At 40.4% G+C, this 62,008-nt stretch overlaps 2 protein-coding genes across 4 annotated transcripts; both read left to right on the top strand.

Annotated features, from left to right (window-relative positions):
* Positions 1-4,227: 4,227 nt before the first annotated feature.
* On the top strand, positions 4,228-12,883 carry LOC136403452 (gap junction gamma-3 protein-like). 2 transcript variants are annotated; one of them, XM_066382196.1, is made up of 4 exons: positions 4,228-4,328; positions 10,335-10,416; positions 10,836-11,620; positions 11,923-12,883. In XM_066382196.1, exons 2-4 carry the CDS (start codon positions 10,370-10,372, stop codon positions 11,928-11,930), a joined length of 840 nt encoding a protein of 279 aa, XP_066238293.1. In that variant the 5' UTR covers positions 4,228-4,328; positions 10,335-10,369; the 3' UTR covers positions 11,931-12,883. The 2 variants fall into 2 exon arrangements, with proteins under 2 accessions (XP_066238293.1, XP_066238295.1); XM_066382198.1 differs by lacking the exon at positions 10,335-10,416 and having other exon boundaries at positions 4,232-4,328.
* A 10,874-nt stretch (positions 12,884-23,757) lies between these two features.
* On the top strand, positions 23,758-48,893 carry TRIM4 (tripartite motif containing 4). 2 transcript variants are annotated; one of them, XM_066382186.1, is made up of 6 exons: positions 23,758-24,346; positions 34,010-34,105; positions 35,049-35,288; positions 39,172-39,194; positions 39,439-39,536; positions 46,930-48,893. In XM_066382186.1, exons 1-6 carry the CDS (start codon positions 23,957-23,959, stop codon positions 47,514-47,516), a joined length of 1,434 nt encoding a protein of 477 aa, XP_066238283.1. In that variant the 5' UTR covers positions 23,758-23,956; the 3' UTR covers positions 47,517-48,893. The 2 variants fall into 2 exon arrangements, with proteins under 2 accessions (XP_066238283.1, XP_066238284.1); XM_066382187.1 differs by having other exon boundaries at positions 23,759-24,346; positions 35,049-35,279.
* The last annotated feature ends 13,115 nt before the right edge of the window (positions 48,894-62,008 follow it).

Raw genomic sequence — 62,008 nt, 5'->3', positions numbered from 1 at the left:
TGAGGTTGTCGGCTTGAGCATGGGCTCATCTGGTTTAAGCAAGGCTCACCAGCTTGAGCCCAAGGTCACTGGCTTGAACAAGGGGTCACTTGGTCTGCTATAGCCCCGGTCAAGGCACATATGAGAAAGCAATCAATGAACAACTAAAGTGCCGCAATGAAGAATTGATGCTTCTCATCTCTCTCCCTTCCTGTCTGTTTGTCCTTATCAGTCCTTCTCTCTGACTCTCTCTGTCTCTGTCACACAAAAAAATTGTCTATACTACCCAAAGTAATCTATAGAGTCAATGCAATTCCTATTAAAATACCAATGGCATACTTCACAGATCTAGAACAAATATTCCAAAAATTTATATGGAACCAAAAAAGAACCTGAATAGCTTCAGCAATCTTGAAAATGAAGAACAAAGTGGGAGATATCACACTTCCTGATATCAAGTTATACTACAAGGCCACATAATCAAAACAGCTTGGTATTGACATAAGAACAGGCATACAACTCAATGGAATAGAACAGAGAACCTAGAAATAAACCCATGCCTTTATGGTCAATTGATATTTGACAATGGAGGCAAGAGTATAAAATGGAATAAAGATAGTATCTTTAATAAATGGTGTTGGGAAAACTAGTACATGCAAAAAAATAAAACTGGACCACCAACTTACACTATTCACAAAAAGCAAACTCAAAATGGATAAAAGACTTAAATGTAAGACACAAAACTATAAAAACCTTGGAAGGAAACAGGCAGTACACTCTACAATATCTCTCATAGCAATATTTTTGCCAATATATTTCCATGGGCAAGTAAAATAAAGGACAAAATAAACAAATGGGACTACATCAAACTAAAAAGCTTTTGCACATCAAAAGACACTATTAACGAAACAAGACAGCTCACATAATGAGAGACATATTTGCCAATACATCTGATAAGGGGTTAATAACCAAAATTTATAAAGAACTTGTAAAACTCAACATCAGGAAGGTAAACAATCCAATTTAAAAATGGACAAAGGGCCTGACCTGTGGTGGCGCAGTGGGATAAAGCGTCGACCTGGAACACTGAGATTGCCGGTTCAAAACCTTGGGCTTGCCTGGTCAAGGCACATATGGGGAGTTGATGCTTCCTGCTCCTCCCTCTTCTCTCTCTCTCTCTCTCTCTCTCTCTCTCTCCTCTCTAAAAATCAATAAAATAAAATATTTAAAAAATAAAAATGGGCAAAGGAACTGAATAGACACTTCCCCAAAGAGAACATACAGATAGCCAATAGGCATATGAAAAAATGTTTAATGTCACGAACCATCAGAGAAATGCAAATTAAAACCACAATGAGATACCACCTCACACCTGTCAGAATGACTCTTAATACATCAACACACAAGTGCTGATGAGGATGTGGAGAAAAGGGAACCCTCCCACACTGCTGGTGGGAATGCAGACTTGTGCAGCCACTGTGGAAACGGTATGGCTTTACCTCAAAAAATTAAAAATGGTTAAAAATGGAACTGCCTTTTGACTAAGCTATCCCACTTTTTGGAATATATCCTAAGAATCCAAAACACTAATTCAAAAGAAGATATGCACCCACATGTTTATTTCAGCATTGTTTACAATAGCCAAGATCTGGAAACAGCCCAAGTGTTTATCAGTGGATGAGTGGTTAAAAAAGCAGTGGTATATATATACACAACGGAATACTACACAGCCATGAAAAATGCAAAAATCTTACCTTTTATGCTGGCATAGATGGACGTGGAGATTATTATGCTAAGTGAAATAAGCCAGGCAGAGAAGGACAAATATCATATGATCTCATTTATATGAGGAATCTAATGAACATGATGAACTGAGGAATGGAATAGAGGCAGAGGCGGGGTCATGGGAAGCAGAGGGACAGCTGACAGAGGGAAGGGGGAAAAGGGGACAGGATCAGAGAAGGTGAAGGGATTAGCCAAATTATATATACACAACACGTAGATACAGATAACAGGACAGCAAATTCTCCAGAGGGAAGTGGGAGAGGGAGTCATGGGGATGGGGCAGAGGGTGCATAATGGGGGGCATGTTGTTGGGGTAAGGGTACTATATTGAGTAGGACACTTAAATCCACATTAACACAATAAATTTTAAAAATTAATAAAAGAAGAAGAAAATTTAATCTGGAAGGAAGGTATGGGATTCAATAAGCAGCACTGATGATGGATGAAGACTTGACTTGGGGTGGGGTGGTGAACACACAATATGGTGTACACAGATGTATTATAAAATTGGGCACCTGAAACTTGTATAATTATGTTAACTAGTGTCACCCTAATAAATTCGATAAAGAAAAAGAAGCAGCACTGAGCAAAGAAACTGGGAGACATGTTGGTGAATCTAAATAAGAATTGAGTTAAATATTCTTTTTGAAATGCAGAGAATGAATTAGAGTTAGATGTTAAGATAATGTTTCATTAATTCAGTCTTGAACTAAGGCACTTTCTAAATTCAAGGGACAGTATTTGTACAATGAGTAGATTGACAAGATGTGGTCAATGAAGGAGATGTCAGTGATGACACCTAAGTTTTTGGCTGGATGATGGAGTTAGTCATTTAAATTTGGAACATGTAAACAGAGAATTTTTATTTTCTTGAGGGTATGAAATTACAATGGGTTTATAATCAAAAGTGTCATCCCAATAGGTTGAGAGTTCAATCCCCAGTCATTGATCAACCAATACAAGAATCAACGAATGAATGCATAAATGGGTGGAACAGTAAATCTACATTTTTTTTAAGCTCTTAAAGACCGGTCATTTGGGTAATGGGAAGCTAATAGTATAGTGATGTTCAGGGTTTGTCACCTGCAGTCAAATTGCTTGTTCAGGTTACTTTTCTACTTTTCATATCTCCTTTGTAACAGTATTTAAATCAAAAGGTTGTTATGAGGGATAAGTGAGTTAATAGCCATAGAGCACTTACAATATCCCTCATTTATTAAGTACTGGAATTTCTGACTGGGATTTTGAGATGCAATGTTTTAAGAATATACAACACATATGACATTCTAGAGTGATTTGTTAGTCTGAGATGTACTACTTCAGAGTAAAAACAAGTAAATTACATCACTCTTAAACTCTACACCCACTTCAACGTATAAAGTGGCAGAGTTGTTGGGAATTAGAGGGCAAAAAGATTAACTTGGGAGAGAGAGTATCTTTGAAAGAGATGTGCTGTTAGTTCCCCCCAAGAGAAAAGAATGAGGGTGCTGCCTCCTGCATCTCAAGCCTAGTGAGAGGAGCTCCAACGTGTCCATTGACTCCTGCTTAATACATCAAAATATCAAAAAATAGAATATCCAGCAAGTGAACAGAGGAGTTGCATCGCAATCGGCCTGCGTGCCCAAAGTTTGTTGGCCCTAAGGATCATAACTATTTCCTGTGGGGCCGATGTGAGCATGCCCAGGAGAGAGCCAGTGTGAGGTTGTTTTATGTTGTGCTTAAGAGAATCACCTGGAGAAGTGAATAGGCTTCAAAGGTTAAAAACAAACAAACAAACAAAACGGTGAAGACTATCCAGCTGGACTTAGATTTCTCCATAATGTTAAATGTAGAAAACAGTGGAATGACGCCCCGATATTCACAGGGGCGGTATCTGGAACTGGGCTTCCCTCCACCTCCCTCCTCGGAGAGCGCAGTGGTGGCTCTGGGAACTGGAAGAGAGTAAATTTCTCTCTGCGCTCGGGAGCTACTCTGCCCTTCCTGCTCTCCCAGCCCCGCCCCTTCCCATTCTCCACCACGCCTTTGGAGGGGATCCTGGCTCTAGCAAAGGGGGCAGGAATGTGTATGATGGCAGGTGTCACAGTACTCATTGGGCCTGGTGGAGAGGAGATGGGCTCCAGAGTTGCTGAGGGGACCTGGAGCAGATGCCCATTGTGCTGTGGAGAGAAGTCTGAACTATTCTTCCCAGCCAAGACGAGAGGATATCCTGAGATAAGCTTAAGGAAATTCTATTGTTGCCGGCAATCCCGCACGTTGTAAACATGTTGAAGTCATGGCTCCCCTTCCGAAAATCTGAAAATCCTTGTTTCAGTTCACTTAGGAGGCATACTGCTCACCCTCAACAACAGAGGGTTATTCTCCACAGCTCATTCTTTAACAGCAGGGCTGCCTGCTCCAGCTGCAATTCTTTTCCCCTTCACTAAGGCTGCCAGGAATGAAAAGGGGAGGGGGGGGAAGTGGGTGGCAGGATGCAGGGCTAGGGGAGAGCAGGGACCCTGCGGGCTTCAGTCTGAGGCCACTTCTCTCTGTCTCCTGTTGTTGGTGCTTCTGCTGAAAGCTGCCAGGTGAGTGCTCATGCTGGGGCAGGGTGCAGCCGGGCTGGCACAGGGCTGGGGCTGAGCTGGTGGGGCTGCCTGGGGCTCTAAACTGCCTTTCACAACTTTAATGTGCACACCAATGACCTGGGGATATTATTAGAGTTCACATTTGACTAGCTAAACTGGGATGTGGCCTGAGATTCTGCATACCTGGCGATGCCAGTTCTGTTACCATACTTTGAATAAAAGAATCTAGAACGTTTTCCAGGTCAGGTGTGGTGAGATGGGAGTAGTGAGCCAGGTCCAGCGCTGTCCTCAGTTGTCCTCAGTGGACACCCTTCACCCACACCTGTCTGAAATAGATTCTGCCTCCAATGGAATCCTGAAATTTTTCTCCAAAAGACTAGAGATGCTTAGAAAAATTCTTAGCAAAATCATGATAGAATTTTATTATTATTTTTATTTATTTTTAAAGGTTTTATTTATTGATTTTAGAGGGAGGAGAAAGAGAGGGTGTTGGGGGGAGGAGTGGGAAGCATCATCTCATAGTTGCTTTTCATATGTGCCTTGACCAGGCAAGCCCAGGGTTTTGAACTGGTGACCTCAGTGTTCCAGGTTGACAGTTTATCCACTGTGCCACCACAGGTCAGGCAATCATGATGGAATTTTAAAAATATCTATTTATATATTTTAAATAAATTTACATATTTAAAAATCCCTCAAACTCTGAGCTTTCCTCTCTTTTCCAACTGTTGAGCTCATAATTATTGCTCCACTGGTGAAAATCTTAACAGGGTTCAGAGTCTACCAATTCTCTTCCACATAGATTTACCTGCAAACTATTTCTCTGGTCCTAGAAACAGAGTGGTGTCCCTTGAGCTGAGCTATATCAGCCATGCCGAGCCCTCAGTTCCCCAGGTCCTGAAATTCTCTGCCTGGGGGTCTGTTCCTTGTGGGCAAACCTGCAGACATGTATATAGGAGGAGGATATAGGTCTCAGAGAAAGAGAGAGATGGGCTGAGCATGGCTGAAACAGATGGGGGGGGGGGTGACCACAGAGTCTCAGGAAAGCAGGGGAGGAGGGAGGAGGGATGACTGTGTTTAGACTCTGACCTATAGAAAACTCCCTCTGGTCTGCAGACTTTGGGAGATGAAGCACAATTTTGTCTGAAAATGAGGCTGCGGAATGTGTGTGGAATAAGCATTGTTTTGGTGATAACAGCCATCTGGCAAGGGACAGGAAGGGGACTCAGAATTCGATATGGGAGCTCTAAACCAAGGGGTGTTCAAGCAAGTCCTCTTGTCCTCCTTTTTCTGATTTCCCTTCCAAACCACTAAACCTCTGTGGTGAGCTCTCAGTTCTCTTCCTTGAGCCTCTCAGAATACATTTGGATGTCTGGCTGTGGGTCTGGGGTGAGCACAGGACAGAGAGAGAACAGAGACAGGGCCTCTGGAAACTCCTCAAATTTCCAACACTTGAATATGCTGGGCCTGCTTTGTGTTAAATTGCAGTTCTGCTGGGAGTGTGCTAGAAGCCTTTTTTTTTTTTTTTTTGATAGTTTGCTAATTCTTTTTTTTTTATTTTTAAATAATTTTATTTTTTTTAATGGGGTGACATCAATAAATCAGGATACATATATTCAAAGATAACAAGTCCAGGTTATCTTGTCGTTCAATTATGTTGCATACCCATCACCCAAAGTCAGATTGTCCTCTGTCATCTTCTATCTAGTTTTCTTTGTGCCCCTCCCCCTCCCCCTTTCCCTCTCCCTTTCCCCCCTTCCCCTGTAACCACCACACTCTTATCAATGTCTCTTAGTTTCACTTTTATGTCCCACCTACGTATGGAATAATGCAGTTCCTGGTTGTTTCTGATTTACTTATTTCACTTCGTATAGTGTTATCAAGATCCCACCATTTTGCTGTAAATGATCTGATGTCATCATTTCTTATGGCTGAGTAGTATTCCATAGTGTATATGTGCCACATCTTCTTTATCCAGTCATCTATTGACGGGCTTTTTGGTTGTTTCCATGTCCTGGCCACTGTGAACAATGCTGCAGTGAACATGGGGTTGCATGTGTCTTTACGTATCAATGTTTCTGAGTTTTGGGGGTATATACCCAGTAGAGGGATTGCTGGGTCATAAGGTAGTACAGTTTTCAGTTTTTTGAGGAACCACCATTAGAAGCCTTTCTAGATGATGCTGGGCCTGCACTTTGAAATAAGGAGAATGAGAGCAAGACTTGAGAGTTTACCAAATTAGCATTTATTCCGATTACTCTTCAGCAGAGAGCCCCAGGGCAGTAACCCTCAGAACCCCGGGGCTGCCTCCCCAGGGCAGGGATGCCCTAGATTTGCTGGCAGGGAGGAGCTGCAGGCATCCTCACAGATGGGGCTGGTTGAGGAAGGATTTGCAGCCAGCCTGGAAATGGGTAGATTATCATGTCCCACTCAATAAAAGCCCTTTGAGATGCTCTGGCACAGCTCTCTTGCTTTACAGGGCTGATGACTGAAGCCAAGGGTGGAGAGGTGATAGACCAGTGCTACTGAAAGCAGTAGTACTCAACAGAGGGAATTTGACCCCAGGGGACATTTAGCAATATCTACAGCAGGGGTCAGGAAACTTTTTGGCTGAGAGAGCCATAAACGCCACATATTTTAAAATGTAATTCCGTGAGAGCCATACAACGGCCTGTGTACGTTATGCATTATCCAATAAAAATTTGGTGTTGTCCCGGAGGACAGCTGTGATTGGCTCCAGCCACCCGCAACCATGAACATGAACAGTAGGAAATGAATGGATTGTAATATATGACGTTTTATATTTTTAATGTTATTATTATTTTTTATTAAAGATTTGTCTGAGAGCCAGATGCAGCCATCAAAAGAGCCACATCTGGCTCGCGAGCCATAAGTTCCCGACCCCTGATCTAGAGACATTTGTGTGTTGGAGGGAAGTGTGCTACTGGCATCTAGTGGATAGAGACCAGGAATGCCACTAAACATCCTACAACACACAGGATAGCCTCTCCCTTGCCCCAAACTAAAATGACCAGGCCCCAACTGTCACAGTGCCAAGGTTGAGAAACCCAGAACTAGCATTGGAACTTGACCTTCTTTTTGGTCCTCTATGGAGCTCAATATGTCTCCAAACAAAATTTAATAAACATTGATCGAGAAACTGTTTTTTTCCCCTTAGGCACTTCACCAAGTGCTTTTTTTCATCCAATAAGCTAGTGAGTTTGTATTTTTGTTGTCTTGATTACCAAATTAGAAAACAGATTTTGCTTCCTTATCTATTTGCATTTCTCCCTATTTCTGAAGAATTACCCAATGTATCATTAGCACTGCGATCTGATTTTCCTCAGAATCTCTCCTGTTGCCTTCAAAGTAAGTTTTAGTTGGGCTACTGACATCTTTCTCCTATTCTATTTGTAGTGGGTTTATACAATTAAAGATTCATTTATTTTCAGATTTCAGCAGTCTTGGGAATGAGAAGAGATAAATATCTTTAACTTACCATCTTTATTTATTTTATTTTTTTAATAAATTTTTTTTTTTGTATTTTTCTGAAGCTGGAAATGGGGAGGCAGTCAGACAGACTCCCGCATGCGCCCAACCAGGATCCACCCAGCACGCCCACCAGGGGGCAATGCTCTGCCCATCCGGGGCGTCGCTCTGTCGCGACCAGAGCCACTCTAGCGCCTGGGGCAGAGGCCAAGGAGCCATCCCCAGCGCTCGGGCCATCTTTTGCTCCAATGGAGCCTTGGCTGTGGGAGGGGAAGAGAGAGACAGAGAGGAAGGAGAGGGGGAGGGGTGGAGAAGCAGATGGGCGCTTCTCCTGTGTGCCCTGGCCGGGAATCGAACCTGGGACTTCCGCACGCCAGGCCGACGCTCTACCACTGAGCCAACCAGCCAGGGCCTGCCATCTTTATTTATAAAGGCAATTTTGCATCTTTCTAGAAACTGAAAATAGGTTTCTTCTAAAAAATCTTAATTCAATTTATAGAATTGGGTCTTCTGTGTCTTCACAATCTATGATGAAGGTAGAAAGACAGGGACAGAGCGCTTTCCCTCCTGGGTGTACACCCACACCTTTCTTCCCCCACAGGCATGCATCTCCTGAACTCTAAGGGTCCCCACGAGACTAGTAATCAGGGGAGCAGTGGGCGGCGGTCTCAGGCTAACCCCTGAAACTGTCCCTAGGGCCGCCTTTTCTCTGACTGCCCAGGGAGCCACAGCAGCCCCACCTGCTCTCTCTCCTGTTGCTTCTTCCATCCTACGCCCTTATGTGTTTTGCTCTTCCCAGCTTTAATAAATGCACTCTCAAAGAATAGAATAAAAAGAAAAGAAAAAAGAAAGAAAGATAGGGACTGAGAAGCAAGCAGAGGTTCAAACTTTTGATTCCCAGTGGCTCAAAATATGGTTTCTTACAGTTAGTGGATGGAAACATATTTCTCTGGTCAATTGAAACCTTTGGAAGTGTTTTTTTTTTAATTTTTATTTTATTTATTCATTTTAGAGAGGAGAGAGAGAAGGAGAGAGAGGAGAGAGAGACAGAGAGAGAAGGTGGGGAGGAGCTGGAAGCATCAACTCCCATATGTGCCTTGACCAGGCAAGCCCAAGGTTTCGAACCGGCGACCTCAGCATTTCCAGGTCGACGCTTTATCCACTGCGCCACCAAAGGTCGGGCTGGATGTGTTTTAATTCATCCCTTCCAAATGTACAGAAGTGACCATTCTGCTTAATTTTTGGCATATGGCCTGTTGATATCTATAGTTTATGACACTATTTTAAATTGTTTTATGTATCTTTATGGGTATTATAATTGGGAAGCTGATATGAGACTAATTAAGCATGTTTTGTTTGCCACCATATTAATTTAGAAATTCAGGTTATTATTATTAGAGTTAAAAGAGAGAAACCTAAGCAAGTTCATAGTCAGAGAGGAAATAAGGGTGGTCTGAATTACAAGAAAGAGAATATAGGGATCAAATCTTTGAAAAAGCCAGAAAAGAGAGATCCAAGGATACGATTTGGAAGGGAGAGGAGCCTTGGACAGTATAGGGCCACTTCTTTTTCCAAGATGCTGTAGAAGGAAGTGCCTCTGAAGATAAGAGAGTAGTAGCTGTAAGGTTTCACATCAAACAGTCTCTATTTTCTTTGTAGAATAAGAGGATTGCACCTTGGCTGGTTGGTGCAGTGGTAGAGCATTGGCTCGTGTGTGGATGTCCCGGGTTCGATTCCTGGTCAGGGCACATAGGAGAAGTGACCAACTGCTTTTACACCTCTTCCCCCTCTCTCTTCCTCTCTCTTCCTCTCCCGCATCCCTGGCTTGATTGGCTCTAGTAAGTTGGCTCCCCAGCACTGAGGATGGTTCCCTGGCCTCTTCCTCAGATGTTAAAAATAGCTTGGTTGCTGAGCAATGAAGCAGCGTCCCAGATGGGCAGAGTATCCCCCCATAGGGCGCTTGTCATGTGGATCCTGGTAGGGGAGATTGTGGGAGTCTGTCTCTCTGCCTCCCCTGCTCTCACTTAATTAAAAATAAATAAAGAGGATTGTGTGGTCTTCTAAGAGTGAGGGGAAGCAGAAGTGTAAGAGTTTGGGTTTAATGGTGATGGTTAGAAACAGTGACTGGGCATTGAGGAAGGCTGCTACTTGGGACAAAGATAAAGATGACAAACTGGGCTGAGAGCATGATGATATTTTGCCCAGGGAATTGAGGAACTGCTGAAATCTGTTCCTGGCCATGGTCACCTCTCACTGTGAGGGAGAGGTGACCAAGGACAATAGCAAAGGAGAGTCAAAGTTTAAATTTTTTTTCAAGCCAGTTCTGACTTTCACCTCAAACCCCATTACACTTAACTAGGAGATTCTGCTGTGTTTTCTTACAAAAAAAGGAAAGTTCTCCTTTTCCTGGGCCTAAAGAACATTACACTAAAGCAAGACTTGCCACTCACTCTCTTCACTTGATCCCCACGGAGGCCCCTAATGTAACCACATCTCAGTTTTACTTTGTGATGGGAGCAGAGGCCAGCCGGACACACCTGGAAGCACCCAAGGGCATGGAGCCAGAGGAAAGCAGGCAGCAAAAGAATGCTCATACTCCCAGGTCAGCACTGATTTCATTCAGATGATGCTGACAGCAGCACCAGAGCTGGCAGCCATCACCTGGGGAAGTATCAGTTTTGAGAGGACACCGGTTTCTTACTATTTAGCCTATTTAGAGTGAGAGGGAGGGAGGGAAAGAAAGACAAAGACAGACACTACTCTCTACCCAATGCTAGGAGTTTCTCTCTGCTGCAGGGGACAGAAGAGGCACACTCACAGTTACTAAGATTATTTTACATAGATGATTCCATTAACTATATAAATAGGTGCAATCAGACTCTTAGTATTTGATCAACCAGAACCTTGGAGAGGAACAAGGTTTGCTTTACTCATTTTTGGATTAGGAGCAAAGAGATGGCCTACAGCTCCCCCTAAAGGAGCACACACCTATGCTCATTATTGTCCTCTGCTCTGTAACAGGATGTGTGGCAGGTTCCTGAGGTGGCTGATGGCTGAGGAGAGCCGGTACTCCACCCCCGTAGGGCGTCTCCTTCTTCCGGTGCTCCTGGGATTCCGCCTCGTGCTGCTGGCTGCCGGTGGGACAGGGGTCTACGATGACGAGCAGAGTGAATTTGTGTGTCACACTCAGCAGCCAGGCTGCAAGGCTGCCTGCTATGATGCCTTACACGCTCTCTCCCCACTGCGCTTCTGGGCCTTCCAGGTCATGTTGGTGGCTGTGCCCAGTGCCCTCTACATGGGTTTCACCATATATCATGGCATCTTGCATTGGGAAGAGCCAGGAAAGGTAAAGAAGGAAGAGGAGACCCTGGTCCAACAAGGACAGGGCAGCACAGGTGCCTCAGGAGCTAAAAGCCCCAGGCTGCTCTGGGCCTATGTGGCACAGCTAGGGGTTCGACTGGTCCTTGAGGGGGCAGCCTTGGGAGGGCAGTACTATCTGTATGGGTTCAAGGTGCCCAGCTCCTTTGCATGTCGCCGAGAGCCTTGCCCTGGTAGTATAACCTGTAATCTGTCCCGCCCCTCTGAGAAGACCATCTTCCTAAAGACCATGTTTGGGATCAGTGGGTTTTGTCTCTTCTTTACTCTTTTGGAGCTTGTGCTCCTGAGCATCGTGAGATGGTGGCGGACCTGGAAGCAAAAATCTTCCTTTTCTAACTGCTTCTCAACTTCAGAGAGAACCAGAAAACACAAGGAACCAAACGATAACTTCCCAGTGGTGGAGTCAAAAGAGCAGTTCCGAGAAGCAGGTGAGGACACTGATGTCCATCTTCTTTGCCTGATGTCTTTGTCCTGATGACCCCCCTTTGACAGCTCCCTTACTCCCTTACTCTCTGGGAAGTACAACGCCCACGTGTTACAAAGTAGAAAACCAGGTTCTAGGTAGGTGTTCTGACCACTGCTCCCAACCTAACCCCCATCCCCATCAAGTTGATGACTCCTTCCAATAACCAGGATCTGAATGTTCAGTCAGTTATACCTCCTTGTCCTTCTATTGAGATTTTCCCATTTAAAAAAAGTCTCAGCTTCTGCTTGATTCTCTACTTTGCAGAGTTATAAAGACACCTGGCTCAACTTGAAGGAAACCATATGCCTGGATCTTCTCCCCAACATCCAATGAGTGGGGATTAATCTCCATGACAAGTTAGAGGCTGTTGGAACATCTCTAAGGGCCGTGCTGCCTACAGCATTTCCTTGAAGAACTCCTGCATGTGCCCTCACTAGAATTCTCTGGTGAAAGCATCAGAGTCTTCATGGGCTTGGTTCCAGAGTCAGCCAGCAGAAACCTCCGTAAAACCATGCCTCACCCTTGTCCTGCGCAATAAAGATCAACTACTGTTGTGGCATTCTTGCTGCTAAAGACAGTCCTCCTACCTGTCTCAGTGACTCTACTTCTTTCTCTCCTGTTCCACATTCTCTGCTTCCCCAACTTCAAAGTCCTATAACCCTGAATACCCCCAGCATTGCAGTATATCTTATTCAGAAATTCTGGCCTTCCAAGTTATATAATCCAGTGTCCTTTAATACATAGATTAGATTTATTCAAACACCCAGCCATATTCTTTAGGAAGATTACTGTGAATTCAGAGGCTTATATCCCTGGACCACCGACAGCTCTGATTTCTGTTCAATTCTCATCATCTTCTTGGTTCACGGCAGCTGCTCTATTGCTCCGGCACTGCTGCAGGACGTGGGCTAAGTCCCTACTTTTTAAACTCATAACCCTCAATACCACAGAAAAGACAGTAGAGTTGTATTGCTGATGCAGGGGTAACCATAAGGGGCGTTTATGTAAGTGTGATTGGGGAGATCGTTTAAAGCTGAGTAGCAGGTTCCCTTCTCCTGAGTCTCTTATTAGTCATTTCCATCCAAGAGATGTCTAGCCTCCCACCATTTTGCAGAAACACCTTTCTCCCCAGTTCTTTCTTGCCCTCAAATTCTCAACAAAGAACAGTGACCTAGTCTTGTTTTTTCTTTCTGAATTCCAAATTCCTCCCGAATATTAAGAAAGTATATCCCTAAGAAAAGATATTTGGTTTCCCAAGAGACACCTTGGCAACAACTAGTAAAATAATAAAATTTTTTTCTACTACTCAAGTGTTTCATAAAGAATCCCTTATCTGCTATAGCCAGAGCCAAGAGACAAGGACAGACAAAAGCAAATGTCATCATTCGGAATTCCTCCTTTATAACGTCCCTTTTATTAAAATAGCTTTATTGATATATATATATATTTCATGTATCATGTAATTCACCCATTTAAAATCTACATTCCAATGCTCTTTAGTAGTCACAGAGATGTGCATCCATTAACACAAATAATTTTAGAACATTTTTATCAACTCAAAAAGAAATCCTATGACCCTCAGCTATTACCCCCATACCCTATAGCCCCCAAACTTTGCTTTGGCACCCTTGTTCAAAATCAACTGCTTTTCGATGTATGGCACTTTTTCTGGACAGTCCATTTTATTTGTGGAGGAGAGACTGTCCCATGATGTGACTGCTGTGGACCCTTAAGCTAGATCCAGCTAGATTGGGCCAGAACAGAGATTGCTTCCCATAAATTCCCCATGCCCCCCCCCAGAATGTCTGATCATCTGCTACCCTAAGCCCTGATAGGGTTGCAGGTGGGGGCCATGACCCCCTCCTCGAGGACAAAGGGACATTGACAAACTGGATGTTCCAGATAACCTTCCCCTAGGCATCCGGGTGACAAACCCAGGTGTGGAAAGTCTCCTAGCTTATTTACTGTTAATCTTACATAAATCGGTGAAAGATACATTTTTCCTTAATGATTACCAGCCCCCACCCTCAAATTCCCTATTTAACTCTACCTATTAGAGAACCGGGGGCTGCTCTCCCTTATGAGACAGTTGGGCAGGTTTCCTTTCATTAAAGCCTGTTACCGTGGTCTTTCGGACTCTGATTGATTCTATCAAGCCCCAGGTGTGCTGGTTCCTGAAACAGGTCTTTGCTCTGCCCTATGCAAGTATTTTTCCCTTATCTAGGGCTGGTCACACACCTGTACCACTATTCATCCTGCCCTGTGCTTTAGGAGCCTTTAGTACTTGCCATTTGGCATGGATGATATCCATGTTGTCTCACTGCTGCCCCAGACAAGCCTCACATGTAAGTTCCCTTAATAAGCTGTTTTTTGTAATGCTGGAGTTTTCTGCCTCTTTCTCCAGCCTCTTGGCCCCAGGAAATTTTCCTAACACTATTTAACTCATATATATGTCTATCCTTATACCAATACTATGTTCTGATTACTGTAGCTTTGTAACAGGTTTGAAATCGAGAAGTGAGAATCCTCCTACTTTGTTCTTCTTTATCAAGATTGTTTGGCTAGTTGTGGTCCCTGAAATTCCTCCAGGTTAATAAAATTGGGAAATGCGGAGCCTCAGTGTTTTCAGTAAAGGACATTCATCTTAGGAATATGGCAGGATTGAAAACATAGTGAACTTAATGAGACATAGGACCTCATTTCTGTCACTCAATACATATGCAGACATACAGACACATATACCACAAACACTCAGGGCAACCATCAGTAACTGATAAGACCACTTCTTCCTCCCTGGTCCACGTTAAGACTCTGATTCCTTCTCAGTATAGGATCTCCACTTACAAAGAAAGCATATCTTAGTTGTATAATTTAAACACTTTAAAGCTGGATATTCTGTGGGACTTTTATAAAAAACCCCAAACCAAAAATTGCTGAAACCTCCTTTCCAAATCATTTAATCATACATTCAGTAAATGCTCATTGAGCCTATTATGGGAAAGGCAGTGTTTGATATTGGGACACAGAAAAATTAAAGACTTCATTCATGTGTAGAGAAACAAAGGGAGAAGAATAAAAGAAATAAAGCGAGATGACGTCAGAGTAATGGCGGGGTTGGAAGCGATACCGATAAATCTCCCCCAAACCTCAACAAGATCTTCAACCAGAAACAGAAAAACCTATCCTTGGAGCCTCCAGATGTTTCACCCAAAGGTATGATCGAGCGAAAAATTGGCTAAATATATAACCAAACCCCGAAAGAAATAGGGAGTAAGAAATGCTCCGCCTTCCTCACTAACCTAAACATGGCGGTTTTCACTGGAAACTAAGAATATAGAAACTGAGGCGGGCAAAGAGGGTGAATAGATCCAGGCCGCAGCACAAACGGCTGAACCAGGCTGTGGCACGGAGATCCAAGCCGAGGAAAAACTGTTCCTGTGACAACCCGGGCATTACAGCTAACAGTCGCGCCAAACCCAAAGAAAGACAAGCAGGGCAGCCATTTTACCTGATCTCCTGGTCGGTGCGCAGACCCCGGGAGGGTGCACCTGTGTTACTCCACAGAGAGGCAGAGTCAGAGGCCTTTGTGTGGGCCGAAAGCCTCCGGGCCCCCCCCCCAGCACCCTGGGAGAGCCGCACACGGGGAGGGAGCGAGAGCTAATTCCAACACTGGAACTTTTCAGTGCGGGCGGGAGGTTTCACTCCGAGGGCAAGACTCCGGCCTCACATCCTGGTCTGCGTGCAAGGAGAGTGGGCAGGAGACTCCTCCCAGCACTTCAGGAGTGGGAGCCCGTGTTGTCACACAGAGGGGCAGAGTCGGGGGCCTTTGTGTGGGCCGAGGTCGGAGTCTCAGGCCGCCCCAGTGCCTTGAAAAAGTTGCACACGAGGACGGAGCGAGAGCCAAGTTCCAGCTGGAACTTTTCAGTGCGGGCGGGGGGTTTCACTCAGAGGGCGAGACTTCCGGTCTAACATCCTGGTCTGTGCGTGCAGATAGTGAACGAGAGTTTCCTCCAAGCACCCCAGGAGTGGGTGCCCGCCCGTGTTACCAGACAGAGTGGCAGAGCCAGAGGTCTTTGAGTGGGCGGAAGCCCTGGATGATTATGTTAGCGGCTCTGACTGACTGAGCCTTACCCAGAGCCCTGTGCTGAGTGGAAATAGAGTGGGGAGTTGCCAACTTTTTGAGCCTCTTACTATCCAGGCAGAGGCAGCAGCAACCCCATAGCTGGATTATCAGGCTACTAATTGAGGAAGGAAAGACTAGGAGAGAGGCTCCAGGAACACGGACTCTCTCACTGTCGGAGCCTATAAATGCTAATGAGCCTCGACTGCCAACGAGACTGAAGCACAATACATGACATCACCATAGAGACTTATCAACTGCAAACCTCTACCTGAGCGTGCCAAAGGGGCAGAACCTGGGGTACAGAGTCACCGACCAGGAAGAGGGAGAGAAAAGAAAAAGCAAGAAGATAACCTCTCAAAATCAAGAATAATCCGCAGACTTTATAACCTATCCATTTTATTATATTTGTTCGTTTGTTTCTCTTATCTCATCCTTGATTTTTTTTTTTCCTCCTCCAATTTGGTCGTTTAACTCTCTACCGGTCTTACTCTCTCCTCTCCTTGAACTACACTACCCATAAGTGTTACATCTCCCATTATCTTTTCTTTCCTCTTCCTTTCTCTCTATGAGGGTTGCACTCCAAAACCCTTAACTCTCTCTCTCTCTCTCTCTCTCCTCTTTTTTCTTTTTTCTTCTTTTAGTGGTTCCCTCTTTTTTTCTCTCTCTCTCTTTCTTTTCTCCCTCTATATTAGTTTCTTCCTTTCTCCTTTACGTCTCCTCTCATTAAAACCTCAATAACGAACAAATTATTTTATCTGGGACTCAAACTTATGTTTGTGGCATTTTGGGGGGTTTTTACTTCACCTTTTTAACTCACTAGCAGTGCTCCCATCCCTGGCTCTCCATTTTATCAAGCTCTTGTTCCACTAAATACAATAGTAATTTTTTAATTTGTCCCCCCATTTTCCTGTTTCCCTCTTACTCCTCTCATCATAACTCTTAGTCAACCAACATCTAAACGCAAATCATTTTATTCTTGATCCAAATTTTTTCCTTATTTGCTTTTTGTGGGTCCATACCCCCCCTTTTTTATTTTTTATTTTATTTTATTTTTTTATTATTTTTTTTCTTGCACCTTTATTACTTTTCCCCAATTCAGGCCCTCCATTACAGGCATTGTTTGTTCTGTTAAATACAATATAATTCACAGTTCACCACAAGATTTTCTCAAGAAAGAGGGGAGAGGAGAGGAGAGGAAAAAAGGAGGGGGGAAATAATTTCCTTTTATTTAATTTTAATTTTATTTTATTTTTCTTTATTTCATTATTAATTTTTTAAAAAAAACACAACTATTTTCAATTTTTTATTTTTTTAACTTTTTATTTTTAAATAAATCTCATTAATACTATCAACAAAACCACCCTCAGATGCCATTAAGGAAGAGAAAATCAAATATCATGGATACAAAAGAAAGAGAGGTAACACAGATAGATGAGGAAAAATCTATGGAGAAAAAATTTAATATATTGGAAACCTTGGAGTTAAATGACAAAGAATTCAAGATAGAAATCCTAAAAATCCTCCGAGATATACAAGAAAACACAGAAAGGCAATTTAGGGAGCTCAGAAAACAACTCAATGAACACAAAGAATATATGTCCAAGGAAATTGAAACTATAAAAACAAATCAAACAGAGATGAAAAACTCAATTCACGAGCTGAAAAACGAGGTAACAAGCTTGGCTAATAGAACAGGCCAGATAGAAGAAAGGATTAGTGAAATAGAAGACAAGCAACTTGAGGCACAACAGAGAGAAGAAGAAAGAGACTCAAAAATTAAAAAAAATGAGATAGCCCTACAAGAATTATCTGACTCCATCAGAAAGAATAACATAAGAATAATAGGTATATCAGAGGGAGAAGAGAGAGAAAATGGAATGGAGAACATACTCAAACAAATAATAGATGAGAACTTCCCAAGCCTGTGGAAAGAACTAAAGCCTCAAATTCATGAAGCAAACAGAACTCCGAGTTTTCTTAACTCCAACAAACCTATTCCAAGGCACATCATAATGAAATTGGCACAAACCAACAGCAAAGAAAAAATTATCAAGGCAGCCAGGGAAAAGAAGAATACAACATATAAAGGAAGGCCCATTAGATTATCATCAGATTTCTCAGCAGAAACTCTACAAGCTAGAAGAGAGTGGACCCCAATATTTAAAGTCCTGAAAGAGAGAAACTTTCAGCCGCGAATACTATACCCATCAAAGCTATCTTTCAAATATGAGGGAGAAATAAAAACATTCACAGATACAGAAAAGATGAGGGAATATATCATCAGAAAACTCCCACTCCAGGAATTACTAAAGGGGGTTCTCCAATCAGATACAAGGAACAAAAAAAAAATAAAGCCACAAGTAAAAGCTCCAAGAAGAACACAATAAAACCAAATTTAAACTGTGACAAAAACAAAAAGAAAGGGAGGAGAGGATGGAGATTAACAGTAGCAAAGGACGATGGAGTGCAAAAGTACTCACAAAATACTGCACTACAATGAACAGGGTAGGAACCCTTTTCATTACTTAAAGGTAACCACCATTGAAAAAACCACCACAGAAGCACGTGAGATAAAAAAGATAGCAACAGTGGAAAGATGTATGGAATACAACCAAATGAAAACAAAAGTTAGAAAAACGAAAGAGAAGGATCAAACAAGACACAAAACTAACAGAAAGCAATTTATAAAATGGCAACAGGGAACTCACAAGTGTCAATAATTACACTAAATGTAAACGGATTAAACTCACCAATAAAAAGGCACAGAGTAGCAGAATGGATTAAAAAAGAAAATCCAACTGTATGCTGCCTACAGGAAACTCATCTAAGTAACAAGGATAAAAACAAATTCAAAGTGAAAGGCTGGAAAACAATACTCCAAGCAAATAACATCCAAAAAAAAGCAGGCGTAGCAATACTCATATCTGATCATGCTGACTACAAGACAAAAAAAGTACTCAGAGACAAAAATGGCCATTTCATAATGGCTAAGGGGACAATGAATCAAGAAGACATAACAATTCTTAATATATATGCACCAAACCAAGGAGCACCAAAATATATAAGACAGCTACTTATTGACCTTAAAACTAAAACTGACAAAAATACAATCATACTTGGAGACCTCAATACACCACTGACGGCTCTAGATCGGTCATCCAAACAGAGAATCAACAAAGATATAGTGGCCTTAAATAAAACACTAGAGCACCTGGATATGATAGACATCTACAGAACATTTCATCCCAAAGTGACTGAGTATACATTTTCTCCAGTGTACATGGATCATTCTCAAGAATTAACCATATGTTGGGCCACAAAAACAACATCAGCAAATTCAGAAAAATCGAAGTTGTACCAAGCATATTTTCTGATCATAAGCCTTGAAACTAGAATTCAACTGCAAAAAGAAGAAAAAAAATCTGACAAAAATGTGGAAACTAAACAACATACTTTTAAAAAATGAATGGGTCAAAGAAGAAATAAGTGCAGAGATCAAAAGATATATACAGACTAATGAAAATGACAATACGACATATCAGAATCTATGGGATGCAGCAAAAGCAGTGATAAGAGGGAAGTTCATATCACTTCAGGCATATATGAACAAACAAGAGAGAGCCCAAGTGAACCACTTAACTTCACACCTTAAGGAACTAGAAAAAGAAGAACAAAGACAACCCAAAACCAGCCGAAGAAAGGAGATAATAAAAATCAGAGCAGAAATAAATGAAATAGAGAACAGTAAAACTATAGAAAAAATTAATAGAACAAAGAGCTGGTTCTTTGAAAAGATCAACAAAATTGACAAACCCTTGGCAAGACTTACCAAGGAAAAAAGAGAAAGAACTCATATAAACAAAATCCAAAATGAAAGAGGAGAAATTACCACGGACACCGTAGATATACAAAGAATTATTGTAGAATACTATGAAAAACTTTATGCCACTAAATTCAACAACCTAGAAGAAATGGATAAATTCCTAGAAAAATACAACCTTCCTAGACTGAGTCAAGAAGAAGCAGAAAGCCTAAACAGACCTATCAGTAGAGAAGAAATAGAAAAAACCATTAAAAACCTCCCCAAAAATAAAAGTCCAGGCCCTGACAGCTATACCAGCGAATTTTATCAAACATTCAAAAAAAACTTGGTTCCTATTCTACTGAAAGTCTTCCAAAAAAATGAAGAAGAAGCAATACTTCCAAACACATTTTATGAGGCCAACATAACCCTGATACCAAAACCAGGCAAGGATGGCACAAAAAAAGAAAACTACAGACCAATATCTCTAATGAATACAGATGCTAAAATACTAAACAAAATACTAGCAAATCGAATACAACAACATATTAAAAAAATAATACATCATGATCAAGTGGGATTCATCCCAGACTCTCAAAGATGGTTCAACATACGTAAAACGGTTAACGTAATACACCATATCAACAAAACAAAGAACAAAAACCACATGATCTTATCAATAGACGCAGAAAAGGCTTTCGATAAAATACAACACAATTTTATGTTTAAGACTCTCAACAAAATGGGTATAGAAGGAAAATATCTCTATGAAAAGATGCTCAGCTTCATTAGTTATTAGAGAAATGCAAATCAAAACTACAATGAGATACCACCTCACCCCTGTTAGATTAGCTATTATCAACAAGACGGGTAATAACAAATGTTGAAGAGGCTATGGAGAAAAAGGAACCCTCATACACTGTTGGTGGGAATGTAAAGTAGTACAACCACTATGGAGGAAAGTATGGTGGTTCCTCAAAAAACTGCAAATAGAACTACCTTATGACCCAGCAATCCCTCTACTGGGTATATACCCCAAAACCTCAGAATTATTGATACGTAAAGACACATGTAGCCCCATGTTCATTGCAGCACTGTTCACAGTGGCCAAGACATGGAAACAACCAAAAAGCCCTTCAGTAGAAGACTGGATAAAGAAGATGTGGCACATATACACTATGGAATACTACTTAGCCATAAGAAATGATGACATCAGATCATTTACAGCAAAATGGCGGGATCTTGACAACATTATACGGAGTGAAATAAGTAAATCAGAAAAAAACAAGAACTACATGATTCCATACATTGGTGGAACATAAAAACGAGACTAAGAGACATGGACAAGAGTGTGGTGGTTACCAGGGGTGGAGGGAGGGAGGATGCAGGAGGGAGGGAGGGAGAGAGTTAGGGGGAGGGGGAGGGGCTCAGAGAAAACTAGATAGAGGGTGACGAAGGACAATCTGACTCTGGGCGAGGGGTATGCAACATAATTTAATGACAAGATAACCTAGACATGTTTTCGTTGAATATATGTACCCTGAATTATTAATGTCATCCCATTAACATTAATAAAAATTTATAAAAAAAAAAAGAAGGAAAATATCTCAACATGATAAAGGCCATATATGATAAACCATCAGCTAACATCATATTAAATGGCACTAAAATGAAGGCTTTCCCACTTAAATCAGGAACAAGACAGGGTTGTCCACTCTCTCCACTCTTATTTAATGTGGTACTAGAGGTTCTAGCCAGAGCAATCAGACAAGACAAAGAAATAAAAGGCATCCATATCAGAAAAGAAGAAGTAAAGGTATCACTTTTTGCAGATGATATGATCCTATACATTGAAAACCCCAAAGAATCCACAAAAAGACTACTAGAAACAATAAGCCAATACAGTAAGGTCGCAGGATACAAAATTAACATACAGAAGTCAATAGCCTTTCTATATGCCAACAATGAAACAACTGAGAACGAACTCAAAAGAATAATCCCCTTCACAATTGCAACAACAACAAAAAAAAATACTTACGAATAAACATAACAAAGAATGTAAAGGACTTATATAATGAAAACTATAAACCATTGTTAAGAGAAATCGAGAAAGATATAATGAGATGGAAGAAGATTCCTTGTTCTTGGTTAGGAAGAATAAATATAACCAAGATGGCTATATTACCCAAAGCAATATACAAATTTAATGCAATTCCCATCAAAATTCCAATGACATTTTTTAAAGAAATAGAGCAAAAAATCATCAGATTTATATGGAACTATAAAAAACCCCGAATAGCCAAAGCAATCCTAAAGAAAAAGAATGAAGCTGGGGGCATTACAATACCTGACTTCAAACTATATTATAGGGCCACGACAATCAAAACAGCATGGTATTGGCAGAAAAATAGACACTCAGACCAATGGAACAGAATAGAAAGTCCAGAAATAAAACCACATATGTATAGTCAAATAATTTTCGATAAAGGGGCCAAGAACATACAATGGAGAAAAGAAAGCCTCTTCAATAAATGGTGCTGGGAAAACTGGAAAGCCACATGCAAAAGAATGAAACTGGACTACAGTTTGTCCCCCTGTACTAAAATTAACTCAAAATGGATCAAAGATCTAAACATAAGACCTGAAACAATAAAGTAAATAGAAGAAGACATAGGTACTAAACTCATGGACCTGGGTTTTAAAGAGCATTTTATGAAATTGACTCCAATGGCAAGAGAAGTGAAGGCAAAAATTAATGAATGGGACTACATCAGACTAAGAAGTTTTTTCTCAGCAAGAGAAACTGATAACAAAATAAACAGAAAGCCAACTAAATGGGAAATGCTATTTTCAAACAACAGCTCAGATAAGGGCCTAATATCCAAAATATACAAAGAACTCATAAAACTCAACAACAAACAAACAATCCAATAAAAAAATGGGAAGAGGACATGAACAGACACTTCTCCCAGGAGGAAGTACAAATGGCCAACAGATATATGAAAAATGCTCATCTTCTTTAGTTATTAGAGAAATGCAAATCAAAACTGCAATGAGATACCATCTCACACCTGTTAGATTAGCTATTATTAACAAGACAGGTAATAGCAAATGTTGGAGAGGCTGTGGAGAAAAAGGAACCCTCATCCACTGTTGGTGGGAATGTAAAGTAGTACAACCATTATGGAAGAAAGTATCGTGGTTCCTCAAAAAACTGAAAATAGAACTACCTTATGACCCAGCAATCCCTCTACTGGGTATATACCCCAAAAACTCAGAAACATTGATACGTAAAGACACATGCAGCCCCATGTTCATTGCAGCATTGTTCATAGTGGCCAGGACATGGAAACAACCAAAAAGCCCATTAATAGATGACTGGATAAAGAAGATGTGGCACATATACACTATGGAATACTACTCAGCCATAAGAAATGATGACATCGGATCATTTACAGCAAAATGGTGGGATCTTGATAACATTATACGAAGGGAAATAAGTAAATCAGAAAAAACCAGGAACTGCATTATTCCATATGTAGGTGGGACATAAAAGTGAAACTAAGAGACATTGATAAGAGTGTGGTGGTTGGGGGGGGGGGGGAGGGGGGAAAGGGAGAGGGAAAGGGGGAGGGGGAGGGGCACAAAGAAAACTAGATAGAAGGTGACAGAGGACAATCTGACTTTGGGTGATGTGTATGCAACATAATTGAAAGACAAGATAACCTGGACTTGTTGATCTTTGAATATATGTAACCTGATTTATTGATGTCGCCCCATTAAAAAAATAAAAGTATAAAAAAAAAAAAGAAATAAAGCACCTTAGAAACACAAGATCAAAAACCCATTGAAGAAAAACAGATAATTCCTTGAAACAGACAAGCACATTATCTGTTGAAAGCTTCAATGGATGCTCCTCAGTGTACGGGCGGTAGGTGTGGCCATGAGGTTCCCACAGGCTCAGTTAAAGTGAAGATTGGCCTTTGTTAGGTAAATATATCCACCTGCCAGCATGAACTGCTTTTAATTAGAAAGTTTTCATTTTAGAACATCCTAAGTGGTTCTGATTGGCCTCTGAGTTTGTGAGAATGCCAGGCAGGCCTCCCAGATCTAGGCTTGGGGCGGAGGGGGCGGATTCCTCATCCGTACCGCTGATCAGAGGAGCAGTCGGGTCGTGCCAGGTCTCTAGGCCCGGGTGGCTGCACGAAAACCCCCGCCTCCGGCGACCACGAGCCGCTGCCGCGCCGCACCCGCGGGGAGACGGGCCGCCGCCCTGAGGCCCCCGCCCAGGAAGTGGGACGCGCTTTCCCCTTCCTGCCCTCAGCCTGCGGGCCACTCCTGCAGACCGACCGGGGCTGCGGAAAGGAAGCGCCATGGAAGCCGAGAACTACCAGGAGGAGCTGAGCTGCCCCATCTGTCTGGATTATTTCGATGATCCGGTGTCCATCGAGTGCGGTCACAACTTCTGCCGCGGCTGCCTGCGCAGCAGCACGGTGCCCGGCCGCCGGTTCCCCTGCCCCGAGTGCCGGCAGCTGTCGTCGCTCTCCGCCCTGCGGCCCAACTGGGCCCTGGCCCGGCTGACCGACAAGGCGCGGCGCCGGCACCAGGGCCCCGTGCCCCCCGGCCTGTGCGGCCGCCACCTGGAGTCGCTGCGGCTCTTCTGCGAGGACGACCAGCGGCCCGTGTGCCTGGTGTGTCGGGAGTCCCGGGAGCACCAGGGCCACACCATGGCGCCCATCGACGAGGCCCTCGAGAGCTACCGGGTGAGCCGGCGGGTAGGGGCCGCCGGTGTTGCTCGGGAACGTCTACCGTTTACTTATCTTTCCTAAAAGACCCTCGAGACCCCTTGAGGCTCTTACGAAGTTACGGGCGGATCTTAGAGCGGAAGTTAAAACGGGGAGTGGGGAGGGGCGGCGCCAGGGTCGTCATCGCCGCAGAGTTTTCGAGGAACTGGCCCTGGAGAACTTCTAGTTTAAGAGAAACACTCGGAGAGGGTGTTTGCATCACCAGTGCTGTCCAATAGAAACATAAGGCAAGCCGCATATATAATTAAACATTTTTATAATGGTAAAAGAGAACAAGTGATTTAATTTTAATAATATGTTTTATTGAACCTGATTATCCAAAATACTGTGTAACATTGTCATGAAGAATGATCACTGAGATACATTACTTTTTTTTTTCTTCACAGTAGGTCTTTAAAAACTGTGTACTTTATTTACAGCACATATTGATTCGAATTAGCCACATTTTAGTTGCTCATGTGGCTAACGGATGTTATATTGGACAGTGCAGGTCTATCCTATAGATCAGTAGTCCCCAACCTTTTTTGTGCCACTGACCGGTTTAATGTCAGAAAATATTTTCACGGACCGGCTTTTAGGGTGGGATGGATAAATGTATCACGTGACAGAGACAAGCGTCAAGAGTGAGTCTTAGACAGATGTAACAGAGGGAATCTGGTCATTTTTAAAAAATAAAACATCTTTCAGACTTAAATATAAATAAAACGGAAATAATATAAGTTACTTATTCTTTCTCTGCGGACCGGTACCAAATGGCCTACGGACAGGTACCGGTTCATGGCCTGGGGGTTGGGGACCACTGCTATAGATGTCATAGACAACTGATGGTTTAGGAAATGCATGCTTTGGAGTGAGGAGGCTGGGTTTTGTTACTAACTTCCGTCATCAGTTGGGAAGTCACTTAATGTTTGAATGTAGGTTATCTGTCCTGTCATGCATTAACGAAGCTTCATTTGAGTTAATCAGTTTATCCTACTCTGCCCTGAACACACTGGCCTTCTTGCTTTTGTTTCAAGGCTGTTCTCTTTCTCTACTCACACCTTCCGTCCTTTAGATCTCATTTACTTTTAGCTTGAAGACCTTCCTTGACCATCCTTTCCAGAATAGCCCTACCCCCTTCCATTACTGATGGTGTAGCTCCAGTGGTCTCCAACAGAACTGGTATCTAGTAAGTACTGGTTGATTGCACTAATTTAATATACAAGTAAAAGTGTTTTTGTAAACTATTAAATGCTGAACGGTTTTATCAACTGACTACAAACAGGAAACAGATGTGAAATTGGACAATGAAGTATACATTAATTCCTTCATTCAGTAACATTTATTGATGCTTACTATTTTCCAGGCAGTGTTCTAGGATCTGGACATAAACAAATGAGAAAGACATAGGCCTTGTCTGGTAGGGTAGATAAGCGTGTACACCAGTAATTTCAGTGTGTGAGAATTAGCCAAGTTTGTACCACAAAGAAGGTCTGAGGTCAGAGTGATCAGTGAGGAGTGAGGAATGGCTTCCCAGAGGTGTTAAACATGAGTTCAGTCTGGGAGGGAAGAGGATATTCAAGCCAAAGGAAGAGCATATTCAGTGTGGCAGCATGGAATATCATGGGATATGTAAAGGACTGGAGGTGGCTTGGTACTACTGGCGTATAGAACATGGGAGGGAGGATGGTGAGAGTTGAGTTTGAAGAGAGAGTCAAGGACCATGTCATGAAGGATCTTGTTCACAGCTTTCTCTTTGAGGCAGTGGGGAGTCATTGAAGGATTTCAAGACAGGGAATGACGCCATCAGTTTTTTGTTTTAGAAAAGTCGCTTTGCTATCTATGTGGATGGAGAAGACCAATTACTGCTGATGCACCATTTCAAGCAGGAGGTGGAGGTGGTAAGGGCCTGAATTAGTGTAGAAGAGATGATGGAGTTGAATGACTTGATGACTAATTGGGTTTGGGGGGTAAGGGAGAGAGAGGAGTCTAGCGTGGCAGTCCAGGTTTCTTTTTTTTAATTATTATTAATTTTAATGGGGTGACATTGATAGATCAGGGTACATATGTTCAGAGAAAACATCTCTAGGTTATTCTGACATTGATTATGCTGCATTCCCATCACCCAAAGTCCATTTGTCTTCTGTCGGTCCAGGTTTCTAGTGCTCATTTTGGGACATGTTGAGTGTGAAGTAACTGTGACAGGAAGTTCAAGGAAGAGGGACAGGAGGCAGGGGGCTTCAGAGCATTGAAACATGCTATTTCAGGATTGTAAGCCTATCCTTGAAGTCACAAAAGTAAGCAGATGAGATTCCCTATGGTAACCACATAGAGAGTAAGAAAAGGGGGGCATAAAGAGAAGCTTGGGAAATACCAGTGCTTAGTAGCCAGCAAAAGAGATTGAAAGGACCCATCAGAGAAATGGGAGGGAAGATACATTTGTAGGTGAGGGCTGAGGCAAATAAAGAGGATGGGTATGAAAGGGGGTTATAGCTCGCAAATCTTAAATCTTCAGCAATAATAATTATTAGTAGTAGCTATCAGTTATTGATTATATACCACCCACAGTTCTAAGCATTTTCCATACAGTAATTCTTTAATCCGTATAGCAAACCTATTAGATGGATATTATTGTCCCCATTTTGCAGATGAGGCAGTTGAGGCACAGAGATGTGTTGTCACTTGCCCAAGGTTACAGAGCTATGAAGTAGGAAAGTTTAAATGAGGTTCTCTAACTCCTAGTCCATTGCACTTTTCACCCTGCCATATCTAATCTAGTCAAGAAGAGTTCTCGGAAGAGGTGGGATTTCAGGATTAAATATGTTCAACAGATGGCTAGTGAGTAGGTAAGAGTAACATTGGGATGGCCTATCACAAGGTTGACTTGGGTGGGTGTTCAGAAGTCACATTATTAGGTGGAATTCCCTGGTATCTGTCCTACTCTGCACCCTTTGCTTAGTCACTGCTCCATTTAGCCATCTACAGCTCCATCTTTACCTCGAGTTAGAAAACATTAAGTTGCTCATGGGTGGAGCTACCCAGTTTCCAAGCATACCCTTTCCAGCATGTACTCAGATGGGCGGACTGTGTTTTAAAAGTTGGAGTTCCTAAAAAAAAAAAAAAAAAAAAAAAAAAAAAGTTGGGAGTTCCTTAATCCATGGAAAATATCCCCCATCCCACGCCTACACCTGAACCCTGCAAACAGTGTGCCAGATGCTTCCTCTCCGGATCTAAGCTCTGAGCATTGCAGCCAGGAAACTGGCTTTGATGAAGTCATAGTCCATTCTGCTTGCTATTGAGCCATACTAGTGACTCAGGATACACATTAGGATGACTTGGGAACATTTAAAAGAAGTACCCAAGCCAGGCTCCTCTCCCTACCCCCCTGCCCCAAGCATTTTGATTCACTTGGTATGGCTCTTAGCATCATTGGGTGTTTTAAAAATTTTATTTGGTTTTTAGAGAGAGAGGAAGGGAGAGAGAGAGAGAGAGAGAGAGAGAGAGAGAGAGAGAGACAGGAACATCTGTTTCTGTATGTGCCCTGACCAGGAATCGGACCTCTGTGCTTTGGGACAGTGCTCCAACCAACTGAGGCATCTGGCCAGGGTGGCATCAAAAAGTTCTCTGGGTGATTCTAATAATGTTCATGTAGGATAGAGAACCATAGACCCACATTTTCTTAGTGCTCTCCCAGAGTGAAATCTCAAAAAGTCTTGTAGAACACAAGTTGTTTTTAAGAGAGTCATTGGTGGTAGTGGAGAAAACAGAAAGATAAAGCTTCATAAACTTGAGGGAGCAGATTATTTGCACGGAAATGGTGTCCAAGCACTGCTTTTCTTAACCTCGTGCCAGTTTTTCGTCTCCTGATTCCCAGAGCTAATCCTTCCATTGCTATTAATTCATTTTACAAATGTTTCTTAATCATCTGTTTTGTGTCAGACACTATACTTCAGTACCAGACATAGCACTGGGGACACAGTGGTGAACAGGTAAAGACTGTTTCCATAGAGCACATAGTCTAGTTGGGCTGGGGGCGGAAGTGGAGAATAGATAGACAACTAAAGAAAATAATCCCAGATTGTGATACGTGGTGAAAGAAACATTGTGGTACGCTTTGAAAGAACTAATACACTATGCCAGAGAAGCAACAGAGTAGCTTTCTCTGAGGAGATGACATTTCAGTTGAGACTGGATGGATGAGAAGGAGCTAGCCATCTGAGGAACGGTGGGAAGAACACTCCAGGCAGTGGACAGCAAATGCAGCGATCCTGAGGCTGGGAAGAGCTGGACATATTTCTGGAGCTGAAAGGAGGTCTAGGCCCCTGCAGTGTCATGAGCAAGCGGAAAGGAGCATAAGATGAGTTGGGAGAGGTAGGCAAGGGTGGCTAATATCAGGTCATGATAAGGTGTTCGAATTTTGCTAGTACTGAAGAAAGCCAATGAAGAATCTTAAGGAGGGTAGTGACATGAGCTGTTTTTGTTTTTTTTTGTGTGTGTGTGTGTGACATCTTAGTTGTTTATTGATTGCTTCCTCACATGTGCCTTTTCAGCAGAACGAGTGACCCCTTGCTCAAGCCAGCAACCTTGGGCTTCAAGCCAGCAACCTTTGGGCTCAAGCCAGTGACCATGGTTCATGTCTATGATCCCATGCTCAAGTCAGTGACCCTGCACTCAAGCTGGTGAGCCCATTCTCAAGCCAAATGAGCCGGTGCTCAAGTCTGTGACCTCGGGGTTTCAAACCTGGATCCTCTGCATGAGCTGGTTGTTTTTAAAAAGATTATTCTGGCTGCTTTGTGGATATCAGATAAGAGAAGGACAAGACTGGTAGGAAGCCAGTCATGGAGTTATTACAGATATCCAGAGAAGAGACAATGGTAACTTCAACTAGAGGGTGGCAGTGGGGACAGTAAGTGGGCTGATTTGATGTATATTTTGGAGGTACATCGACCTGCTTAGACTGAATGCAGAGGTCACTGACTGAAATGCACAGACCCTAAGAGCTGCCCTGGTATTTAAGAGACCATCTAATCCAATTGTCTGCAGCTGAGATCCAGGACACGTGTGAGGCTGACTTCATCAGATATGTAAATACACTGCTCATAAAAATTAGGGATCAGGGCACATGCTGATACTCCAGTACTTTCAGCCTTTTGTATAGTGCATTTTCACCAATGAAATAAAAGTTGGTTTTGCATCTCATTTGTGTAATAGCACAACTTTCTTTGACTTGTCATTTGCTTTTCTGATGTACTTTTGTTCCTGGTTAAAAAAAAAAATCAAATGCTTCTTTTTTTAATCGCTTCATATTCATTTTGACATATCCCCTAATTTTTGTGAGCAGTATAGTTTGGGAAGGTCTGGACTGAAATTCATATCTGATTTGAAGCCTAATGTTATTTGAAATACATGACCACAAGCCACAAATATCTTCATTCTCTAAGTGTATGCACCTTTATTATACATATTGCTTTCTATACATACAATTTTCTGATGTTAAATGAAGAGAAAATGATTTTTTAAAAAATTAGCCTGCTTTAAAATGCCTGATATAGCTCTCTTGCCACCTCCTGGCAGTTTCTGTTTTTGAAAAGAAGGAGTTTTCTCATCTCCCCAAAGGGTTCCCAAGTTTACTCTGGGACCCTGTTTATATACCCACCGTGGCAAGATTCAGAAAGAGTCAGAGTCTTGGGTAATAGAACCAACAATACAGGATAACTCATGCTTACTAGAATTGTTAAATGTGTTAAAAAGATTATCTAATTTTTAAAACTATCAAGCGGAAGTGAAACCTTAAAAAAATCTTCAAAGGAGCTGTTTATCTCATTAACAAGCCTCACATATACATGAAATTTGACAGTGATCACAAAGTGACCATTATATAATTGAATAACGGAATAAAATTACTTGAAATAAATACTTAGCTTCCTGAACAGCAGGATTATATACCTATTTAAGTGAACAACTCAGGGTAATAAATAGATTTTATAATGCGAAAACAGCACAGGTGATTTTGTGGCATATAACAGAACTACTATATAAATCCCTTTATAATCTAATGTTACTTTTCCCCAACATTTTACTCTGCAATTTTCAAGCATACATCAAAGTTGGAACAATTTTATAATAATACCAGTATACCCGCATCTAGATTCTGCCATTAACATTTTATTTTATTTATCACCTATCTATTTATCTGTCTATATCCTCTCTCCATCTATTCCTACTTCTTTTTGAATCATTTTAAAAATAATTGCAGACAATATACTTCCTCCTGTATTTTAGCATACTTATTATTAATCACAATTAACGTGTGTTTATGGTATTTTTTGCGGTAACATTTAATACAATTAAATACACACATCTGAGCTTTGACAAAGCTTCTCAAGATAAAGAACATTATCTTCACCCAGAAAGCCCTCTCTGTACTTTCCCAGTCAGTCCCTGCTTCCTCCCCCACTCCATGCAACCACTGTTCTGTTTTTTCCATCACAGATTAGTTTTGCCTGTTTCAGAACTTCATTTAAATGGAATCATATAGTCTGTACTCTACCATGTAGGCTCCTTTTGCTAAGCATATTGATTTTGAAATTCATCCTTTTGTGTATATCAGTAGTCTGTTACTTTTTACTGATGAATAGTATTCCTCATATAACCATACCTGTTTGTTTCTCCATCTTCCTATTAATGGATACCTGGGCTGTTTCTAGTTTTTGAATCTTCTGAGTTAAATCTGCTATGACTATTCTGATACAGCTCTTTTTGTTGACATCTTTCAGTTTTTCCTGGGATGAGGAGTAGACTTGCTGGACTCTGGGATTGATATATGTTTAGTTTTATGCTAGAACTTTTTCTGAAGTGGTTGTACCATTTCATACACCCACCAAAGATGTAGAGTTCTGATTGTTTCACATCCCTGCCAACTTGGGTGTTGTGTTTAAAATTATCTAACTTTAAGCATTGTCATTTATAAATGATTGGAAGAAAAGTGATACCTATTAGTTTTTATTCTCCTAGAGAAGAATTAAAAAATTAATTATACTGCTTATTTCTTTGTTCTGTTTATTTTTTTCTTCTAAGCTTTTTATTTTGACAAACATGCAGACTTACAGAAAGTTGCCCTACCAATCTTCAGTATTTGACAGTTTAGCTGGTTTTTAATTTAAATATTCTCTTTCTTTGTGTATAAGAAACCACTATCTCATGGTTTTGCACCCATCACTCGCAGCTTCTCTGCATGATTTCCATTCTCTGCAGATCCCTTGTAGTTGTTCCCAGTTTTAGCCTCGATCTTTTTTTTTTTTACTTTCTAGAATCCTGCTGGTTGATTTTACTTACACGCAGGGCTTCAGCTGCTCCCTGTGCTCTGACACCTAAATCTGCTTCTGCAGCTCAGATCTCTTTCTTGACTTTACACCCCCCCCCCAATTTACTGATTTTAGAAAAGAAGGGGGAGAAAGAGAGGCAGGAACATGGATCTGTTCCTGTATGTGCCCTGATCGGGGATCGAACTGGCAACCTCTGCACTTTGGGAGAATGCTTTATCCTATTGAGCTCTTTGGCCAGGGCTTGCCTGATTCTTAACTGCTCACTATATCCACTTGGATGTTCCACACTTATCTCAAATTCAGTTTATTCAAGTTGAATTTCTTTTATTTCATTTACATACTGTTCATATTCCATATTTTCTTTCTTTTTTTTCTTTTTCCTTAAGTAAAAAGTGAGGAGACAGAGACACGGTTCCCACATTTGCCCCCACTGGGATCCACTTGGCAAGCCCCCCTACTGGGGTGACGGAGATGATGCTCTGCCCATCTGGATCCTTTGCTCCGTTGTTTGGCAACCGAGCTGTTTTAGTGCCTGAGGCGAAGCCATAGAGCCATTCTCAGTTCCCGAGGCCATCTTGCCTCAAGGGAGTTATAGCTACGGGATGGGGAGAGAGAGATTAAAGAGAAGGGAGGGTAGGGTGGAGAAGCAGATGGTTGCTTCTCCTGTGTGCCCTGACCGGGAATTGAACCTGGGACACCCACATGCCTGGCCTATGCTCTACCACTGAGCCAACCGGCCAAGGCCTTCCTATATTTTCTAATTTGGTAAATAATAATCTATAGTCCATCTAGTTACTCAAGCCAGAACCCAGGGGCTAAATCTTGACTCCTTTCTGCAGATATTTGGTGATCAGTTCTTATTGGCTTTCCTCTGTGTGTGTCTCTAACCTCCCTGCTTCTGTCTCTAAGGTCATGCCTGACATTCTGCTATCAGAGCTTCTCTTCTGCAGCCCACTTTTTTATTCTCTTTTTCATTGAATTAATTGGGGTGACACTGGTTAACAATTATACAGGTCTTAGGCACACAATTCTACAGCACACCATCTGTACTAATATGTGTTCACTGTCCCAGTCAAGTCTCTATCCATCACCATTTATTCCCCCATACTCTCTTCCACCTTCCCGAACCTCCTCCCTTGTTTTATTTTTTAATAGCTTATTTAGGTTTTTAAATGACAAAAATGGTATATATGCCTCTTATAGAAATTCAAACAAAACAACTAGCCTCCCCTCCTTCTAACTCTGAAGCCATTTCTATCCTCCAGAAATAACCAGTGTTAATAATACTTTGGTGTCTATCCTCTCATATTTTCCTTCTATTCAAACATACGCATTCTTTGCGAAGTAAAATATCATTGTTTTACAGCTTAGTTTTAACTTAATATAACATCAATATATAGAGAGCTACCTGAAATATATATAGAGTATGAATGCATAATTTATTTAATAATTTCTCATTAATGGATGATGAATAATGCCACAGTTAACTTTCCCATGTATATTGATTATTTTAGCTAGTGTTTTGTTGTACAGATTATAATCTAATAATTATTAGAATTAGGATTATGCACATTTTATTTATTTATTTATTTAATTAAGTGAGAGGAGGTGAGGCAGAGAGACAGACTCTCGTATGTGCCCTTACTGGGATCTACCCGGCAAACCCCCTATGGGATGATACTCTCTGCCCATCTGGGGCCTTGCTCTGTTGGCGTGGCAACCAAGCAATTTTAGTGCCTGAGGTGGAGGCCACAGAGCCATCCTCAGTGCCAGGGGCCAACTTGCTTGAACCAGTCGAGCCATGGCTGCAGGAGGGGAAGAGAGAAAGAGAGAGAGAGAGAGAGATGGGTGGGGGTGAGAGCGGTGGAGAAGCAGATGGTCGCTTCCTCTGTGTGCTCTGGGGATCAAATTCAGGACATCTGCACGCTGGGCTGATGCTCTACCACTGAGCCAACCAGCCAGGGCAGGTCAGGTTTTACACATTTTAACTTTTGTTAAATTTTGTTATTGCTTTTAAAAAGATGGCAACTCTATACTTTCTTATTATCATATTATGGTGCCAGGGACTTTCCCCTGCCAATACTGGGTATTTATTAATCCTCTAACAATTTTTAGTTTTTGCCAACTTAATAAGCAGATTCTATATGGTGTTGTGACAATTTAAAACCAGAATAGTTCTTATTCTGAAGATGGCCTGTGACCATCTTCAGCATTTTTTGAATATCATTTCCTATTGGGATTAGGTGACTTTTAGCTCTTGAACAAGAAAAGTGCTTAGAGAGATGATTTATATCTGACAATATGTTTCTTCTGGCAGGAAAAACTTCTTAACACTCAATGCAGTCTAACGGACAAGATGAAGACAGCCATGAATTTACAGGAAATCGAAATGAAAAATTTTACGGAGTGGAAGGTAACAGCAGAAGTGGTTGGACATTTCTTGCCTCTGTGGCCCTTTAACTTGAGGCTGCTTATATAGTTTGGCTGGGATGAGCTTTTGGATGCCATCAGCTGTCAGGTCCCTTGCAGACAAGGTGATAGAACAGGAAGAACATATCTGCCCCTACTGACCTGTGAGTTCCATACACTTCTTCCCCATCTCTACTTTAACCCTTTGAATAGTGAGTTTTTTTTTCACGCTCACAACCCCTGGGAGTGAGGTGTTTTTTTTTTTTTCAAAAAATGAAATTAGTTCCAGTTCCAGTTTTATTAACTTAAAATCATGTTTGTTTGATAACCAATTTACGGAAACAAGAAGAACATACATTTGCCTTTTTTTAATGTTGCCTACACATTTTTAAAATAAAAATTTTTGTACAGTTGTATTCTGGATGGTCAGGAGGCACGAGGACATACATGAACGTTTGTATGTATACTACTCAAAGGGTTAAAGTAGTGTCCATTTCTTTCCCACTTTTCCCTAAGATTGGAGTAGGTTTGCATCCATGGCATCATAGAAAGTAAATGGAATTTGCTTTTTGTGATGTTGATCTAGTTGGGAGGCATGATGTATATGTGCACACATACCTGAAGATTTAACAAAACTAAACAGTGGATGTTCTGAGAGCTAAACTAAACAGTAGATGTGAAAGTGTTCTTCAGTTTAAACAGTATACAAGCAAGGTATTGCTAGCAATAGTAGAGACTCAGATGTTACAAAGAATATTACAAAGACTAGTATAAAGATATCGAGTAAGTGTGAACAGAGTAGTAGAGATTTGTGGGGGGTGAGCAGGAGCTTTTCTGGAGGTGGTTATCAGCATGGAAGGACTGTGGATTATTAGGGAGTTATGTGCAAGGAGTTTAGGTGTAAGGGCTAAGCAGAACCCAAGACTGAGCATCTCCTGTGGCTCTAGAACAAGATGAAGAAGCAGCGATTGACAGTGAGTGCAGAGTTTACGAAGATGCACCGCTTCCTAGGAGAAGAAGAGCAACTGCTTCTTCAGAGGCTGAGCGAAGAAGAAGAAGAGACAAAGAAGAAAAGGACTGAGAATACATTAAGGCTCCATCAAATAATCATTTCCTTGAAGAAGCTCATCTTAGAAGTTGAGAAGAAGAGCCAGAGCCCCAACCTAGAGTTGCTTCAGGTGAGACAGGCGAGGGAGGAGTTACGTAACATCAGTAACTGAACTCGTCTTTAGTGGTGAATGTCTTTCTTAGTGAGTGGGTTTGAGAGAAGAATGTTTTCTGTTGTTGATTATGCATTAATACTGTCATTCCACAATTAATCACAGATTTACTATTTAAAGGAAATGAATGTAAAATGTAGGTTTGTTTCACTTGGTCTAATAGTTTATCTAGGATCTGAAGACTTTTCTATTTGTTTTATTTATATTTATACAGTGTGGGGCAAAAGTAGGTTTACAGTTCATGTGGAAAAAATACAATAATGAATAAATAATAATACAAGAATAAATTCTGTTTTTCACATACTCATAACTGTATTTGCCAGCAAACAAAAGGGTAAATATAAGTGAGCTAAGCATGCCAACTCAAGAGGGTGAGGAGAGAGCTGCAGAGCAAACTCAAGAACTAGTAAGGAAAAAAATAACGATACGAACAGGTAGTGATTTCACTGTAGCATTATTTGTACTGGTAATGGTGTTGGGGACAGTTCTGCTATCCATTACCGAAAGAGGGAACTGGCAAAAAGCAGGCACATGGAATGGATCTTAAAAACATAATGCCTAAGGAAAAAAAACAAGAAACAGAATACATCAAGAACTCTTTAACTCATTGCATAAATTAAAGATACATAAACCTAAGGAATATACTGTATTTTGCAAGCACACATTCGAATTAAAAGAATTAAAAGAAATAAAAATTAAACATAATAGAATATTTTTATTTTCAATGTCCCTGTGTTTCTAAGAAGAATGGACATGAATCATGAGCTAAAAGTGAAGGAATAAATGAAAAACATAAAAGGGTGGAAGGATGGATAGATCAGTAAAATAAGTTCTCTGAGGCTCTGAGATTCTAATATCCAGTTTGATCTTCTTTACTCATTTGCCTAACATCACACACACTTATATTGGTTGATACATTTTTTTGTAAGCACTCTGCTAGCTCATGTGTGTATCTTTGAATTTTCAGACTCTAACTAGATGTTAAACCTATATTTTAAAAAGTGTTTAAATGTGTTATTTCAAAAATCCTGCTAGAGTATATGTTTGGATATGTAATTGGAACTTGCATTGCTCAAGCAAGTTGTAAAAGTTCTAGACAATTTTTGGAAATCATTACATTTAGATACTATACATATATTTAAGCTATACTTTCAACTTTAAGTATTGCTTAATTGTGTTCACAGATTTTGACAATATTACTTTTATTGTTATAGTAAAATAAACATGTTTAGAACATTTTAAGTATAAAATCCATGGAGAAAAATATATAAATCATAAGCTTGACAAATTATTACCAAGTGACCCACCCATGTAGCTGTCACCCCAGTCTAGAAGGAGAGAGGAATAGCATCCCAGAAGCCCTTCTCATGCTCCCAGTCAGTATCCCTTCTCTCCTCCTTAAAGCTAGTCTCCTTTCAGGCTTCTCACACTGTTTTGTATTGGCTGTTTTGAATAAGATTCTTTCAATGTGCACTTTTCTGTGTGTCTGGCTTCTTTTGCTTAACATTACGTTTGTGAGATTAATCCATGTTGTAGGTAGCAGTGAATAATTTGTTTTTATCACTGCATAGCAGTAATTTTCAATGATTTTGCTCCCCCAGCAAGCAAAGTCTGAATACTTTTTTGGATGTCACAACGCAGAGATGGTTACTACTAGCATCAAGTGTGTAGAGGCCATGGATACTGCTAAACATCCTGTAATGTGCAGAATATGCCTCCCCTTCAGCTCCTAGCACAGACTCATCCAGCCCTAAGTACTGAAGTTGAAAACTGCTGTACAGTACATTATCCTTTGGTGTCCATAGGGGATTGGTTCCAGGCGTGCCCCCTTTCCCACATGGATACCAAAGTGTGTGGATGCTCAAGTCCCTATTATAAAATGACATGGTATATGTATATAACATGTATATCCTCTTGTATACTTTAAACCATTTCTAGATTACTTTATATATCTAGTACAATGTAAATAATTGTCATGCCATTTATTTTTTAGGGAATAATGACAAGAAAAAAATGTAAAGGGTTAGTACAGATGTAACCATGGTAGGCTTAACTACACAGTCAGCAACAGTGTCACATATTTTTAAATCTTTTTGATCTGCAGTTGGTTAAATCTATAGATGCAGAATTTTGGGTATGGAGGGGGTAACAGTATCCCATTGTATCAATATACGGAAACACAGTATTCATTTTACTGTTAGCAAAATTTCATTGTTTCTAGTGTTAACTGTTACAAAACAGTTATGAACATGTTTTGTGGTTTTTTTGGTGCACATATGTATACACCTTCTGTCAGTTATGTATCAATGAGAGCAATTCCTGATTAGAATAGTTGTACCTGTTTACAACATGGCTCCAATGTGTGAGAGATCCTGTTGCTCTATATCCTCATCAACACTTAAAATTGTCAGTTCTTTCATTCCAGCCATCCTCAATGATGTATACTGTTATCTCATGCCCTCAATCGGCACCTCATCCCTCCTCCTGAAAGGTAGATGGCATTTAATGACCAAAGAGGTAGAGTGAGTACCCTTTTGATATATTCCTTTTTTAAAAAGTAAAAACAGGGCCCTGGCCAGTTGGCTTAGTGGTAGAGAGTTGGCCTGGTGTGCAGGAGTCCTGGGTTCAATTCCCAGCCAGGGCACACAGGAGAAGCGTACATCTGCTTCTCCACCCCTCCCCCTCTCCTTCCTCTCTGTCTTTCTCTTCCCCTCCTGCAGCCAAGGCTCCATTGGAGCAAAGTTGGCCCGGGCACTGAGGATGGCTCCATGGCCTCTGCTTCAGGCGCTAGAATAGCTCTGGTCGCAACAGGGTGACGCCCCAGATGGGCAGAGCATTGCCCCCTGGTGGGTGAGCCGAGTGGATCCCGGTCAGGCACATGCGGGAATCTGCCTGACTGCCTCCCCGTTTCCAACTTCAGAAAAATACAAAGAAAGAAGAAGAAGAAGAAGAAAGTAAAAACAGCTTTCTTGAGATATAATTCACCCATTTTAAGTGTACAATCGAGTGATATTTATAATTTTAATTTGTGCAATCCTTATCACAATCTAGTTTTAGAGTATTTCCATAAGATCCCTTTGTGTTTGTTTATAGTTCATCTCTGTTTCTACCCTCAGCTTCAGACAACCTACTTTCTGACTGTACAGATTTCTCTTTTTTGAATATATCACACAATCATACAATATGTGGTGTTTTGTGTATGTAGTCTTTTATCTAATGTAAATGTTTTGTGCATATATTAGTATTGCATTTGCATTCCTTTTTAAATTCCTGAATACTCTTCCATTGTAGTATATACCACATTTTATATTTTCACCAGTTGATGGGCATTTGGGTTTTTCCATCTTTTTGGCTATTATGAATGATGTTGCTATGAAGGTTTGTCTTCCATTCTTTGTGTGGACATACATGTTTTTATTTCTCTTGAGTAGATATAGGAGCAGAATTGCTGAGCTGTATGGTATATTTATATTTAACTTTTTAAGAAACTGCTAAAGTGTTTTCCAAATTGGCTGAGCCATTTTATATTCCCACCATGTCCTCACCAAGATTTATTACTAGCTGTGATTGAAAGAGAATAGATGGAGAAATTGGCAAAAAGCCAGGAGAGAGTTAATGTCATAGTGCTAAAGGAGAAAGAATAGGGTTTCAAGAAAGACACTGATTGACATTGTCAAATAGTACAGAGGGGGTCACATTAAAAAATGACTACATTGTGTTAGTTCATTGGCTTTGGCAGCAGGAGACCATGTGTGACATAAAATCAACTGACAGAAAAATAGCTGCTCACAAAGTTAGCGTCAGATCTCAGGAGGAAGGTATGTAACTTACCTCTTTCTTCTCTTCACAGAATCCAAAAGATCTTTTGACCAGGTATGAACTCTTTCTTTCTTATGGGGGCCTGAATAGAATGGTAAAGATACGTCTTGAGCAGAGGGGATCCATAGATCATTCTGGGCATATCCTGAAGGGATTGTGGAGGAGGAATTCTGTTCGCTTTTCAAGGAGGAATAGGAGAGAAGTCTGAGCTTTGGGTTTGGAACCTTCACACGGGAGTTGGGGTCTTAGCTGGCTTAGTTGTCTTCTAAGAAGAACAGCCTTTTGTACTTTTTTTTAGGAGTGAGAACCAGGATGTAAGCTATTCCCTTGAGGTTCTAAAGGTGAAGACTGTGTGCCATATGCCAGTGATGAAGGAAATGCTGAAGTCATTCCAAGGTGAGCAGAATTTCTAGGGGTTGGAGCTCCCTACAAGTCTTTAAAATAAGAGAATAAACAGAGAGAAGTCTGGAAGACAATGAGGAAATAGCGTCTGTAGCTAATAGGAGGGCCAGGAAAAATGGTAACTACTTAGGAATACAGCTAGTGCTCAACTTACGACCACGATTGGTTCTGACAGACTGGTCGTAACACAATTTGGTCGTAAGTTGAGTAGGCTATATGTACAGTACTGTGAAATGATGTTATAAAAACCTTGAAGTCATATTTTATCATAATTTTCTTTCATTATTGTTATATATCATAATTTTATTTGTTCATTTTATGCCATTTGTATCATCTCTATACCATTTTGTTTCTTATTTTTACATTCGTCAGGTTTAAGTAAAATACTGCATTACCAGTACAACTGGTTTAATATTTGCAAAACATACAAAATTACAAAATACAGGTGCATACAAAAATACAAAATACAGATGTAAAAAATACCAGTTTCATCAACATTGAAAATCTGTTCTGCTAGATATCCCTCATCTGTAATTAATTCATCCAGACTATCAACAAACTTACGTACTCTTTTCTCATCCACACTTGCTGCTTCTCCAGTCACTCGAACGCTATGTATTTGGAATCTTTTCTTCAATCTCTGGAACCAGCCAGTGCTTGCTACAAATTCTTGACTGTAATCTTTTCTAGCACGCTCCTTCAGAGTCTGAAATAGACTTTTCGCCTTCATCTGCACAGTAAAAAGACTTATTGGTGTCCGTTTTTGCATTTGATCTTTCATCCAAATATATAGCAATTTCTCCATTTCGTGGATGGGTCCACTTCGTTGCTTTGTTTAACTGTTGATTGCATGGATGCAGAACCTTTCACAGCTTCACGAATTCTTTATCTTTCAAAATCGTCAACACAGTTGAGTGTGATAACTTCGTATCACGTGCGATCACATTCACTTTCTTTCCTCCTTCGTACTGCTTAATTACCTTCATTTTCGTGTTGAGATCGAAGGCCTTTCTTTCCTTCTTGGCAGGCTGAGGCGTAGACAAAGACAATTTCCTCTTGGTAGACATCTTGGGAGGGGTTTGATGAAAAATATCCAAGAAACAAAACACAAATTGCTGTACCGAGTCTGGGATAACAGTTGAAATGGTGCATGTGGAGATGGTAGTGCTGCCGGAAGCTGGTTCGCACTGTCGTAGGCCCAGCTGGGCAACGCTTGTGCTGCCAGACGCGGAGCAGTCGTGGCTAGCGATTGTGGTCGTAAAGTCGAATGGTCGTAAGTTGCATAGGTCGTAAGTCGATCAATACCTGTAATTGGATATAGGCTTGAAGAAACATTTATTTAACACAGTATGTGTTATAAGGCACTAGTGATACAAAAAAAAGGGCCTATTCCTTCTAAGAATTCATAAGCAAATTGAAGAGACAGACACATATCACTGTAATATTATAGGATTCAGTGTTTATTAGTGGTATGAATAAAATATTACAGAAGTACAGAGGAAGAGCTAGCTTTGTTGGAGAGAAGTAGGGAAGTTTTCACAGCAGAGATGATGGTTCTGGGATTTGAGGAATGAGTAGGAGCTTGCAACATGGGAAAATGGAGTCTACTCTTCCAAGCAGAGGCAGCAATAAGAGCTAAAGGTATGGAGGAGAGGGTAGCCAGTGTAAATAAGCCATAAGGTGCATCGTGGAGAAAGGCAGGAACTGAGGCTGAGAAGATGAGTGTGAGAAAGGTTGGAGATAAACTTACTGGATCACTAGGGAATTACTGAGGTGTGTACATATTGTAAAAGTTATGCAGGCAATTCTTGTGCACATCCCTATAGCACAATGGAACAGAATAGAGAGCCCAGATATAAACCCACACTTATATGGGCAATTAAAATTTCACAAAGGAGGTAAGATACATATAATCGGATACAGACAGTCTATTCAGTAAATGGTGCTGGGAAGATTGGACAGATACATGAGAAAAAAATGAAACTGGGTCACCTTCTAATACCATATAAAAGGATAAACTAAAAATGGATTAAAGATTCAAATATAAGATTATACCATAAAACTCCAAGAAGAAAACATAGGCAGTAAAATCTCTGCTATCTCAACAATAGTTTTTCTGATATATCTCCGTGGACAAGGAAAACAAAAAAAAGGAACTAATGGGACTATATCAAACTAAAGAATATTTGTACAATAAAGGAAACCATTAACAAGACAAAAACACAGTCTATTGAATAGAAAAAAATATTAGCCAGTGATACATATAATAAGGGGTTAATACCCAAAATTTATAAGGAACTCATATAACTCAACATAAAAACAAACAAAACCCAAATGATCCAATTAAAAAGTGGGCAGAGGACACAAATAGACACTTCTCCAAAGAAAACATTGTACAAATGTCCAATAAACATAAAAAAATGCTCAGCAGCACTAATTGTCCAAGGAGTGCAAATTAAACCCTCAATAGATACCCTCTCACACCTGTCATAAAAGCCATCATTAATAAATCAACAAATGACAAGTGTTGGTGAAGATGTGGAGAAAAGGGAACCTTTCTGCACTACTGGTGGGAATGTAGACTGGTGCAGCCACTGTGGAAAACAATATGGAGAAACTTCAAAAATTAAAAATGGAACTGTCTTATGATCCAGTAATTCCACTTCTGGGTGTATATTCCAGGAAACCCAAAACAAATCAAAAGGATATAGGCACCCCTCTGTTCATTGCAACATTATTTACAATAACCAATATATGGAAGCAGTCCAGGTGCCCATCAGTAGATGAGTCGATAAAAAAATAGTGGTACATATATACAATGGATATTATTTGGCCATAAAAAGAATAAAATCTTAACCGTTTGCAACAGTATGGATTGAACTAGAGGGTGTTCTGCTAGGTGAAATAAGTGAGACAGAGAAAGACAAATACCTTGTAATTTTACTCATATGTGGAATCTAAGGAAGAAAAACACCAAAATCGAAACGGAGTCATAGACACAGAACAGACTGATGGTTGCCAGAGGAGGGGGTTGGGGTACTGGGCGAAAAGGTGAAGGGATTGAGAAGTATATATTGAGTTACAAAATGTCATGGGGATGTAAAGTATAGCATAGGGATTATGGTCAATAATATTGTAATAACTATGAACGGTGCCAGGTGGGTACTAGAATACCAGGGGGAACACTTTGTGAAGTAGGTGATTATTTGACCACTATGCTATACACCTGAAACTAATACAAAATAATATACCGCTCACAAAAATTAGGGGATATTGTATTGCTTCATATTCATTTTGAAATATCCCCTAATTTTTGTGAGAAGTATATTTAATGCAAACTGTAATTGAAAAGTAAAATTAAAAAGGAAAACATATAACAAGATGATAGATACAAACCTAATCATATTATTAAGCATATTAAATATAAATTGTCTGAACATCCTAATTAAAAGATGGAGACTAATTAGATTGGATAGGAAAGTAAGACTCAACTTTATGCTGCAAGAAATACATTAAATATAAAGACCCATATATGTTAAAAGTAAAACAATGGAAAAAGATATACCACGCTAACATTAATTAAAAGAAATCTGGAGTTGCTATGTTAATATCAAAGATTTCAGAGCAAAGAATATTGTCAGAGATGAAGGTTATTTTCTAATGAGAAAGGGGATAATCAGAAGGACATAACAGTTCTAAACATTTCTATACTTAATAATTCCTTCAAAATGTATTAAGCAAAAATGAATAGAGCTACAAGTAGGAATAGTTTACCACAATTATAGTTGCAATTTTTAATAATAATTTTTAAAATAATTTTTAGAACAAGAAAATCAGGAAGAATATAATAGGCTTGAAGACCACTAACCAACTTTACCTCATAAGTCACATTTTTAAAAAAGTGTAGATGGAACGTTTTCACTAGATAGACCAAAGTGGGCCATAAACAAATCTCATTAAATTCAGAAGAATTCAAGTTATACAAAGTATGTCTTTTATAATGCATTAGATATTAGTAACAAATATCCTTGGAAAGTTTCAGAATCTTAGGAAACTAAATAATACTTCTTGATGACCCAAGAATTAAAGGAGAAATCAAAAGGGAAACAGGAAGTACTTTGAACTGAATGAAAAGGAAAACAACATATCAGAATATATGGGGTGCAGCTAAAGTAATCCTTAAGGAGAAATTTATAGCACTAACCTTGTCAATTAAAAAAGAAGAAAGAATTTTTTTTTTTTTTTTTTAGAGACAGAGAGAGAGTCAGAGAGGCAGAGAGGGATAGATAGGGACAGACAGACAGGAACAGAGAGAGATGAGAAGCATCAATCATTAGTTTTTCGTTGTGACACCTTAATTGTTCATTGATTGCTTTCTCATATGTGCCTTGACCGCGGGCCTTCAGCAGATTGAGTAACCCCTTGCTCGAGCCAGTGACCTTGGGTCCAAGCTGGTGAGCTTTGCTCAAACCAGATGAGCCCGCACTCAAGCTGGCATCCTCAGGGTCTCAAACCTGGGTCTTCCACATCCCAGTCCAACGCCATATCTACTGCACCACCGCCTGGTCAGGCAAGAAGAAAGTTCTTAAATCAGTGACCAGCTTCTGTGTTAAGACACTGGAAAAAGAAGAGCAAATACAATGGAATACTACTCAGCCATAAGAAATGATGACATTGCCATTAATGATAATATGGATGGACCTTGAGAACATTATACAAAGTGAAATAAGTAAATCAGAAAAAGCTAAGAACTATATGATTTCACACATAGGTGGGATATAAAAATGGGACTCATGGACATAGATAAAAGTAAAGTGGTTTGGATATTACCAGAGGGAGGGGGTGGGGAAGGGGAGCGAGGAAAGAGGATTAAAGAGGGACAAGTATACATGATGGGAAATAATTTGACCTTGGGTGATGGGCACATGCCATGAACCAGCGCAGCTAGTAATTCCAAGCCTTGAGTGGGAACAGTTGAAAATTAAGAAAATATGCTTAAAGAAATAAAAGGATGGGTTCGGGAAGGCTCTGCAATTGCTGCTAGCAAGAAGAGAGCGTGCTCTATGCCCATTTCTTGCTTTATTTATAGGGCAAAGTGGGCCATTAGCAAATCAATGAGACTTCTAATCACCTTTCCAAGGCAATCCAAGAATTTTACCAAGTGCAGAAAACCCTCACCATACATAACATCTTAACTTCACACAAAATAAAGAATAGAAGAAACTTGCCTCCAGTCTTTCCAGAAGACAGAGAGTAGGATGAGTATAAGCAATTCGGCACCACAGCTTAACAGCATTTAGTAACTTCACAGATCAAGTGAAGAAGAGGGCTGGCAGACTGTCAGCTTACTGCCAGTTCCCCACACCTCTGTCTCCCAAAACTCTAAACTGCAAAAACCCTGTGGCTTTTCAGTCCCCAACAGGCACACAACATAATTAACAGTTCAAATGCTATAGAAATATTTACCTTAAACCTATGTACTCTTACTGATCAATTTCACCCCATTAAATTTAATTTTGTAAATAAAATTATATAAAAAATAGATAACTGAAATAACTTAATTTCTATTAAAAATATTGGTGTAGTAGTTAAAAACCTTCTCAAATGGCCTCAATGGTGAATTTACCAAATGTTTTTAAGAAATAAGTATCTAGCCTGACCAGGTGGTGGGTGCAGTGGATAGAGCGTCGGACTGGGATGTGGAGGACCAAGGTTCGAGACCCCGAGGTCACCAGCTTGAGCGCGGGCTCATCTGATTTTAGCAAAAGCTCACCAGCTTGGACCCAAAGTCGCTGGCTCGAGCAAGGGGTTACTCGGTTTGCTGAAGTCCCACGGTCAAGGCACATATGAGAAAGCAATCAAGGAACAACTAAAGTGTCACAATGAAAAACTGATGATTGATGCTTTGTTCCTGTCTGTCTGTCCCTATCTATCCCTTTCTCTGACTCTCTATCTGTCCCTGTAAAAAAAAAAAAAGAAAAGAAAAGAAATAAGTATCTATTCTACCTGAACTCTTAGAAAAAATTTAAAGAGGAAAGAATATTTCCCAATTCATTCTATGAGGCCTGCATTACCTTGATACCAAAATCAAAGACATTACAAGAGAAGAGAATTATAGATCAGTGTTTCCCATAAATATAGAATAATTCTAAAGTCTTAAGCAGGTTGAATCAAACAACATATTAATAGGGTAATACATCACAACCAAATGGGATTTATCCCAGAAAAACAGGGTTGATTTGACATTTGAAATACAAATTCATTCACCACATTAGCAAACTAAAAAACAAAAACTATGATCAACTTAGTAGATACAGAAAAAGCATTTGTCAACACCTAGTATCCATTCCTGACTAAAAAAAGAAAGAAAGAAAAGAAAACAAACCAGGGAGACACAGAGTGGGAAGGAAGAGAATTTGGAGGCAGGGAGTCCAGGGAGGGTGTTACAGACAGAGTTGAAGTGAGATGATGCTGAAGGTCTGAGTGCAGACAGTCGCAGTGGGAATGGAAAGGAGGAAAAGAACCTGACTTCTATTTCAGAGGTAGAGTTGATAGATGACTAATTAGTCATTGAAGGTCAGAGGGAAAGAAGAGTCCAAAAACCTCAAGACTTCCCCTGACCTGTGGTGGTGCAGTGTACAAAGGGTCGGCCTGGAATGCTGAGGTTGCAGGTTCAAAGCCTCAGGCTTGCCCAGTCAAGGTACATAGGAGAAGCAACTATGAGTTGATGCTCCCTGCTCCCCTCCCCCCAACCCCTGCCTTTCTCTCTCCCCTCTAAAATCAATAAATAAAACCTAAAAAAGAAGAAAACCCTCAAGATTTCAAAGTGTGAGTATTTTGGTGGAAGTATCTTATACCTTAGAAAACAGAAGACATTGATGTCTGTGTATCTGTGGGGGGACTAGTCCCAAGTGGGAGGAAGGGGACTTAGGATAATGAGTTCTGTTTTAAGTTACCTTTTAGGGACATGTGGAGATGCCCAGTGAACAACTGGAACCAGTGAAGAGAAACCTTAATGATGACATCCATGTGTACTGTACAAAAGACCCAGTCAACAGCCTTGGCCTAGTTCTGATTCAAGAAGTTAGAACTTGTTAATATTTCTCCAGATTTCATGCTGATTTTGAAAACTTGGAGCTATGAAATAATTAGCTCCCCAATTTCTATATCTTAGTCTTTTAGAGTAGAAGGGAAATGAGGATTTCAAGTTGCTACAGGCCATACTATGGTCCACTAGGCCCACCTGAGAAACAGCTGAGAGGCAACGAGGAGTCTCAGTAACTTGTTCGGAGAAGGGTGGAACTGAAGCTGGAAAGGATGGATATTTCTGGAAGAGGGCTGGTGTCAACTATTGCATTATTTATCTCGGCTTTCATTCTCTCTGCAGTGGCTGTCCGTTTAGCTGAAGGCACGGCTCATCCCAAACTTGTGTTCGCCCAGGAAGGGAAGTACGTGAAAAATGCAGCACCAGCCAGTTCGTGGCCATTAGTTTCTACAGCATGGAACTACTTTGCTGGATGGAGGAATCCTCAGAAGCCCACTCACTTTGTAGAGAGATTTCAACACTTACCTTGTGTTTTGGGAAAAAACATTTTCACTTCAGGGATACATTACTGGGAAGTTGAGAACCGAGATAAACTGGAGATTGCTGTGGGTGTGTGTCAGGAGGACATCATGGGGATTGCCGTTGGTTCAAAAATGTCCCCCAATGTGGGCATCTGGGCTCTTTGTTGGAGTTCTGATGGTTATTGGCCCCTGACAGGCTTCCCTGTAAGTCCTTCTAAGCCAGAGGCAGCTCTTCAGCGGGTAGGAGTTCTCCTAGACCAGCGGGCTGGGGAGGTCTCATTCTACAGTGCTGTGGATGGAATGCACCTACACACTTTTTCTTGTTCTTCTGACTCACGTCTCCGGCCGTTTTTTTGGTTGAGCCCATTAGCATCTTTAGTCATCCCACCAGTCACTGGTGGGAAATGAGGCCGTTCTTTCCCTGCCCAAGAATCCTTGTGTCTATCCCAGCCCAGGGACATCCATTTCTTGATTCTTTTCTTTGACCTCAGTCATACTGACTCTTGGTAGTACCTCATTCAGACTCCAGTTTCATGCTTTGCTCAACTCCCTGTATGTCCTGTGCGTAGACAGATGGGCAGACCTTGATAGTTGCATTTCCGGTAGCCATTTGCCCCATTTCTGTGCTGCTCTCCTGGTCCTTTCTAACTGAACTGTTTGGTATGTCCCTCCATGTGCTTCTGGAGAAGCAGTCCCACGTGAGATACGTCTGGCCAACGAGATAGGCTGGGAAATTTTTCAACTGGGGAAACTTTCTGGGGAATGTATTTGTAGCTTCTAAAAAGCGGTATTTGGGAAGACAGCCCCCTTTCTGATGTTAGCAGCTGAAGTAGAACTGAGGAGAGTACAGTAACAGTGGAAAGGAAGAAGAAAATGGACTTTGTCAGCATAGCCAAACTGCTGGAATTTCCCCAATCCCATATCTCTCATCAGCTGGGATTATTTCACTGTTTTTGTATAAGGCAATTTTAGATGCTTTTTGTCACTTGCAGTCCGAAGCATCCTAACCGGTGCTACAGGCACATGGCACGGACACCCCCGCTTTAGGCTTATCTCGCCTTTTCTGAAACTTGACTAATTTAGAGGCTCTTCCCTTACTGGGCCCATGCTGTCACTCCTCTTCACTGACCAGGTCTCAGCTTCCAGTGTTCATTATGCTATTTGCCAAATTCATATATTGTACAGACAGGTTTATTAATATATTGAAAATGTTAAAAAACACAAGTATTTACACTACTAACATCTTTACGTAATGCTTTTTAACATCTCACAAAAATTAGGGGATATTTTATAGCTTCATATTCATTTTGAAATATCTAATTTTTGTGAGCAGTATTTGTGACTCTTATAACAGCTTCATAAGATTGAAATTAAAATCCTATTTTTACAAGTGAGAAAACAAAATAACTAATTATTACTTGGCCGGCAAATGGGAGTGTTGGGATAAAAATCCAACTCAGTTTGGGATGAAAGCCTACACTTTTTCTCCTCTACATTTATTTGTAAGCATTCAGTGAATACAGATTGTAGGTCAGTATTATCTTTGTTTCTACTTTTCTTATATGTTCTTATCCTATATATGGTTTTTCAACTTTTCCTTTCTACTGTTGATTGTATGCACTCAAGAGGACTGTCAAGGTCACTGGATATCTTAAAAATAATGATTTGTTAAAAAAAAAGTAATGATTTGTTTCTCTCATTATAAAAGTTATGTACTTATTGTAGAAAATTTGGAATGTACAAAAAGTGTAAAGAAAATTAAAGTCATCAGTGATCTCTCCATTACTAACATTGTCATGTTTCCGCCCAGACTTGCAGTAGATTTTCTGGCAGTGATTTAACAAGCTTATTTCACACCTTCCAGCACCCTCCCTAACCCTACTTCCCCTTCCTGGGTCCCAGCCCTTCTGGCTTGTCTTCCTAGTCAGCCAGAGCAACCCCCTCATGCGGTGATTTCTGCTGAGTTCTCTAACTCTCCCAGGTACTGCATTTCCCCATGTAAAGGTGCTCCCATGTATAAAACACACCTTAATTTTGGGGCTTGAAATTTGCGCATCCCAGTCCAACGCTCTATCTATTGCGCCACCGCCCGGTCAGGCTGGGGCCCGAAATTTGAAAGAAATGTATTACATAAAGTTATTGAACTCAAGTTTTATTCATTATAAAATTCATACAACTCCTCACCACTGTCAAAACTCTCATCCATTAGCTTGTCCTCATCTGTGTCTGATGACGAATCACTGTCTTCAACAATGAGTGCAAAAACAAGCGCAAAAAAGTGGCAAATGCAAGTAAAAAAATCTACAACCTCTGTATAAGATGCACCCACTCTTTAAACCTCCTTTTGGGGGAAAAGGTGCATCTTATACATGGGGGATATGGTACTTGCTGTTATGAGTTGAATGTGTTCTCCAAAAAGATCGCTTGAAGTTCTAACTGAATATGACCTTTCTGGGAAATTAAGATGAGATCATTAGGGTGGGACTAATTCAAAATGACTGATATTCTTATAATTACAGGGAAATATGTATATATAGACACACACATGGAAATGCCATGTGAAGACATGGAAGATGGCTAAAAGAGAAATTGGAGTTATGCTAGCACAGCCAAGGATATTGGCTGGGGCTGCTAGGAGCTGGGAAAGGTAAGGAAGATTCCAACCCCAGAAGCTTCTGAGAGCGTGGCCTGCCAACACCTTAATTTTGGACTTCTGGCCTCCAGAACTGAGAGACAAATTTCTGTGGTTTTAAGCCAACCAATTTCTGGTACTTTTTAATGGCAACCCTAGAAAATTATAGGTCCCATCAGGACTTAAAGTGTCCACCTTGTTAATATCCAGTTTTGGGGAACTTTATAAGTACCTTTCCTCCACAACTTGGGCTGTTGAACCAAGCTGATTGGTTTTGCTGCAAGGTCTTGCTCTGACATCAAGAGGGCTCTGTCAGTTGCTTGGTAAACAAACTTGTTTTTCATCCTTTGAGTTCCTTTGATTCCAAACTTTCCTCCTCTTTTCCCAAGCTTTCATGAGCTGCCTTTTGTACCACTCTAGGAGAGGTTAAACTTTACCGATATTATGGTTTCAGATGGGATTCTAAGAAAGAAATATTTTTCAACAAGAGAAAAAGTTTATTAACAAGCAGCACCGACCAGTTGGGAAAACAAAATGAAGAGTAGCTTCAATTGGAGGGTTAGTATTCTAATTTACATAGTGTCTTCAACAAAGAACAATAAGTTTGTGGAGAAATGACAGGACAAAGGAAAGCAGTTTTACCCTGACAGGGCAGCAGATTGTGGGAAGGTAAATATATGTGAGGAAACTAATGGAGTAGTTTGTCTGCAGATTCCTCTGGTGCTGTGTCTGGCCAAAAGTCTGTCTCCAGTAAAGGGAATTTATATCCTGCCTCTAGGCAAAAAGGGGCTGGGGGGCAGTAAGCCAGTGGATATGGCCATGCAGGTTCACCCTGGATTCAGGCAGATGGTATAGGAACTGTGGAGCCAGAGAACAGTGGGCCATTCCATTTATTAGAGTCTCGCAACAGAAGCCAAGCAAGCAGGCAGGGAAAACTGCTTCCCTCTCTGCTGACAAGCAGACCCTGGGAAAAACCCCTTCTCCAGCAAACAATAGCAAAAAATGGCCCCTCCCAATGGCAGTAGGCAATGCACAACCTATAATTTGCTGTCCTGAGGGCAAGCACCTGCAGCCTTACATAGACTAAACACACATGGTGCTGCCTTGTGCTGCTGCACCAATCAGGCAAAGTACAAGTGAGCAAGCCTAACACACTTGTTTGCCCAACATTCCACCCCTTTATGGTTGCTCGCTAAACAGTCTACAATGCTAGATATTTTCCATGATAGTCCAGGCCTGTGTCCATGGAAACTGTAAACTGTCCTTGGTGCTTCTGTGCAATTGGATGAGAGTAGCTTCCTGGTGCAGGAGGGCCTCCACCGGAGCTGGCCTCTCCATCAGGGTCTCTCATACTGTCCGAAAGCAGCATATCCATTAAACAAGGGAGCCAGTGCACCCCTCTGGTTGCAGTCCAAGAGTCCATTACACCGCTTAATGATCAGTCCATGATAGACAGCCCAGCTGTCTGTGCAAATCACCAAGGTAAAGGTCCATTACAGGCAACTAGGCATATAGCTCTTCATTAACAGACCTCAGTGCCTTTCCATATGTGCTCGGTCCATTGCCACAAGCCCCACCTAAACCCCTCAGCAAGCTTACAGGGCCTGGTGGAATCAAACACATTTAAGGCCTGTACCACCTTGATAGTTCTCTTATCTGTTGCTGCTGTCATTACAAAATAAAAAATGAAAAAATAAAGCACCTATTATCTTCTAATGCCAATACCTGCTGCACATTTGAAGGTGATCAATGGATTATCAATTTCACATGGGGTCTCAGGCCTCCTTGCCCACTCTTGTTAGGCGGGTCTCTCAACCTTTTCCCAGTTCAAACTGGAACAATGGGTCTTGGGGATGAGCCGCCCCTCCCACAGCTGTCTCCACCATATAATCCTGCTGGGGCCTTTCATCTCAGTGGATGCAACCTCTTTTCTGGTTTAAGCGGCTGCCAAAGCTCCAAAAGAACTTTTTTAGATTTTCCATCTAATTTCTCCCTATATGCCCCAGCTGCAATAAAATCTACCCACATCTGTGTTTGGGTAACCTTTATAGGCCCAGTTCCCTTGTTAGTTGGGAAAAGCAGCACTGGCAGCAGCCCTCACTGCTTTATGATCTTGTGCTGCCTCCAGCTCCCCAAAATCTGCTACCATTGGTATAACCATGTTGATGGGCTGCCCCACATAGGGGCCCAAGATAGCCACTAGTAACCAAAAAGGGATCTGATGGGGCACTGCAGAGAATAAGCCCCCTCATCCCTGCTATAAATACTTCTTCATCTGACCCACAGGACCTTGCTTGGGTTGAAAGCAGAATTCTTCATACCTAGTTCCTAAAGGAACTTTACTAGCTCACTATAGCAATGACACCTCCCCTCTGCTCCTGGCAAATCTCCAGCATTCTGCCAGACTGTATGAATGGCAGCCATCACCCATTCTAATAGGGTATGATTTCCTGAGTTGTCATGGCAGTTCTGAAGATGCTGCTTTAAGAAAGAGTGCATGGTAATGGCGGCCAATATCTCCATCTCTGTTCTGGAGAGCATGATGCCATCCATCTCTGTGTCCCCCAACTGAAGCAACCAGGCTACCAGGGGCTTGGTAGGTTTCTGCCTAAATTGCACCCCCAACTCAATCAGCTCTGTCTGGGTATAAGGGCAGACCACATAGTGGCCCAACACCTGCAGAGAGGGTTGTGCCTGCCCCTGAAAGACTCTTGGCTGCTGGGTTTTTACCTCTGGGCTACCACTGGCTGGCCTCTGAGTCTGGATGGCAGCTTTACCCCAAACCTCCAACTCAGAAGAGTCAGAAATGTCTGCTCCCACTGGCTCAGAACCACTCCACTGGCTCAGATGCAGCTCCATCTTCAGTGTCTGCTTTGGCTCCTGTGACTGCCAGCTCTCAGCCTAAAGCTGAGATTCTAGCTTTTGAACCCAGAATTGTTTCTCCACCAACTGTCAATGCCAGCGTTCTGCTTCCAGGGCAAACTGGATCTCATGAGCCTGTAACTCCTCCAGGGATTGCTCCAGTTCCAGGAAGCATTGGTATTCAGCCTGCATCTCACACGGCAGCTTTTGAGAGCAGTCAGCCTCCTTCTGCAGCACTTGCTCCAATTCAACCCATTGTTGCCACTTAGTCTGCAACTCATCCTGGAGCTTTCTACCTTGGGCAGCCTTACACACAGAGCTCTTGGTTTCTTCTCACAGGGTTGTAAAATCACCCAGCCCATAGTCCCCAAAAGGAGAGCCATAGGGAACAGCCACTCCTCTATTCCACCCTTCAAGGGTGTTGGCAGCTCCATACCAATCTGAATCTAAATCCTGTCAACTTCTCCAGATGTAAGGATGGTGGCCATAGCCATGCATGTTCACACTGGATTTGGACAGACTGTGGAGCTGGAAAATGGTGGGCCATTCAGTTTACTAGAGTCTAATAACAGTGAACAAGCAAGCAGGCAGGGAAAATGGTTTCTCTCTCTCTCTGCTGATAAGCAAACAGGCTGGGATAAAAAAAAAAAAAAAACCTCCAGCAAACAATAGCAAAAAATGGCCCCTTCCAATGGTGGCAGGCAATCTGCAATCTACAGTCTGCCACCCTGAGGGCAAGCACCTGCAGCCTTACATAGACTATACACATGTGGTTGTGCCTTGTGCTCATGCACCAATCAGTCAAAGTACAAGCAAGCAAGCGTAACACACTTGTTTGCCCAACAGGGGATGTCTTTTCCTAGATTTCCTGGTTCTTAATTGCCTTCAGCTCAAAATAACATGTCAGGAATGTTTTGGGGTGACACATTTGGGTTACTTTACTAACTGCAAAGAGCTTTTACTGAGAAAAACATTTTTTTCTGGTACCCCATCATCTTGACAATAAATAATTCTTTGTCCTTTTTTATTCAGTGAGAGGAGGGGAAGCAGAGACAGATTCCCACATGTGCCCTAACTGCTATCCACTTGAAAATCCCACTAGGGGGCAGTGCTCTGTTGCTCAGCAATCAAGCTCTTCTTAGTACCTGAGGCAGAGGCCCTGGAGCCATCCTCAGCACCATGTACTGAAATTTGAGCCAAAGCTATGGGAGGGGAAGAAAAAGAAAGAGAAGAGGAAGGGGGAGGGGTGAAGAAGCAGATGGTCAATTCTCCTGTGTGTCCTGACTGAGAATCAAACCTGGGACATCCACAAACCAGGCTGATGATCTACCACTGAGCCAACCGGCCAGAACCTATGAAAGGCTTTATGTCACCAAATTCAATAGTAAATAGGTTCCTAGAAATATATATCCTTCCTAAACTGAATCATAAAAGATTGGAAAATCTGAGTAGACCAGTCAACAATGAGAAGATGGAAACAACTATCAAAAACCTCCCATAAGGAGCAGATAAATTCACTAGGGAATTCTACCAAACATTCAAAGATTTGATACATTGAAGAAGAGGCAATACATTCTAGCACTTTTTATTAGGTCAACATAAGCCTCACACCAAAACCTGGAATGAATAACACACAAAAAAGAAAACTACAGACCTGATGAATACAGATGCAAAAATCCTAGACAAAATACTAGCAAATTGAATACAATGATATATTAAAAAAAGGAATACATCATGATCAAATGGGGTTCATTTTAGAGGCATAAAGAGTTCAACATATACAAATTGACCACTGTAATATACTACATTAAAAATAAAGGATAAAAACCATATGATCTTATCAATAATACAGAAAAAGCATTTGATAAGATATATCATCCATTTATGATTAAAACACTCAATAAATGGATATAGAAAGTACATCAATATAATAAAGACCATATATGACAAACCCTTAGCTAATATCACATTCAATGGTGAAAAACTCTCACCACTTAGTAACATAGTATTTGAAAATTCTAGCCAGAACAGTCAGGCAAGAGAAAGATATAAAAGGCATCAAAATTTGTAATGAAGAAGTAAAAGAGTATTCAAGATAGCATGGTACTGGCATAAAACAGACATATTGATCAATGGAACAAAAGAGACCCTAGAAATAAACTCATCCTTTTATGGTCAATTAAATTTGACAAAGAAGGCAAGAACATACAATGGGGAAAAAACAGAATTATCACTAAACGAAGATGGAAAAATTGGACAGATACATGCAAAGAAATGAAACCAAGGCACCAACTGACACTATACACAAGAATAAACTCAAAATGGATAAAATACTTAAATGTAAGTTTTGAAATTATAGAAATCCTACAAGAAAATATAGGCAGTAAAATTTCAGACATTTCTTTTAACAATGTTTTTTCAGATATCTTTCCTCAGGCAAGGGAAACAGGAAAATATAAACAAATAAGTCTACATCAAACCAAAAATCTTTTGCACAGCAAAAGAAACTGTCAACAAAGGGAAAGACAACCCACTTAATGAGAGAACATATTTGCTGATACATCTGATAAGGGGTTAATATCCAAAATTTATAAAGAACTTATAAAACTCAACACCAGGAAGACAAACAACCCAATTAAAAAATGGGCAAAAAGCCTGAATAGACACTTCTCCAAAGTAGGCATACAGATGGTGAGTGGATGTATAAAAAAATGCCCAATGTCACTAATCATTAGAGAGATGCAAATTAAAACCACAATAAGATATCACCTCACACCTTTCAAAGTGGCTGTTATAAATAAATCAACAAACATGTGCTGGTGAGAATGTAGAGAAAAGAAAACCCTGGTACATTTTTGGTGGTAATGCAGACTGGTGCAGCCACTGTGGAAAAAAGTATGGAGTTTGCTTGAAAAAATTAAAAATGGAATTGTCTTTTGACCCAGCAGTCCCACTTCTGGAAATATATCCTAAGAATCCCAAAACACTAATTTGAAACATTATGTGAACCTCTATGTTTATTGCAGTGTTATTTACAATAGTCAAGAACTGGAAACAGCCCAAGCCCATTAGTAGATGAATGGATAAAAAAGCTGTGGTACATTTACACAGTGGAATACTACAGGGTCATAAAAAAAAAAGAAAGAAATCTAAATGGTAACATTAGAGTAATAGTGACATGAGAGATACCCTTGATCTCTCCCCTTGAATTTCAATGAATTGATTAGCTATAACAGAGTAAAAGTACGCCAGCTTAGATCACAGGCTTGCCTAAAAAGATCTGCATGTGGAATCAGCTAGAGGTGGGAAGGGTTGAGAAGTGAGGCAAAAGGTAAGATAAACACACATTCATCTCCAGAGAGGGGAGAAACCAGAAGTGAGTGGGTTTTCTTCTGCTGGGAGAAGCTGTGAGGTATAGGGGCAGTGAAGAGAATACTAAATTAAAGCACGGCAGAATGAAATCTTGGCCAGTGTTACCACAGGCAGCCTGTACTTGAACAGAGACAGAGAAAAACAAAGTGAGGCCCCTTCAGCTTCCCAGATTCCCCTCCCTCACCTCACGGTTACAGAGAGTGGTAGATGTTTACACCACAGCTAGTTCTACAGAGCCACTCTATCCCCTGAAGGACAGAGGTGTGCTGTGTCTGGTCCCCTGGCCTGTTGAGATGTGGGGAAGAGCCCCCAGAAGACTGAGATCACCATTACAAAAGTTGTAAAGACCCCACAACATGCTTCACACACCATAAGGACTGCAGCCCACCCACATCATTATGACAGCAACATCTTAATGGAGGTCAGCTCAGGAATTTCACCAAGCTAAAACTTGTAATATAGTGCTGCCTACTGGAAGAAAACAAAAACCTCTTAAAACTGAAATCTTTTTTTCTTTTGAACTTCATTTTCTTTCATTTATATATTTTTCATTCTTACTTTTTTTGTGGGTATTTTGTGATTTTTTAAATTATGTTTTTGGTTTTCATTCTTTGTTTTTTTGTGGTTTTCCTTTTTACTTTTCATTATTTTTAAACTTTTTCAATTTTTCATTGTATTTTTTATTTTAATTTTTAATTTTTTAGTTTTTTTTTGTTATATTTCTTAACACTACCTTCAAATGTTATCAAGGAAGAAGAAAACAAATACTATGGCTACACAAGGAAGAGACGTAGTTCATAAAGAAAATAAAAAATCTCAAGAAAGCAATCTCAATCACATGGAAACCTTGGAGTTAAACAATAGAGAATTCAAAATTGAAGTTCTCAAAATGCTCAATGAGATGTGAGAAAATAGTGATAGAAAATTTAATGTGCTCAAAAAACAAAGTAGTGAATAAAATGAGTACTTCACCAAGGAGATTTAAACTTGAAAAATAGAAATGAAGAACTGAATACATGAAGTGAACAATGAGTAGCAACTTTAGTTAATAGAACAGGCTAGACAGAGGAGAGAAACAGTGACATCAAAGACAGGCAACTAGAGATGCTACAGAGAGAAGAAGAGAGAAGCTCATGAATTTAAAAAAAGTGATAGAGCTCTACAAGAATTATCTGACTCCATCAGAAATAACAATATAAGTAAGAACAATGGGTGTATTTGAAGAAGAAGAAGAGAGAGAAGAGAATGGAGAGCTTATTTAAATAAGTAATTGATGAGAACTTCCTATGCCTATAGAAAGAATTAAATTCTTATAGCCAAGAAGCAAACAGAATACTGAGTTACCTCAACCCAAGCAGACCTTCTCCAAGGTACATCATAATAAAATTGTCAAAAATCAATGACAAAGAATCCTCAAAGCACCTAAGAAAAAGAAGAACCTATTATATATAGAAGAAGAACCTATATATAAAGGAAGCCCTATTAGGTTATTATCAAACTTCTCTGAAGAAATTCTACAAGCCAGAAGATGGTGGACCCAAACATTCATAGAACTGAAAGGGAGGAATTACCAGCCAATTATACTATATCCATCGAATTATCTTTCAAATATGAAGGAGAAATAACAACTTTTGCAGACATACAGAAGCTGAGGAAATTTATTACTAGAAAACCCCCACTACTAAAAATGCTCAAGGAGGTTATTCAACTGAATACAAAGAACAAAATAAAACAAAACTACAAGTAAACGCTCCAACAAGGTTAAAATAAAAACAGGGATAATCTGTGACAACAATAACATAAAAAGGGATAGGATAAAAATCTGCAGTAGCAAAGGAGGATGGAGTACAGAAGCACTCATAAGACAAAAGGACTTTTGTATATAAAAAGACTTTTCTGTTAATAACCTAATGATAACCCCCCATGAAAAAACCAATACTGAAACACATAGCTAGAAGAAGTATGGAATATCACCAAACTGTTATGAATTTCTTTACGGTTCAGACTCGCGAGGCAAAAGACACACTAGATTCAAATAACTGGGCAGAGGGCTGAAACTCTTAGGCGGAATCAGCCCTGAGAAACTGCGCCACTGCATATTTATTGAGTTCCAAAAGCCATAGCTCAGCAGATAAAACTAGAAAGTTACACAAGTCTTTTTTTCCATCTGTTTCATCCCCAATCCTGCACGCCCACTCACGGTTTCTTTTCATGAACAAGGACACAAGAAGAGTCAGAGTCCCAGAGCTTATCAATCACAAAGGACATATGGTTCTTGGAGGCATTCCTTCAAGAATCCTGCATACATGCATTCAAAAAACCCTGGCCAATGTCTCTTTATGGCCAATATACTCCAAGATCTCTTGTCTCCAATTAACCCTTGCTCTGCAGTTAACTGCCATTTATATTGTGCAGAGTCATCTCCTACATATCCCCCTTTTTTCTTTTTTCTTTAGCCCACACTGACTTTTCTAACTACTTTTACTTATTCTTAGTCATCCCTTTCTTGCTGGCAAAATATTTTTCTAATTGGTTGCAAAAAAACCTTTGGCAACAAGGGTTCTAGTAAACTTACTAAAATTTCCCAAAAAACCTACTGGTTTTTAGGGCTATCTTATTGGTAGTATCATCAGCTGCTTGGTTTTTCTAGTTTCCATGGAGTCCTCCTCTTTAGATGCCCTGGACAGTGGATGATGACCACTACTTCAGGAGAGCAGTCTCCTCTATACTCCAGGGTGAGAGTTTGAGCCTCACCTTTGCTAGTTCTTAAGTCTTCTCCTGATGGCCCCTTTTGACTGTGCCTGTCTTAGGTTGTTCCTGCCTTCAGGAATCTTACCCGTCATTGACTAACCAGCCATCATAGGGGCCAAACAGAGTTAGTTAGTTATAGTTATGTGAATGAGGGAGGAGCAACATCCCTTCCGAAATACTTAGTTTTAGCAGCTGATGTTTTTAGCTATTAAAAAACTTATAATACATTTCTTTTCTAATTTCTAGAGCTGAATGCTATATAAAGGTTATTTTGCTTTGATGTCAATTGTCTCTTCTAAATATATAAAAGAAATATAAAACAAATGATTAGTATAATGCTGCCTACAGTTCCTCCAAAAATCTTAAATTGTTTCAGAGGATACAAGTTACTAATTCCATCGGAAATAACAGTTAGTAAATTTTCTCTATCAATTAATTTCAACTGATCCTTAAAAGTAGCATCAATATGCTTTTGCAAATCTAATATTTCCATAGTTAAGTTTCTATGATTTAACAAATGCTTTTTAACATTTTCCCAAGGGAACTAAGTATGATTCCAAGGAATAGGGGTAACACAAAAAGTAGTTACATTCCAATCACATTTTAGCTTAATTTGTCTTTACAGGCTATTTGATCTCCTAACATAATCACAGTCTGTTCTAAATCATTAACTTTAGCATTAATGTTACTATCTATACGTCGTTGAGAAGTCCATAGTTGTTCAGAATCTTCATGCTATTTTTGAACAAAGTCCACAGTCTGTGTGCTTTGATGTAATGCAATTCCAGATACAGCAGCTGTGGTGCTTACAGCTATTAATTCTATAATGATGGTGATGATCAGTGCAACCAGTCTCTTGGTTTGCTTCAAAGACTTAAGAAGATGTTGTAACAGCATCATGGAAGGGGAATCTTGCCACATTCGATGCATCTGTACTGGAATCCAGACTCCTGTTTGGGCTCTTAAAATGTATAGACTTTGACTATTTTTATTAAAAAGAATAGAAGAGTTAATACATGTATAATAAGCACACTTATTGAAAGTTAAAGAATAATTTTCAACTATTTGGTTTCACCTATTATAAACATATAAGGCAGTCTAACACAAGCAGATATAAAATGTGTCTCATTCTTCTTAAAGGTTAACATAGTATGATTAGAAGGATGATTTCTCCTTTCCATGCTGACATATGTTTAAGTGCTGTAGCTACTTTCCACAAAGGATATTATATAGGACCAAATTTTATATGAGGAGCTTGAGGTGACATCCCTCTTCCATGCCCTATGCTAGAGAGCCAAGCTTGAGCTTCTATTTTTAAACAATGTGGCTCATATCCTATACATATAGGTAATCCCTCAACTCCTCTTGTATAATTTTCTAATCTCATGCCTTCTTCTGAAGGTACTAAGGGACCTCTATCATCAAAAGGTCCTGGAAGCCCAGGGATCCCCAAACTACAGCCCTCGGGCCGCATGCGGCCCTCTGAGGCCATTTATCCGCCCCCCACCGCACTTCCAGAAGGGGCACCTCTTTCATTGGTGGTCAGTGAGTACTGTATGTGGCAGTGCTGCAAAGCGTGGCGTTGCTCATGTACAGTACTACTTCCAGTGACACACGTGCGTCATATCACTTGTTAAGGCTAGCAGTGACAAATATGGAACCGGACATCGACCATCTCATTAGCCAAAAGCAGGCCCATAATTCCCATTGAAATACTGGTCAGTTTGTTGATTTAAATTTACTTGTTCTTTATTTTAAATATTGTATTTGTTCTCGTTTTGTTTTTTTACTTTAAAATAAGATATGTGCAGTGTGCATAGGGATTTGTTCATAGTTTTTTTATAGTCCAGCCCTCCAATGGTCTGAGGGACAGTGAACTGACCCACTGTATAAAAAGTTTGGGGACCCTGTGGAAGCCAATTAGAGTCATTAACAAAAATAGGAACGGTACTATCTTCCCAATGAATAGCTCTGCTTAATGGAAGATTAGGGATATATGCCCAATAACTAAAATTTTCAGCTCTACTTACTGGAATTGTAACCAAAGCAATCATTGCTAAAATTAGATTAGTAGCATTTTGTTCTTCTCTAGTAGCTTGATGCATCTTTTTACCCTCAAAGGTCAGCTTTTTAAGTTGACCCCAACTTGGTATTTTAGCCTTTTCAATACCAAGCAACAGCACCTTTACGGTTCTTCTTCCGAAGTTCAATGTTTCCATCTCGACAGAGGGCGAATATGGATAGAATCTATTTCTCTTACTCATATAGTTAGTTTAATTCTGCAAGCAGGGATCCAAAGGACTTCACCAGATTCTGCAATGACACAAGCAAACCCTCTTCCCCAGTGTTGCACTACACCAGGTACCCATTGATCCAACTCATCTTTATAAAGCACAGGTTGATTAATCTTAGAACTATTATTTTTTGTCCAGTGTCTGTCTGCAGCAGTTAAATTATCTTCTCCTGTATTTAAAAAATTTAAAGTAAATAAAGCTTTATGTAACATAATTCTAGGAGGTAATCTCCTTCCTTCTCCCCCCTTTTGTTTAAGTAACATATTTTTCAGAGTTATTACTGTGCTCAATAATTGCCTGTCCTTGTGGATTATATGGAATTCCAGTAGTATATTCCAAAGTGCTAAGGATTGTTGAATCTTAGCAGATGTATAAGCAGGACTATTGTCACTTTTAATTGCTTTTGAAATGGCCATAACATCAAAGGCTACAATAAGATGCTGAATAACACAATCAGCCTTTTCTCTAGATAAAGGTGTGGCCTATCGGAAGTATTAATAGAACAGTGTACATAAGATAGTTTTCTAAAAGTAGAAATATTAGTAACATCTATTTACCACAGGTCATTACTGTGCTGTCCTAATCTCATCCTGGTAATGGAGGAGTGTTTATAATACTGCACTAAAAACATTTTCTAACAATATTTTGAGCCTCTTGCCTGGTTATCTTAAATTTTTGCATCAATGTCTATCTTTGTCTTTTATTACCTTTTTGTAACAGTACTTATATAAGACAAAATTGATTTCATTAGCTTGAAATATTATCTTCCACCCCTTCTTTTAAAGCCTCCTTTTGTCTTTGTATCTGAAATAAGTCTCCTAAAGGTAGTATATAGTTGTGTCTTGGTTTTTAATCGAACCCATTACTCTGTGCCAAAAAGAGCCATTGAACTACAATGAATAATGTGGGGAAAGGCAAACAGTTCATGTTTAGCAAACTCCCAACATTCTAATAATTTTTTCCTACTAATATTTGAACTTATGTCTCCA

This window comes from Saccopteryx leptura, chromosome 4 (genome assembly GCF_036850995.1).
Source record: "Saccopteryx leptura isolate mSacLep1 chromosome 4, mSacLep1_pri_phased_curated, whole genome shotgun sequence".
Lineage (NCBI taxonomy): Eukaryota > Metazoa > Chordata > Mammalia > Chiroptera > Emballonuridae > Saccopteryx > Saccopteryx leptura.
The sequence above is the reverse complement of the archived record's forward strand: the minus strand, read 5'-3'. Positions and strand labels throughout refer to the sequence as shown.

Coding starts and splice junctions, on each gene's coding strand:
- LOC136403452 (XM_066382196.1), top strand. CDS start 10,370: ATGGAGCCAGAGGAAAGCAGGCAGCAAAAGAATGCTCATACTCCCAG. Junction 10,417..10,835: donor AAGAATGCTCATACTCCCAG/GTCAGCACTGAT, acceptor GCTCTGTAACAG/GATGTGTGGCAGGTTCCTGA.
- TRIM4 (XM_066382186.1), top strand. CDS start 23,957: ATGGAAGCCGAGAACTACCAGGAGGAGCTGAGCTGCCCCATCTGTCTG. Junction 24,347..34,009: donor AGGCCCTCGAGAGCTACCGG/GTGAGCCGGCGG, acceptor TTCTTCTGGCAG/GAAAAACTTCTTAACACTCA. Junction 35,289..39,171: donor AGTTGCTTCAGGTGAGACAG/GCGAGGGAGGAG, acceptor TTCTCTTCACAG/AATCCAAAAGATCTTTTGAC.